The 68,328-nt window shown below is 49.1% G+C and overlaps 5 protein-coding genes and 1 long non-coding RNA gene across 14 annotated transcripts; 5 read left to right on the top strand and 1 right to left on the bottom strand.

The window, feature by feature from the left end:
* Positions 1-5,727: 5,727 nt before the first annotated feature.
* LOC120855804 lies at positions 5,728-15,461 on the bottom strand. The gene is made up of 3 exons (XR_005719315.1): positions 15,372-15,461; positions 6,928-7,018; positions 5,728-5,763 (listed from the first exon to the last, which is right to left on the bottom strand). It is a non-coding gene; the product is annotated as an uncharacterized LOC120855804 (long non-coding RNA).
* On the top strand, positions 15,426-19,078 carry S100A2 (S100 calcium binding protein A2). 3 transcript variants are annotated; one of them, XM_040230556.1, is made up of 3 exons: positions 15,426-15,575; positions 17,156-17,309; positions 18,828-19,078. In XM_040230556.1, exons 2-3 carry the CDS (start codon positions 17,169-17,171, stop codon positions 18,978-18,980), a joined length of 294 nt encoding a protein of 97 aa, XP_040086490.1. In that variant the 5' UTR covers positions 15,426-15,575; positions 17,156-17,168; the 3' UTR covers positions 18,981-19,078. The 3 variants fall into 3 exon arrangements, with proteins under 3 accessions (XP_040086490.1, XP_040086489.1, XP_040086491.1); XM_040230555.1 differs by having other exon boundaries at positions 15,543-15,772; XM_040230557.1 differs by lacking the exons at positions 15,426-15,575; positions 17,156-17,309 and adding an exon at positions 15,594-15,772.
* A 6,664-nt stretch (positions 19,079-25,742) lies between these two features.
* Positions 25,743-28,763, top strand: S100A3 (S100 calcium binding protein A3). 2 transcript variants are annotated; one of them, XM_040230550.1, is made up of 3 exons: positions 25,743-25,862; positions 27,683-27,822; positions 28,258-28,763. In XM_040230550.1, the coding sequence occupies exons 2-3, from the start codon at positions 27,688-27,690 to the stop codon at positions 28,420-28,422; spliced, it is 300 nt and encodes a 99-aa protein (XP_040086484.1). In that variant the 5' UTR covers positions 25,743-25,862; positions 27,683-27,687; the 3' UTR covers positions 28,423-28,763. The 2 variants fall into 2 exon arrangements, with proteins under 2 accessions (XP_040086484.1, XP_040086485.1); XM_040230551.1 differs by lacking the exon at positions 25,743-25,862 and adding an exon at positions 25,878-25,973.
* Positions 28,764-30,086: 1,323 nt separating this feature from the next.
* S100A4 (S100 calcium binding protein A4) lies at positions 30,087-32,485 on the top strand. Its single transcript, XM_040230548.1, has 3 exons — positions 30,087-30,195; positions 31,009-31,164; positions 32,186-32,485. The coding sequence occupies exons 2-3, from the start codon at positions 31,024-31,026 to the stop codon at positions 32,348-32,350; spliced, it is 306 nt and encodes a 101-aa protein (XP_040086482.1). The 5' UTR covers positions 30,087-30,195; positions 31,009-31,023; the 3' UTR covers positions 32,351-32,485.
* Positions 32,486-34,254: 1,769 nt separating this feature from the next.
* S100A5 (S100 calcium binding protein A5) lies at positions 34,255-37,727 on the top strand. 6 transcript variants are annotated; one of them, XM_040230564.1, is made up of 3 exons: positions 34,255-34,343; positions 35,571-35,729; positions 37,448-37,727. In XM_040230564.1, exons 2-3 carry the CDS (start codon positions 35,592-35,594, stop codon positions 37,589-37,591), a joined length of 282 nt encoding a protein of 93 aa, XP_040086498.1. In that variant the 5' UTR covers positions 34,255-34,343; positions 35,571-35,591; the 3' UTR covers positions 37,592-37,727. The 6 variants fall into 6 exon arrangements, with proteins under 6 accessions (XP_040086498.1, XP_040086497.1, XP_040086496.1 ...); XM_040230563.1 differs by lacking the exon at positions 34,255-34,343 and adding an exon at positions 34,379-34,652; XM_040230562.1 differs by lacking the exon at positions 34,255-34,343 and adding an exon at positions 34,877-35,300.
* A 17,708-nt stretch (positions 37,728-55,435) lies between these two features.
* LOC120855807 (annexin A1-like) lies at positions 55,436-56,876 on the top strand. The gene has a single exon (XM_040230568.1). It carries the CDS (start codon positions 55,535-55,537, stop codon positions 56,573-56,575), a length of 1,041 nt encoding a protein of 346 aa, XP_040086502.1. The 5' UTR covers positions 55,436-55,534; the 3' UTR covers positions 56,576-56,876.
* Positions 56,877-68,328: the final 11,452 nt, after the last annotated feature.

The raw sequence follows: 68,328 nt of genomic DNA on the forward strand, positions 1-68,328 counted from the left end.
ACAAACAAACAAAAGTTGCATATATCACTGTTACTGGCCGGAGTTGGGACCAAATCCAGGTTCAGCTCAGAAGTCAATGTTTGAGAGACAAGGGTTGATGGGAAAAGACAGATGCTTTATTCAGGATGTCGGCAACCTGGGAAGATGGATGAGTGTTACCCAAACCATCTCTCAGCTGCCAGTTAGATGGAAAAGGGTTTTATAGGGGAAAACTGGGAACTTTTAGGGTGTGCAGGCAGGGGCTACATGCAGACCAGCACGGTCAGCTCTGACCAGCATCTCAGAACCAGCCATGCAGTGACGTGGTCAGTATCATCTGTAATCTACAGCTCCAGGGTTGATTTGTTCATATTTCCTTGAGGCCCATTTCTGACGTTCGGCAAGCTGTAGCTATCAGTACTGCTTAAGATGGAGCAGCTTATATCAAGGCTACAGTTTGGTCATCATGCAGCTAGCCTTTTCCTTCTGGTGATGGTTTTAGTTGTTCACAAAACAACTCAGGAATTTGTGGTGGACACTGGTTTCCATGTCTTTCAGGAGAAGCTAGGATTTCTGGGACTGCCAGATGGCTGACCTGTTGTTTAAATTATTACTAGTTCTCCTGGCCCAGCTTCTATCTTCTGTTACTATATATTCACATTCTTTCAATCCTTGACTCTTGAGCTGGCTTTTTGTGACTCATGGAATGCCTGGGAGACCAAAGGTTTTCTACGAAGAAGCAGCAAGTGGAGGGCATGGATGGTGGGGTGGGGTTTGCCCCGGGAAGGCCCCACAGTTTCCCGCTCTGTTTCATCACTTTAATCTGCTTCTCTTGGCCAGAGCCTAGTCATGTGGCAAGGAGGACTGGGGACTGTGGCCTTTACTTGAACTTAAAAGTGAGTATTCTTTTGCTACAAGAGATAAGAGGAGAATAGGTAATGGGACAATCAGCAGTCTTTACCTCAAAGACTATTCGTATCTGCCTCATAAAGTAAGCTAGGCTCTATTTTCTCTTTTTGTGTTTTCTGGAAATATAAGTTTTGTATAAGAATTTTTTTTCTTGGCTATTTGGTAAACCAGCAAAAATCATCAGGATTTGTTTTATTTAAAATTTTTATCTTTGTTGTGTGGATTTATACTAGTAATTAATTTCCTTCATAGTTACAGGGCTTCAGTCTTCTTAGTCCATGTTGATGAGTTTTATATATATATATATTTCTCCCCTGCAAAACTGCCTATTTTATGTAATTTTTCAAATGTCACTCTCAGTTTTATCGGGGGAAATCTTGGTTAATCTGTTTTAAGAGTTTGGGCCTTCAAAATCATTTTGCTTTTATTGAGTACCCCAGGCCATTGCCAGTTTAGCACCACTTTTTATGCTAACTTTTTATTTCCAGATTTTCTGAACCATGCCAGCCCCATAAACTAAAATCCCAAATCCGCACAAAGGCAAACCCAACGTTAAGATTTCTCTAGGAAAACTGTTTTTCCCCATCCAGAGTCCAGGTCAAGCTAGAGGAGCTTCCTTGTAATCTCATTTTGCTGGTGGGAGATTTTCCTTTCAGGCCATTCTTTCACTAAAGGAAGCAGTCCTTTGAGGGTCTTGCTTCGTGTAAGGGGGTTTCCAATTCCCAGCTACTTCCAGATAAAAGACTCATTTCTTCTCAACTGGTCACTAGAAACTGAAGCCCTTTGTTTCTGAGACTAGAAACCACCCCTTCCCAAGGACAGCTGTAGCATTAACTCATGCTCACTCCTTAGTGTTTAGTTTCTCCTTTGCTTTGGGCCTCTGAAAATTTCCTTTCTTGTGAGCTTAGCTATGAATTACAAAAAGTACGAATGTTACATCTCAATCAGAGGGAAATAGAAGTCTAATTCTTTTTTATTTCTTCCTTTTTAAAATTGAAGTATAGTTAATTTACAATGTTATATTAGTTTCAAGTGTCAGCAGTGATTCAGTTATACATACACTTTCCACATATTCTTTTTCAGATTCTTTACCATCAATATAGTTCTTTGTGCCATACAGTAGGTCTTTGCTGTTTACTTCTTTTGTATATAGTAGTGTGTATATACTTATTTGAGATTTTTCTTGTTTCCCGAGGTAAGATTATATTGCTACAAACTTCTCTCTCACAACTGCTTTTGCTGTGCCTCATGGGTTTTGGATTGCTGTGCTTTCATTGTCATTTGCCTCTATTTACTTTTTGATTGCTTCTGATTTCTTCAGAGGGCCATTGGTTATTTGGTAACATATTGTTAGCTTCTACGTACTTGTGTTTTTTCCAGTTTTTTTCCCCCTGTAATTGATTTCTAAGCTCATAACCTTGTGCTTGGAAAAGATGCTTGATCTCATTTCAATTTTCTTGAATTTACTGAGGCTTGATTTGTGGCCCAATATGTGATCTATCCTGGAAAATATTCCCTATGCACTGAGGAAAAAGTGTATTCTGCTGCTTTTGGATGGAATGTCCTATAAGTAATGAGAATATGTTAATCCCAACCTCTTATCATTTCCCCATCCCCTTTGGTAACCATAAGTTTGTTTTCTAGGTCTGAGTCTATTTCTGTTTTGTAAATAAGTTCACTTACATCATTTTTAAATTTTATTAAACATTTTTATTAGTTAATTTTTTGGCCTCACTGTGCAGCATGTGGGATCTCAGTTCCCAAACGTGGGATTGAAGCCATACGCCCCTGCATTGGAAGCTCAGAGTCTTAACTACTAGACTGCCAAGGAAGTCCCTGTATCGTTTTTTGAGATTCCACGTATTAAGTGATATCATATGATATTTGTTTTTGTCTGACTTACTTTGCTCAGTTAAATAATCTCTGGTCTGTCCGTATTGCTGTATACTCTGCCATTTTTCATCGAGAGTGCCCCAGGGTCATGTTTAAGAATGAAGTTAGATTATGCCATCCTATTACTTAAAATCCTTCGCCGGTGTCCTATTGTACTTGGAATAAAACTCCTAACTCCTTTCACTGGCTGACAAGGCTCTGCATGACTTGACCCCCTTCTGCCTTCTGCAGCTCCATCTTGTGCTATTCTCTCCCTCGCCATCCATGCCCCATCCACATTGGCCTTCATTTGCTTCTCTCACACCCCAAATTCCCTCCCATCTCTGGGTCAATGCCTGGAATGCTCATCCTCCACTCCCTTTGGGGGAACTCCTCATCCCTCAGGAGGCCTTTCCTGACCACCCTGCCCAGGTGATGGTTCTCTCTCATTGCGCCCATTGGTTTTCATGCATAGCTCTTACTCCAACTTGTAATTTACGTTTACTTGCTGTCATCATCACTTGATTACATGCCCCACCAGTGTAAGGAATGTGTCTGTTTTTTTTTCACCAATGTGTCCCCAGGGCCTGCTGCAATGTTACTACCTAATTAACATTTGTTGAGTGTATGAATGAGGAATGAAATGGAGCGCTGTACCCTTGAGAGCCACACTGAGGAGTTTATTTATTTATTAAAAAAAAACAATTTTTTATTTTATATTGGAGTATAGCAAATTTACAATGTTTTGAGAATTTTAGGTGCATAGCAAAGCAATTCATCCGCACATATACTTGTATCCATTCTCCTCCCAGACTCCCCTCCTACTGAGGCTGCCACATAACATTGAACAGATTTTCCTATGCTACACAGTGGGTCTTTGTTGATTATCCATTTTCAATACAGCAGTGTGTACATGTAGGTCCCAAACTCCCTAACTATCCCTTCCCCCATCCTTCTTCCCTGTTAACTGTAAGATTGTTCTCCAAGTCTGTGAGTCTGTTTCTGTTTTGTAAATAAGTTCATTTGTATAATTTCTTTTTAGATTCTTCATATATACTGAAGAGTTTAAATGATGTGATGGTCAGTGAAGAGATCTAGAAGTTTCTTGAATAAGTGAAGGATAGAATGGATAGCTATGATCAGAATGAATGAAGGGAGGGGCTGTGATCCAGGAAGAGACAGGTCGGGAGGTTGCTCTCCCAGGGCAGCTGGGGTGAGGCTGTAGCTACAGGCACAGAGAGGAAGAGGTGGCCAGGTGAGGTTCCCAGGAATACCCGGCAGCACTCGCTCTGTGCTCAGTGAGGACCTGGGCTGGCGAGGCTGCCTGGCTGGGTCTGGGGTTTCTACAGAAGAAGGCAGGGTGATGCCCATTAGATGACCAGGGGAGCGGTGAGAGCCTGAGACTCTCAGGGGAGGGTGGGGCGGCCTGAATGCAGATTCACACTCTTTCAAGTTGGTAAAGCGTCTGCCTGCAATGCAGGAGACCCGGGTTTGATTCCTGGGTCGGGAAGATAGCCTGGAGAAGGAAATGGCCACCCACTGCAGTATTCTTGCCTGGAGAATCCCATGGACAGAGGAGCCTGGTGGGCTACAGTCCATGGGGGTCACAAGAGTCGGACACGATTGAGTGCCTAAACCACCACCAAAGTGAAAGGATGATGATGCTGTGAGAAAGAGGTGGAGAAAGAAAGGAGATGGAGGGAAGCAAGAAAGGGGGGAAAGGGTCGAACGCTAATGTCAGCCAGCAGCAGAGAGAGGGAGAAGAGCAACCAGGGAAGTGGCTAGAGACGAAACTTCGGGTGAAGGGGAGGCAGGGTGTGGGGGTGACTGAGGAGTGGTGCTCTGCAGCCAGGCCAACCTGCGTTTCAGTCCTGGCTCTATGCTTAATCCCCTGAGCTTCTGTTTCCTGATCTATTAATCACAGACATTCCCCACATTACAGGGTGGTTGGGAGGATTAAATTAGATAATGTAGGTATAATGCTTGAAACAATGTTTACACAGAGTAAACAGTAGGTTGGAGTTTCTCCCCTCCTGCTTGACTGCTGCCCTCTTTCTGCTTTAGAAGCAGATGTTTATCAAGCCAGAAGCTGGGCAGGTTTAAAAAGTCTTTATTACTTAACTCAAGGATGAGCTTGTTCTGAGACACTAATTCTTGTGAATTCTTATGACTGTGTGATGAATGCAAACATTCCAGAAACCAGCTCGATTTCTTACCAGAAGGAAAGTTTCTGTGAGAATCCAAATAAAGACCAGAGGTTGGTTGTTGAATAAACAGCCAGGAGAACTAGAGGTGGATGATCTTAACATCCTGAGTAACCTGGGATGATGACGTCTGTGTCTCTCCTCATGTAGGGAATCAATTTCCTTACCCATGACATGGGGTTTGGGGAGGCATTGAACCAGATCAGCCTTGGTCGTCACCAAGCTGCTATACGTGAAGCTGGTCCCAGATGTTTTACCAATTATTTGGACAAAATATGTTCATTTCCAAGCTAGGAGAATGAATGAAGGAAACGAGCAGACTTTCCTCAATTTTAAGACTTTATTATTTTTATATTCAGTTCAGTTCACTTCAGTTCACTTGCTCAATCGTGTCCGACTCTTTGCAGCCCCATGAATCGCAGCATGCCAGATGGACAGCATCCCTGTCCATCACCAACTGCCAGAGTTCACCCAAATTCATGTCCATTGAGTCGGTGATGCCATCCAGCCGTCTCATCCTCTGTCATCCCCTTCTCCTCCTGCCCCCAATCCCTCCCAGCATCAGGGTCTTTTCCAATGAGTCAACTCTTCGCATGAGGTGGCCAAAGTACTGGAGTTTCAGCCTCAGCATCAGTCCTTCCAATGAACACCCAGGACTTCTCCTTTAGGATGGACCAGTTGAATCTCCTTGCAGTCCAAGGGACTCTCAAGAGGCTTTTCCAACATCACAGTTCAAAAGCATCAATTGTTCAGCACTCAGCTTTCTTCACAGTCCAACTCTCACATCCGTACATGACCACTGGAAAAACCATAGCCTTGACTAGACAGACTTTTGTTGACAAAGTAATGTCTCTGCTTTTGAATATGCTATCTAGGTTGGTCATAACTTTCCTTCCAAGGAGTAAGTGTCTTTTAATTTCATGGCTGCAGTCACCATCTGCAGTGATTTTGGAGCCCCCAAAAATAAAGTTAGCCACTGTTTTCCCATCTATTTGCCATGAAGTGATGAGATGGGATGCCATGATTAGTTTTATATTAAAAAGTGTTAATACCTGATACTGTGGGTGCATGCTCAGTCATGTCTGACTCTTCCTGCCAGGTTCCTCTGTCCGTGGGGATTCTCCGGGCAAGAATACTGGAGTGGGTTGCCATTTCCTTCTCCAGGGGATCTTTCTGACCCAGGGATCAAACCCGCGTCTTCTGTGTCTCCCGCATTGACAGGCGGGTTCTTTACCGTTGAGCCAACTGGGAAATCCCTGAGATTAGCAGAAGACAAGATAAGGGCTAAAAAAACATGTATGAATGTTGACAGGGAAACTAGAAGCAGACTACGGTCCTTGAGTTTCAGTGGATGTGTGGGGCTTGATCCTGGCTTCATGCTGCTGACGTGTCAGACGACCCCACCTGGGCAATGACATTGTGTCTCACTGTATATCCTGGTTTCCGCTTCTACTGCTGTATCTAATAGCATTCACTGAGTGCTCACTGGGACTCTACCTGTGTTATCTCGTTTGATCTGTGTGGTAGATGATAGTGTCCTCGTTACAGGAGTGATGGGAACCTCCTGACTCCCAGCAGGGGTTAAGTCGTGAGTGTAGTGACTGCGGTTACTTGCTTCCTCCATTTGGAAAGAGATCCTTGATGGTAGGCTGGGTACCTTACCCACGCTGGCCATTTATAACACCCTGCGTCCCTGGAAGCAGGGATTGGCCAACAGCTGAGTACGTGAGCCAAGTGGGGCCAATCAAGGCTCTTCCTGGGATGTGTGAACCCTGGGTTTACGAAGCTGGAACAGTCTGTGGCTACATTCCTTGATATATAGAGAGACCTTGTTACAGTGAGAGTGAAGCTAACATGCAGAGAGACAGTGATGAGAGAAGGATGGGCAAATAGAGGGATGGTCTTAAGTTCTGCATCCTGGGGCTGTGGTTCATTGACCTGTGAATTATCACAGTGACCTTACCAGTTATGTAACACAGTATATCCCTCTTTTTCTTCAGTGAGCTTGCCTCGAACTGCCATCTCTTCTGGCTGAAAGATCTTGATCAATGGAGCTAAAATACAGTGGAGTTAAGATTCAATCTCAGACTCCAACATTGCTACAACCATTTCCTAGTATTATACATTGGTCTCTTAGAACGTCTCTCTTTAAACCACTTCCTCATGAGCAATACCCTATGGTTTTAAAAATCACCAGTTACCTTCCTGAGTTACCTTTCTTTTTCTGAAACTGCCTTTAGCTCCTGAGAGTTGGGAAGTTCCTAGATTTATCAGAGCACGGCAGAATGCATCTCTCAAGCTGAGTGCTTCTGGGAAGAATGTTAATCACTCCCCTTTGTGTTGATTCCGGTTGGCACCAGTTTCACCAAGTGATATTTTCCATCTGTGTCCCCATCTTCTAGCAAATGGCAGAACTCCACTTCAGACCTCGGTCTGTCTGACACCCAGGCCTGAGTGCTTGCCAGCAGGACAGCCAGAATCTAGGCCCCTGAGTCAGGCATCAGACCTTAGCAACTTACAAGCCCCTGTACTCTGACCTTGTAAGGAGCTGTGGGCCAGAGAGGCAAGTCCAGCAGTGCGGGGGAATGGCCCAGAAGGCGCCCGTGGCCCTGGGAGCCCTATCTCATGAGGACAAAAATGAGGGTGAGGGCAGCTGGAGGTGGGTGGGTGCAAAGAGTGGTTTGTTCCTGGCCAGACCCCTGAGGAATGACCCTGGTTAAAAGGTGTAGACGGCAGTAGAAGGGCCAAGAAGGAGGAGACCTAAGTACTGGGGTTTCTGAGGGTACTAATTGTTCACACCCCTCTCCTTTTTGAGTTTGGGGAAAATGGACCAGAGAATATAATTTAGAACGGGAGCCCAAAGCCCTTTAAGTTCCTTTCCTGCTGCTTCTTGACTTGACCTTCTGCATCTCATCACAGAGGGCAGCTGCCCTCCTGCTCTTGCCCATGGGGGTAGTGTGGTCACCAGGGAGGTGAGGACAGGATAGGGCTGGCTGGTGGAGAAAGAGAGCAGCAGGCTAGGAGCTTGGCCTCTTCTATCAGAGCCAGGAGGTGTGGACCGGCCCCTCCCTCTGAAGAGCCCTTCTGAGGAGTGGGGTTGTTAAGTCGCCCCCTCCCCCAAACTGGCGTTGGTAAGAAGGCTGCTTCTGGTGACACTGGAGACAGCTGGATTTGTAGGATGGTAGAAAGTCAGCTTTTATTTGTTTATTTGCCTGCACCTTGCAGCTTATAGTATCTTATTTCCCTGACCAGGGATCAAACCCAGGCCCCTGGCAGCAAGAGTGCTGAGTCCTAAACAGTGGACCCCCAGGGAATTCCTGCAAGTCAGCTCTGAGAAGGTTCAGGGATGGGGGTAGGGGATTTAGAGTCTTAGAAATGTGGGGTCAAAGGGAGGAGAAAGGGTGGCGGCAATGAGGGACTGTGCTTGTGCCTCCTTCTGGCCATTCACGGGACACTCGCTCCGTGTCAAACACCGGGGATCCCAGGAATTGGCCATGCTTAGCATCCAGGTCCCAGCAGCCTGATCGAGTTGGGGAAGACACATAAATAAATGGCCACGACGACACATAAAATGTGCTGTTACAGGGCGATTGGCAACGGGCTGCAGAAGTACGTAGGAGGGACACCTAACTTAACCCAACACCCCACTCTGCTTGTGTGCACATGAACACACATGTACATTCATGTGCTCTAGTATGTGAGGAGGCTGGGGAGTAGATCCAGGGATGCTGCACAGAGGAGTTGATCTTTGAGCTAAATTTAAATGGTGAGTAGGAAGAACTATACAAAAAAGATCTTCATGACCAGATAACCACGATGGTGTGATCACTCACCCACAGCCAGACATCCTGGAGTGTGAAGTCAAGTGGGCCTTAGGAAGCATCACTACAAACAAAGCTAGTAGAGGTGATGGAATTCCAGTTGGGCTATTTCAAATCCAAAAAGATGATGCTGTGAAAATGCTGCACTCAATATGTCAGCAAATTTGGAAAACTCAGCAGTGGCCACAGGACTGGAAAAGGTTTTCATTCCAGTCCCAAACAAAGGCAATGCCAAAGAATGTTCAAGTTACTGCACAGTTGCACTCATCTCACACGCTAGCAAAGTAATGCTCAAAATTCTCCAGCCAGGGTTCAACAGTACATGAACTGTGAACTTGCAGATGTTCAAGCTGGATTTATAAAAGGCAGAGGAACCAGAGATCAAATTGCCAACATCTGTTGGATTATCGAAAGAGAGTTGCAGAAAAATACCTACTTCTGCTTTATTGACTATGCCAAAGCCTTTGACTGGGTGGATCACAACAAACTGTGGAAAATTTTTCAAGAAACAGGAGTACCAGATCACCTTAACTGCCGCCTGAGAAATCTGTATGCCGGTCAAGAAGCAACAGTTAGAACTGGATATGAAACAACAGACTGGTTCCAAATCTGGAAAGGAGTACGTCAAGGCTGTATATTGTCACCCTGTTTATTTAATTTATATGCAGCATACATCATGCGAAATGCTGGGCTGGAAGAAGCACAAGCTGGAGTCAAGATTGCCGGGAGAAATATCAATCACCTCACATATGCAGATGACACCACCCTTATGCAGAAAGCGAAGAAGAACTAAAGAGCCTCTTGATGAAAGTGAAGGAGGAGAGTGAAAAAGTTGGCTTAAAACTCAACATTCAGAAAACTAGGATCATGACATCTGGTCCCATCACTTCATGGCAAATAGATGGGGAAACAGCGGAAACAGTGGCTGACTTTATTTTTTTGGGCTCCAAAATCACTGCAGATGGTGACTGTAGCCATGAAATTAAAAGACGCTTACTCCTTGGAAGGAAAGCTATGACCAACCTAGACAGCATATTAAAAAGCAGAGACATTACTTTGTCAACAAAGGTCCATCTAGTCAAGGCTATGGTTTTTCCAGTGGTCATGTATGGATGTGAGAGCTGGACTATAAAGAAAGCTGAGCGCCGAAGAATTGATGCTTTTGAACTGTGGTGTTGGAGAAGACTCTTGAGAGTCCCTTGAACTGCAAAGAGATCCAATCAGTCAATCCTAAAGGAGATCAGTCCTGAATATTCACTGGAAGGACTGATGCTGAAGTGAAACTCCAATACTTTGGCCACCTGATGTGAAGAACTGACTCATTTGAAAAGACCCTGATACTGGGAAAGATTGAAGGCAGGAGGAGAAGGGGATGACAGAGGATGAGATGGTTGGATGGCATCATCGACTTGATGGACATGAGTTTGAGGAAGCTCCGGGAGTTGGTGATGGACAGGGAAGCCTGGTGTGCTACGATCCATGGGGTCGCAGAGTGGGACATGATTGAACGACTGAACTAAACTGAGGAGGAATTTCCCTGGCGGTCCAGTGTTTAAGATTCTGAGCTTCCAATTCAGGGGCACTTGTTTGATTCCTGGTCAGGGAACTAAAGTCCCACATACTTCGCAGTGTGGCTAAAAAAAATATAAAGAATGAGTAGGAGATTGATGACAAAGGTCCCTATAGTCAAAGCTATGGTTTTCCAGTAGTCATGTATGGATGTGAGAACTGGACTGAAAAGAAGGCTGGTTGCCAAAGAATTGATGCTTTAGAGCTGTGGTCCTGGAGAAGATTCTTGAGAGTCCCTTGGCCTGCAAGGAGATCAAACCAGTCAATCCTAAAGGAAGTCAGTCCTGAATATTCATTGGAAGGACTGATGCTGAAGCTGAAGTTCCAATACTTTGGCCACCTGATGGGAAGAGCCAACTCATTGGAAAAGACCTTGATGCTGGGAAAGATTGAGGGCAAGAGGAGAAGGGGGCAACAGAGGATGAGATGGTTGGATGGCATCATCGACCCGATGGACATGAGTTTAAGCAAACTCTGGGAGACAGTGAAGGACAGGGAAGCCTGGCGTGCTGCAGTCCACGGGGTCGCAGAGTCTGATGGGACTGAGCAACTGAAAACGACAACAGCAGATCGACAGGGGGACAAAGCAAGAAGAGGCTTCCTCCTGGAGAATGAATGGGGCAAGGGCTCAGAGGCCCGGAAGGGCATGGCATGTGCCTCAACACAGCTGGGTACCTAGGAAGGTGTGCCACGCGGGGTAGCCTTCTCCTAAAGTTAAGGGAGATGACTCAGTGTTTTTACCTGTGGAGTGACGTGGTCAGGTCTGAATTTTAGGAAGATCACCCTGGTGGCAGAACTGAGAATGGCTCAGAGTGGGGGACAAGGTTAGAGGTGGGGGAAAAGGACAGATGTGCTTAGAATAGCCTAGGAGCAAGGTGATACCGCGGGATCTCAGGCAGTGTAGACAAAACTGAGCAGTGTTTAGAAGGTCAGGTCGCCTGACCTGCGTAACTGGAGGGCAGTAAGGGGAGGATAGGAAGACAGCCAAGTTTTTGATTTGGGTCACTGCGTGAAGAGGTATTATTTGTTGCAAAAGTAAGAGTCAAGGGAAGTGGCAGATCTGAGGAAGTTTTTTTTTTTATTTTTAAGCTTATTTTAGATTCAAGCGAGAGTGCATTTGGAAGGAAAGGAAGAGGGGTCAATTGAAGATGTCAGACCAGAGCAGGCAGAGAGATGGGCTCCTGGGTACTGGATGAGGTCCAGAAATAAGACTCAAAGGTTGGGTATAATGTAAGGGGATGGCTGGTTGGTCTGTGTAGGAATCAGGTTAGGATTCTAGGGGATTCTTTTTTTTTTTTTTGATGTGGACCATTTGAAAAAAAAGTCTGTATAGAATTTATTACAAAAATGCTTTGGTTTCATGTTTTGGCATTTTGGCCACAAAGCATATAGAATCTTAGCTCCCCAACCAGGGATTGGACCCACATCCCGCACATTGGAAGGTGAGGTCTTAACCAGTGGAGCATGAGGGAAGTCCCTAGGGGATTCTTGAGGACTGGCTCTTCTAGGGAGGTTTACTATTGTGACCACCTGTGTTTAAGCCATGCCTCATTAATTGTGTGAACTAGGGAAAACTTCCCTGAGCCTCAATTTTCTCCTCTGCAAAGTGGTGGTAAGACTGTACCAACTTTCTGGGATTTTTGTGTAAATTAAATGGGATGATATATGGACATCACTCAGCACACAGTAGGTGGCTCATAATGTCAGTCTGGACTCTTCCAGCAAAGGATATGACAAATCCATTACACATGGAAGATCCAGGATGACCCAAACCCGGTGTCATAATGCAGGCTCTCTCATGCCGAGTAGGCTGTCCGGGGATGTGCAGTGCTGGGCCCAGTCACTCAGTCCTGTCCAGCTCTTTGTGACCTCATGGACTGTAGCCCGCCAGGCTCCTCTGTCCGTGGGGTTTCCCAGGCAGTAATACTGGAGTGGGTTGCCATTTTCTCCTCCAGGGAATCTTCCTGACCCAGGGATGGAACCCTTGTCCCCTGTGTCTCCTTGCATTGCCAGATGGATTTTTTACCACCAAGCCACCGGGGAAGACCCCTCAGGGGATAGCTAGATAAATTATTTCATGCGGTTTGTTGAGAGAAAATATCTCAAAGCAGATTTGGGGAGGGCAGAGGAATAATAAAAAGGATCCTTGTGGTGAAAGATTTTGAGTTCAGAGGTTGGTGCAACTTCCTCAAGTCGCATGCTTAAGTCAGGGGAAAGCAAGGGCCCCAGGCCCCAACAGCGAGACCATTTCTCTTTCCCTGGAACTGCCCCAGAGATGGTGGGAGGTTGACAGAGCTTGACAGTGTTCAAGCCCCTCACTTCTGCCACCTAGTTCCTTCCTGCTTCCTCCCTATGGCTTTTAAACTGTGTACAGGCATCCAATTTCCATTTCAGAGGTCCACGTGGGCGTCTCAGCAGGAACTGTCCTCGAAACACTTCATACGTCATGCAGGTGTGAGAGGTGTGGGCGTGGGAAGGCTTGCTGAAGATGAATCAGCGTTGTCTTCTCTTGCCTGAGTCAGGAGCAGGGCTGGGCAAGGGCTGGCGGACCCAGACAGGAGGGAGGGAAAGAATAGGGAGACAAGCCTGCAGTGACACATCTCAACCACCAGGGGGCATGAACAAGACGAGGAAAACCCAGGAGTTGCTGATGGGAAACCTTTGGCACCTGCAACCAGGCCTAGGCGAAAGAGGACACCCCGTCTCCCAAGCTGGGCATGGGCACAGTCACTGCCAGGATGTGTCCACTGCCTGCCTGCATCCTGGCTTCTCTGCCTTCACGAAGAAGTGGAGAGCACAGAATGGAATTGGACTTTGAGGGTTCAGCCTATCCAACCCTCCTGTTCTGCAAGGGGGAAGGAATTATTCTAGATTACACAGCAAGTTAGTGGCAAGTTACTGTGATTTTCATCAGTTCCAGGAATATGGCTCCTTGATGGGCACAGCCCTGGTCTCAGTTTTGGGACAGGGGTCCAGATGCTGCCCCTAGCATCAGAGGCGCGCTCTCTCATCTCTCTGGTCTTCCCTTTTTCCTCTCACTTTCCGTGACTCTGTTTTTCTTTGACTTTTTCTCCCAGTTTCTGTCTGACTGCCTCTTCGTCTCTTCCTCTGTCTGCCTCCTGTCTCCATCTCTGCCCCGTGGGGACTTTGCGGTGCTCCTTCCCTCAATGGGTCCCCAGAGCAAGATATTTCCTGCAGTCACTCCTCAGGGACTCATAGCTCTCTGAAGCTCTGTTTTCCAACCCAGTGTCTCAGTTCCACTCCTGGGAGCAGGCAGAGAAGTTATGATTTGGTAGCATCATCAGTGATGTGATTTCGGGAGGTGGGAAGGCCCCCTGGTACTGTCCCCAGCACCCTACCCACCACGGTGCCAACCGTAAACTTAGGATGGCACCTGGTGTGGGCAAGACTCTTTGCTCATGCGGTCCCTGCCCGGTGAGCTCACCATGTGGGAGTGAGGACGAGAGAAGACAGGAGCGCGAGTGATTCAATCGAGATCAGAATGCTCCGAGTACAAAAGGAGCGCTTGCTGTGAGACAGAGCAGGTGGAGACAGACTCTGGTTAGCCCTGGGGCGGCTCCATGAGGTGGGGGCATTGAACTGACCTTTGAAGGAAATGTGGGAGGCAGGGATGTGGTGAGTGGGCACATTCTGAGCAGAAGGATGGGCATAGGCAGTCTTGGCCACTCCCAAGTGCTCAGGCACAATGAGCAGGCAATTAGGAGACGTGCAGGAGAGGTTGCATAGGCAGGTAGGGGCCAGAGCTCCAGCACCTCACTTCCAGCAAGGGCCATGGGGACGCCACTGCAGTTTCTGAGCAGAAGTGCCATCTGCCGAAGTCCTCAGTTAAAATGGAAGAAGTGCTGTAAAAACCAATGCATTGCACCCCACTGATCTTTACCCTCGGGGAGAACAATTTTTATTCCAAGCTCAACCTGAAATAGGTTTTGACAGGGAAGAGCAGTAGCACAAGGAGGTCAAGTGCCTTGTGGAGGAAGGACACTGGGTGGCTTTGCAGAGGTGTAGGAGTGGGCACCGGGGGCCCCCGAGGCCTGATTTCATCTGTGCTGCTCAGGCCGCCCCCAAGTCCCACTGCGAGTGACCGCCGGGGAAAGAGCAGCCTGGCTTGATGTCTGATCTCTGGGGGTTCTCAGTCTGAGTTTCTCTGTGGTGTCATGACCCAAAACTCCCCAGAGCGGGCCTGATGAGGGGGTTTCTGTTCCAGTGCCCTGTCTGCCGGAGCTGGGTTGTGGTTTCTGCCTGCTGCCCGGTAACTTCGGCTGCCCTAGCCCTGGGGGAGGAGGGCGGTGCCGCTGAGTCACTGCCTGAGCCTCTGGGCCTGGAACCTCGGGTGAGTCAGCCAGGACTAGGGGCGCCGGAGGAGGGGAAAGAAGCTGGAGGACATCTGGAGGGGGGAGGGGAGCTGGCACACAGGAAGGGCGGTGCCCGGACTGGACTGAGGCAGTAGGCGAGGGGGCCTGGGAAGGGGCCGAGTGAAGTCTGCTCTTCTCTGAAAGGCCCTCCCCTTGGGCTGGGTCCTAACAGGCCTCAGTGTTTGCCTTTCTCTGGGGAGGGGCCTGGACGAGTGGGTGAGAGAGGCCGAGGCCGTGGCCTCATCCCCAGCCTGGCCTCCTGGCTTGGGAAGATTGTGGGGGCCTCCTCCTCACGTGCCCACCTCCCAAGCTGGAGGAGACTCCCGTTTTCTCCTCCCTTCAACCCTCCTGGGCCTTCCTTACACACACAGACTGCTGCTCACCCCAGCTGACGATAGCAGAGCCATTCCACCTGTCGCTGCCTCCAGGTCTCCTGCCAGACCCCTTCCTACCCAAAGGGGGTCTTTCCAGGTCTTTTAAAGCACACCCACTTGCCTGCATACGTCACTGACAGTTATTCTGGGGCCGGCTGTTAAAAGCCACTTTGTTTCCCTGCAGTCACTCCTGCCCTCTTCTTCCTGATAGCCCCCAGCTGCCTCCTGGTTCCCAGCACACACACAGGCCGGTGAAGTCCCAGCACGCACCTGCAGCTTCGGGCACGCCAATGAACTGTGACTCGCAGGCATTTGTCATGAGAGCAAGACTGGGCCTGAATCTCCAGGCCCCCATGAACAGGGGCTGCCTCCCCTCGCCCAGGGCCCAGAATACCTTTTCCCGGTGACACCCCTGCTCCCGCTGTGGCCAGGGCGGGGCCGGGGGAGGGGCTGCCCTTGGCTGCCCAGGAGCCGGTATTGTCGGGAAGGGAGGGACTGGGAGGGGGTGTGTGGGGGTGGCAGGAGGCCAGGCTTTGGTGGGATCAGGTTAGGGCAGGTTTGGTTTCCTTAAAATGCAAAGTTGGGGGCCAGTGGGGCTAGCATATAAATTCCAACTCTGGGCACCTGGCCCTTTGCTTTCCTTCCTGAGTCTCTCTCTGCCCTCTGGTCTGGTGAGTACCTCTGTCCTGGGCAGGGCTGGGTGGGCAAGACCCCCATGGGTCTCTGCCTTTGTCTCGTTGGCTTTTTCTTTAATGGGTTTTTGTCGGGGCAGAGCTGGTTTACAGTGTTGTGTTAGCTTCTGCGGCACGTCCCCTTATGCTGCTCTTTGTCTCCCGGTTCCCTTGGTGGAAGGCCCGGGGCCTCTGTGGGTCTCTGCATTTGGGGGGACCTCTTGTGAAGTGTCAGATAGAGGTTGTTTCCCAGTTCCTCTGTGAGGTTTAGGGGTTGCTCTTGGGGTCTGTCTTGTATCTCTCACTCTGAGTGTTGCTGCTTCTTGAGGGTTTGGGTCCAGGCATATGAAGTGTGTGTGGTGGTGGGAGGGTTGGGGGGTGCTTTAAGGAGAATCCTGGGTTTGTTTGTTTGTCTTTGAAAAGTCCTGGATTCCAGCAGGACTAAGAGCCAGGGATCTCAAGCGAGTGGGCCTGCCTGGGCCCCTGCCCTGAGCAGTGGGATAGCCCTGCCACTTCTTCTCTTCTCCTGCCTCCTGAGGGCAGGGTTGGCAGGATGGGCCCAGGGTGCTTCTTGCCTCTGGCGCCTGCTCCTCTGGCCTCACCCTGGGACCTGCCTAATCCTCCCAGGGTGGTGTGACCGCTCTGAGAGGCTGGGCCTTGGAAAGGATGACCTCCAAATTCTGTCCTTGGTCTCAGATTATGTCCTGATCCTGGGATACTGGGCTTTTAATTTCTTGAATTCCAGTCCCAGAAGAATCCTTGCTGTTAGGGAGAGTGTTCAGTTGCCAGCACCCTTGCTCCGGTGCCTCCAGCGTGAGGGGAGACACATTCCCTACCGAGTGAGAGCCCCTGGTCTGACGGAGGATACAACCTACCCAAGGGAGCTTCCAGTTAGATGGGAAAACGACGCCCTCTGGCTGAGGGGGGAGGTCACTCCTCAGGGAACCTCATATCCCTGGGCTGTAGCCAAGGCCGCTGCCAGAGCCCAGTGAGCCCCACTAACTGTGCATGGAGACGCCTGTCTCCGCAGCCCTGGCACAGAGCCCACTGCCCTATGATAGAAGCTGACAGAAAGGATCCCCAGGGGGACTCTGGCCACCCTGCCTTTTTTTTTTTTTTTTACCCCATAGACGCTCTGGGCCCCAAATATGATGGGAGGAGACATGAGGCCCTTCCAAATCCAGGGGAAGGTCTAGCCTCTGCCTCACCTACCTAGTGTGAGACGGAGGTATGGCTTCTGGCCAGGGAGCCACAGGCTGAGGCGGAGACGCAGCCCTGCCTGCCCATTCAGAGAGGGACTTGGAGAGGCAGCTTGGGGCACAAGGACAGCAGACGGTCCTGCAGGCTGGGCTGAGGCCTCTCCCTCACTTGCCACCCCTGTAGCCTCAGATCCAAGATGTCCAGTCCCCTGGAGCAGGCGCTGGCTGTGATGGTCGCCACCTTCCACAAGTACTCTGGCCAAGAGGGAGACAAGTTCAAGCTGAGTAAGGGGGAGATGAAGGAACTTCTGCACAAGGAGCTGCCCAGCTTTGTGGGGGTGAGTGGGGCTGACCGGGGGTGAGAGGGTCCTGGTGTACGGTGTGGGGCACAGGATGAATCTCTTCTCCCTCCCTGGCTGGGGGTGGGCGGGCCTGGGGATGCAGACACCAGAGTGGAGTCAAGCCTTTTATGACCTCACCAGAGTGAGAGGGAGGCCTTTGTGTGAATGCGTGAGTGGGCCCTCTGCTGCTGGCTCCTCCCTGCAGGGCTCCCCAGAACGGCTGTGCTGTCAGAGCCCAGAGAGGGGACGTGACTCGCTCAGGATCACACAGCTCTCACTTGTGATCTCCTCCTCTCTTCCTCCCTCCATCCTCTCCCTCTTTTATTTTCCATATTTGCTTGCCAAACTAAGAAGGTGTCTAGGGAGAGAAAAGCTCAGCTAAAGACACACCCTGAGATGTTTTGGAGGGAAATGCCGTCAGTTCTCTCGGCCCCTTGCCCTGCCTTTAATCAGTGCCTCCCTCGTGTGTGCTCACGTGCTCACTTGGTCAGTCATGTCCAACTCTTGGCAACCGCGTGGACTATAGTCTGCCAGGCTCCTCTGTCCATGGAACTGTCCAGGCCAGAATACTGGGGCGGGTTGCCATTTCCTCCTCCAGGGCGTCTGCCTGACCCAGGGGTCACACCTGAGTCTCTTGTGTCTCCTGCACTGGCAGACGGATTGTTTACCACTAGCGCCACCTGAGAAGTGCACCACTCCCCCTCCGCCCCGCCAAAAAAACAGTTATTTATTTGGCTGCACTGGAGTGAGGACAGAGTGGGGTACATGGGCAGGAAGCTCCGGCTCTCCACCTCCTTCCACAGGCCAGTGGGCTCTATGCCAGGGCTGTGGAGATGCGTATCTCCCGGGGCTGGTTAGTGGGGCTCACTGGGCTCTGGCAGCGGCCTTGGGTACAATCCAGGGGTACGAGGTTCCTTGAGAGTGCATGGGCGGGAGTCTTAGTTGCGGGATGTGGGATCTAGTTTCCCAACCAGGGATCAAATCCAGGAGTCTGCACTGGGAGTGTGGAGCCATTGGACCGAATCCCAGTGGAGTCTTAGCTGCTGGAACAAATCCCAAGGTCACATCTCAGGCTTTGAACATACAAGGCATGTCCTTTTTTCTTAAAAAAATATTTTTGATCATACTTTTCTAATTTGGTTTCATTTTATCTGGTATGGGAAAGAGCCTGCCTTTTTGGAATTCACTTTTCTGGTGATGAGGCGTGGTGGTAGCTTCAGAAAGCTTGTTTCCTCATCAGCAGGATGTGGGTAATGCCCATCTCGCTGGGCCCTTGTGGGGAGCAGAGCTGATCCTCTGAAGGGAGGGTCTGGGATCCCCCAGCAGGGAGAGCTGGAGGCTCTGGCTCATGACTCCCCTGTGTCCCCACTCACAGGGCACCCTAGTGCTCCCAGGACCTCCCTGCTCCCCATCACTGCAGGTGCTCCCTGCTCACCACTTACCTGCTGCCCAGGGAGGAGGGGAAAGCCGGCTTCTGCCCCAAGAGCGGATGGCCTGACTGTCTCTTGCTTTCAGGAAAAGGTGGATGAGGAGGGCCTGAAGAAGCTGATGGGTGATCTGGATGAGAACAGTGACCAGCAGGTGGACTTCCAGGAGTACGCTGTCTTCCTGGCCCTCATCACGATCATGTGCAACGATTTCTTCCAGGGCTCCCCAGCGCGGTCCTGATGCAGAGCTCGTGGCTCTCTGCTATGGGTCTCTTCGGCCCAGGAGGACTCTATCTTTTTTAGTTTTACTTAATAAACTCCTTTTGCTGGTTGACAGTATCTTCATTGCTCAGTGTTGCCCTGTCGTCTGGCTGGCCCAGTTGCTCTGCTGAAAGTTAAAAGACCCAAAGCTGCTTTTTGTTGTGAGCTGTCTTTATCCCTTTCAGTGCAAGATGATACAATTCCTTCAAAAATGTTGTGGGCTTCCCATGTATCAACTTACAGATTCAGTTAGACAAAAGCCACATTTATAAATCTCTTTGAGACTGGCCCTTTCCACCTTAGAGTCAGGGTGCTGGGAGAAAATGTCCTTATGATTCTTACAGACCCTCTTGTCTGAAAGGCTCAAGAAGACACACTGTTAAAATTATTAGAAGACATAATATGTATGTGAAATCTGAGACTTGCCCTTAAATCTTTTTGAAATCCACATGAAATTTCTCCTCTTTGACTTTGTCTTACCCTGAGGCCCTTTTCCTGGGCAGGGCCAAGGATTTGATCTTGGCCCCAAGGCCATTTATTACTTTGAGAGTCATTTGTTGTCTGGGAAGTCTGTCCGGGGTTCAATCCCTGGGTCAGGAAGATCCCTGGAAGAAAGGAATGGACACCCACTGCAGTATTCTTGCCTGGAGAATCCTACGGACAGGGGAGCCTGGTGGGCTATAGTCCATGCGGTCACAAAGAGTCAGACACAACTGAGCAAGTAACATGACCTTGTACTCCAACTGTCCTGGGCCCTCTATATCTTCTCTAAATTCTACTCGAATTGAAGAGTTCCTGTTTTTTGGCTGAACCATGAAGCATGCAGGATCTTAGTTCCTCCACCAGGGATCCAACCCATGCCCCCTGCAGTGGAAGCGAGGAGTGAAAAAGAGTTTTAACGAAAAGGAAAGGGGGGAGGGATAGTAGACAAGTAATAGACAATATTTTTGTGAATTACTTTCCTACTTTTCTCACTTCCCTGGGAAGCTCTGCCGCTTGAGAACTGCTTACAGAGTAGCTCAGAAAAAAGCTCCCCCCAAATTAAGGGGTGAGACACCCTGCTTGTTCTCACTGTTTCGCTTTAACTGCACATCTGGGGCTGGTGCTGGGTGAGGTTGGGCAGGCTTAGCAATGCAAAGAGAGGAGCCTATTTCCTAATATAATACCCTGTAGGGAAAGGAACCAGGGAATACAGGTCAGGGATGTATGCTAATGGTAATTAACATTTCCACAGCAGTTCCCAAAGCTGCTTTCATGAACACTGTTTCTTCAGCCCCATGGTAACCCCCCAGAGAACTATCATTAGGCCCCTTTTACAGATAAGGAAATCGAGAGGAGGAAGCGTCTGCCATTCGAGGCGCTCTCGTTTTGGCCAGGCTCTCTGATAGGCCTGTTCGAGCAACATCCCACTGACTCTTCACAGAGGTTGTGTGAGGGCTGTATCACTAGTTTCCACATTTCACAGAGGAGGACACAGGGGCTGGGAGAGGTTAAGTACGGGCTTTCCCGGTGGCCCAGTGGTAAAGGATCTGCCTGCAATCCAGGAGACATGGGTTTGATCCCCGTGTCAGGAAGATTCCCTGGAGTCGGGAATGGCTACCCACTCCAGTATTCTTGCCTGGGAAATCTCATGGACAGAGGGGCTACAGTCCTTGGGATTGCAAAAGAGTCTGGCATGACTTAGCCACTGGATAGCAGCAACAGAAGTTATACAGGGAGCGGTGCTGGAAATTGCCGCAGGTCTGCGAGAAAGGGGCTCCCGCTTAAGGGACACGCAGGCGATAGCCTGGGCTTCCTCTTCTTCCCCTTGGGCTTTGTGTGAGATGAAGGGGACCTGGCTGGGCAGAGTCCAGGTGCCCTTGGTCTCTCGATCCTGAAGACATGGGGAAGTGGGTCCGCTTGGTGATCGCATGGCCGTAGTGTGACCGCTTGCAGTGGGTCCTGGCTTCTGCTGGCCCTCTGTCCCAGATTCTGGGGCTGTTTGGGCTGGTGGAAACTGGCCACGGTTGGCTGCATCTGGAACTGTTCCCCGACTGGCTAGGCACCTAATGGGACAAATTTCTTTCTGTGTATTTGACAAACTAACAAACACATGAGTTTCCTAGCTGGTCTCAGTAATCTTCCCTCATCCCACTGCTCCCTGCAAATCTCCGTGCCAAGGCAGAGAGCAGGAGGGTCTGGAAAATGGTGCTTGCTGTTCAGGGGCCTGCTGGCCAGATTCTCTCTCACTTTCTCCTGGAATTAGGGCAGGGAGCAGAACCTCAGGGAAATATATCTCCCCTTCCATTGTGTCCCATTGCGACTCTGCTCTTTGCTCTTCAAGGTCTGTCCTGCAAGAAAAGAGGGACAGAAGGCAAAGGTGGATTCTGAGACAGTTCAGTTCAGTTCAGTCTCTTAGTTGTGTCTGACTCTTTGCGACCCCGTGGACTGCAGTACTCCAGGCTTCCCTGTCCATCACCAGTTCCCAGAGCTTGCTCAGACTCGTGTCCATCGAGTTGGTGATGCCCACCAACCATCTCATCTTCTGTTGTCCCCTTCTCCTGCCTTCCAAATGAGGCTCCTCATGCTTCCACATTTAGGTCATTTGAACTCCTCACCGACTCAGGGCTCCCATCCAGGAAAAGGGCACAGTCAGGCATTGACTAGGCACTCAACAGAGGTAGTAGGTCTAAGCTCTACAGAGTCTCTTTGATCCCAGTTCAGAGTCTCTCCCCACCCCCATTCCCTGATTCTGTAGCAAAAGCCTCTCTGGCTCCAGCCTTGGTAAATCAAATACCCCTTCCCACACTCTCTCCACACTGGGCTCAGATGATGAGAGAGAGGAGATGAGTCAGTTTGAGGAGGTTCATTGACTCCCACAGGGCTATGAGACTGGGGGTGGGGTCACCCTGTCCCTCGGGCCCAGTTCCTTGTGGCACAAGCACAAGAATGTTCGGACGCTCCAGGACATTTCATTTTATTTCTCCCTGAGATGCAGAACCAGACACTGACCTTCAGGGGGCAAAAGGGTTTCCCAGAGGCCTTTGTAAGGTGAAGGTGGTGATAGTGGGGGACCGAGGCAAGGAGGGAGGGGAGACGGAGAGGAAGGCAGTCCTGCCGGGTCAGAGAGCCTCTGCTTCTCTTCCTGCCACCCCCGTTGAGTGGGAGCTTCTGCGTGCGGTTGCTGAGTTACACGCGGGGCCCTCCACTCTCACATGCTGCACGGGACTGTCAAATGAGATGAAGAACTTTCACACTGAAGCCTCAGGGCAGGAATCTTCCAGATCTAAAAAAAAAATCAAGACCCAAACAAGGTAAAGGACATGCTCAGGGTGGAGAGAGGAGGGTGGTGGAGCTAAGGGTGAGGGCTCAGTGAAGGGGTCTTCTCATGATGGTCCTCCAGCCCCAGAGCACCTCCTCCCAGACTCTCCAGTCCACCCACCCTCCCCTCAGCTGTCACCTCCTAGGGTGAGTACCTGCCTGCCTCAGTCTGGGCAAACAAAAGGGAGGAGTCCCGGGGAGGTGCAGCCAGGCTGAGAAACAGGGAGGGTTGGGGGATAAGGACTCAGCCTGGGAGCAGGTTGTCCGGCTCTCCCTTGACCACTCACACAAAGTACCCCAGGCCCCACCACTGTAGCCCTGCTTTCTTGCTCTTCCTTGCGTTTATGTTACCCATCTCTCATAGTATATTTGTTACCATTTGTTGCCTGCGTTAGAGGGTCCTTTCCACAGAACTTGGATTTTGTCTGTTTTCTTTATGGCTATACCTCCAATGCCTAGAAGAGATGCTTCTAAATATTCACATGAGGACTTCTTGGTGGTGCGGTGGCTAGGAATCCACCTGCCAATCCAGGGGACACAGGTTTGATCCCTGGTCTGGGCAGATTCCATGTGCTATGGAGCAGCCCAGCCCGTGTGTGCATAGAGCCCGTGCTCTGCAACAGGAAGAGCCGCCACAATGCGAAGCCTCACACGGCAATGAAGAGCAGCCCTCAGTCCTCACAACCAGAGAAAGCCCACTGTGCAGCAACGAAGACCCCGCGCAGCCAAAAATAAGCACACTTTAAAAAATGTAATAAATACTGACATGAATCACGAATGGCTCTTACCCCGTCACTAATTAGCTGTGTGACTTGGGCAAGTTACCTGCCTCTCAGCTAACATTCACACGCTCACCAGGTGCCAGCGCTATTTGTCTATGAGCTGTGTACATATTAGCTCATTTATGCCTCACAGCAGTCCTATGAAACGGTGACCATTATTTTCCTCGGTCATCCACAGATGACGAAAATGAGGCCCGGAGAGGTGAGGTGATCTGCTTAAGGAAGGTGGCTGCCCGTGGCATTCCTGGGATGGCACAGGTGGGAACAAGTGCTTGACCCAGAACTGAATTAATCGCTGGTCCACACTGGTCCCCTGCTTCTGTCCCCTACCCCCCATAATTCCTTGCCTATAAAACAGGTAATCACAGCCCTCCCTTCCCTGCACTCCCACTGCTTGCTTCCCTCATCTAAAGGGGCTGGCTGAGTCTTCAGGGAGCTAATGGCAAGGTTGAGCTTCAGGTGCAGGGGCACTCAAGGGAGGCCAAGGTGTCATGAACTCTCTGGCTGCCCCATAAGCGTTAGGGTTTCTTCCCCATTCCGCACTCTTCTGGATCTTGAGTTCTCTTTCTGAGAAATGAGGAGGGGTCTCTCGGGCCCAGGGATGAGGGGCAGGAGGAAAGAATTGATATAAAGGGATTTCCATTTCTGGTAATATGGTGATCTGTGCTGGTTCCAGCTAAAAACAACAAAAAGTGCTGGAGAGAATAAAAACAGCTTTTCAAAGCATTAAAGAGCTCACAAGGCGGTAAGGAATGAGATCAAAATCTAAGTGAAAGCAGATTCCAGGAAGAGAACCCGGCACCGGGCCCCTCGTATCCTGAGGACATCACTAAACTGAGCCAAAGTGACCTTTGGCTTTGTTTGTGGAAAGAGGAAGGGTTCATTTGAGGAGCGGAGGCAAAGGGGACACCCCATGTAATGCTGGGACCCCAGAGGGCTATACCCTTAAGCCCCATACCAGAGGAAACCTACCCCTACCCCAAGGGAATGCAGGGAACTTGGCCTTGGTGCCATGTGGAGCCAGGAGGACAGGGCACAAGAGCTCTAGCTCTAGGCTGCCCTGGCTAGAGTCTGTGCTTGGTGGGCTGGGATGAGGGGGGCACCAGGGAAACACAGCCTAGACTTCCGGAAGGGCCCCTAGGAGCAGCACGCCTTCCTCCCGGGTCTCAAGGCATTCTACCGATGGTCCCCCCAGGGAAGCAAGCAGTTTTCTGCCCAAGGTGTCCAAGCAAAACCCTTAGGTGCTGTTTCAGGGGCTCCAAAGAGCTCCAGTACTATAGTTCTTTATGTCTTAGCACAGAAAAGAATTCAGGGAGAGGTGAAGTGATATAGTGAAGAAATGATTTACTGGAATAGGACGCTTGTGAGACTTAACAAGTGGGAGGACGAGAGATGGCACACCGTGAGAACTTATGGGCTATGGTTTTATAATTGTAGGAAAAGTGGGGAGGGGGAGAAGACCTTCTTTGTCTTTCTTGGTAGACATCAAGGCTTCTATCATTAGCTCCTCCTCCGGGCTGAGCAGGGGAGTTTTCTTGTCTCTACATAGTCAAGCTAGGTTCACAAATTACTGGTTTTCTAATGTGTGCAGACAGCATGTCAGCCTTCTGAGCTCACTGTGCAGTGTGTGGGGTTCACGCTGCCGTTGGTTCATTGTTTTGGAGGATGACTTGAGCTTCTGTTGTGTGGCTTTGTTGCTAAGGAAGCCTGCTTGGTTTTGGGGTTAAGCAAACCTGCTTTCAGGCTTCCCTGGTGACTCAGTGGTAAAAAAAATACACCTGCCAATGATGTGGGTTTGATCTCTGGGTCGGGAAGATCTCCTGGAGAAGGAACTGGCAACCCACTCCAGTATTCTTGCCCGGGAAATCCCATGGACAGAGGAGCCTGGCAGGGTACAGTCCACGGGGTTGCAAAGAGTCGGACATGACTTAGCAAATAAACAACAACCAGCCTGCTTTCTTGAGTAATCATTAACATTCAGGGGTCTTCCATATTTTTCTGCTTACCATCCCCTAATGGGATTACCTATTTAATCACCTATTTTGTCCCTTTGAAAGTGAAAATGTTAGTAGCTCAGTTGTATCTGACTCTTTGTGAGCCCATGGACTGTAGTCCCCCAGGCTCCTCTGTCTATGGAATTCTCCAGGCAAGAATACTGCAGTGGGTAGCCATTCCCTACTCCAGGGGATCTTCCCGACCCAGGGATGAACCCCAGTCTCCTGCATTGCAAGCAGATTGTTTACCATCTGAGCCACCAGGACTATGCCCCCATCACAAAGACTGTCGGTCTGGGGATCAAGCAGGGAGAGTGTCTAATGGGCTCAGTGGTCTCACCATAAATAGGGGGCTGAACCAGAGGCCCACCAAGATCCTCTCTGGCACGGGGATTCTCTGGGGGTGAGGCAAAAATGTGTCCATCCTTCTTTTGGGATGCCTCTTCAGCATGAAGAGATAGAAGGCAGCTGTGATGAATGACCTGTCTCCTCTAACCATGCAGGAAGGAGATGGACAGGAGGCCATGCCCTGTTCCCAGCGCTGGGGGAGGGCAGAGGGAAAATGAAGAGGTGGTGGTGTCTGCAGCCTTTGATGTATGCATGGCTAGGGGTGTGATTGCGGCTTGTAGTAGGGGTTGCCAGGGAGGGAGGCAGGGGAGCCCCTGGGGGGCATCCTGAGCTTGACCTACTTGGATCTCCCCATAATTACTCCCTTCCTTCATCGGGAGGCTACAAATAGGGATGTCCTGTCTCTGGGTTCCTCCACTTGAAACGCCAGCATCAGTGGTGAGTGCCAGCTGCTTGGGTCCTGCCCTGGGTTGGTCAGCCCGAGTTCTGTCTCCTGGCTCAGGGTCTGAGCTTGAGGGCAGAAGGATGACCACAGCAGGGACTGATGAGGTGAAGGGAGTCTGGTGATAGACTCAGGGGTTCCCTGGCACAGTAAGGGGATGCCGGGGAGCTTGGGTTTAGGGAGTGTGCAGAGCCGAGTTCTGGCCAAGGGATGGGGACGATGGGTTTAAAGCACTGCTGTTGCCCACAGTTAATTCCCCTCTTACCCACTCCCTTCATTCCTGCCGGGGAGGCAAGATGGGCCAGGGAGGCGGGCAAGAGAGGATTCCCTCTAGTCTCCAGGCCCTGAGCTCCTGAAAAAGCCACAGTGGTGGCGCCAGGCAGGCTGGCAGGAGCCCAGAAGGGCAGTTCAGCCTCTCTCTGCATTTCCCCATTCCCTGCCAACATGGCCCTTTCCTCTCCTGGGAACCCGGAACTCTGCTCCATTCCTGGGCTGTCACAAAGCGTTAAACCCCAGGCAGCACTTAACCCCATTGTCTCTCCCTACTCTTGACCATCCACAGCGCCCAGCAGAGGACAAATCATTAGGGAGGGAGAGAGCCTTGGCCCGGGCTGCCACATGCTGCAGGACTCCTGTCCCCTGGGGGAACCAGGAGTGAGTCACTCAGCTCACGTGGAAATAACACATGCCTTCCTGGCTGCCTTAGGGTTTCCCCAGGCTGGAGGCATCTCCCAGGAGGGCGGTGGGAGGGGCCAATGTAATGGGGGTGCGTGGGCAATTCTGGGAAGGGCTTCCCCTCTAACAGAGCGACCCCTATCAGGTGGATGGCTATAGTTGGGGCAGATCACAGACTGGTCCGGACCAGAGCTGGTTGTCTCCAGAGACCATCTGATTCAGGTCCCTGATTAGGTCTGTGAGGTGGGATTAACCCCATTTCACAGATAAGACACCTGAGACCTTAAATGGCTCATCCTCGCCTGCACAGCTAGTCAGAGGCATAGTGGATCTTTGGATGCAGCTTCCCTGAGTTCAGGACAGACGGGATGGTGAGGGGGTGGTGGTGAGACTGTAGGGGTTCCTCTGAGACCTGACACCCTCCAAGGATGCTCAGCTTTGCCAAGGACCTGAGGCCGGGAGCCCAGAGCAAGGATCTCCGTGCAGGTTCCTATGGAAGGGGCTCTGGGGTCCTGAAGGGGAGGAAGATTCTGGGCTCAGGGGGCTGTGTCTCAGAGGGTGGTGCAGAGCCGGACCGAGCCACTGTTGGGTGCCAGATGAGAAAAGATGGAGACAATAGTGGGGGCTTCCCTGGTGGCTCAGATGGTAAAGAACCCCTGCAAGGCAGGAGACCCAGGGTTTGATCCCTGGATCGGGAAGATCCTCTGGAAAAGGAAGTGGCAAACTACTCCAGTATTCTTGCCTGGAGAATCCCATGGACAGAGGAGCCCGGCTGGCTACAGTTCATGGGGCCACGAAAGAGTCCAACACGACTTAGCAACTAAACTACCATCACTGTGAGGGAGTGAGGTGACGAGTGGGCCACGCTCCCTGAGGGGTTTGCAGTGATGTTGGGCAATTAAGGCCTCTGTCCAGAAATGGAACAAGCGCTGGTGGTGGGAGAGGGTGGGGGCGGTCGGAAAATAAATGAGGAGCTGGTGTAGTCAAGGAGGGCTGCTCAGAGGAGGGGGAGCTTGTGGGGTCGGAAGCGTGTAGGGGGTTAATCACGTCTGGGCTCAGTCCCTGGGACACTTGAAGTGCAGCGGTGAGAAGAGGGGCTGACTCGGCTTCTGCCATGGGTCCCACCTTTGTTCCATGACAGTCAGTATGGCCAGTCTTCTGGAGCAGGCGTTGGCTACTCTCGTGAACACCTTTCAGGAATATTCACAGTCCTCTGGAAACTCGCTCTGCCAGGCGAAGTTCAAGGAACTCCTGGAGAAGGAGCTGCCTACCTGGGCCCCGGTGAGCACCTGGGCCGAGCCCCTGAGGGGAGCACTGCTTGAATTCTGCGAAGAGACCCTGCTCCGAGTCTGGGGCACACGGGGGTGGAGGTTAGACTGTGGGGAGGGGTGCTGGGAGGGAGATGGGCACAGCCGGAATCTCAGTTTCTTCATCTGTAAAGTGGAGGAAAACCACCTCCCAGACTGTGGCAGGGCAGTTGGGAAGACTGAGGGAGAGCTCTGTGAAGAACGCCTGACACAGTCGGCGGTCCGTAAATGAGCTGAGAAAGAGGATTTGGGCGGGGAATTGACACGGCGAATCCTCAGAACAGGGAGGCTGAGGCTGAGGCTGGGGGGCGTGGGTTGCTGATGGCGGGGAGGGAAGCTGGATGTGAGCACCAGGCTGCTCTGCCCTCCTCAGCCTGCCTCCTCGTCCCTCCCCGCCCCACCCCCACAGACGGCGCTCCGGGAGTGTGACTACAAGCAGCTCGTCAGTGCCCTGGACACCGACAAGGATGGCCGGGTGGACTTTGTGGAGTACATGCGCTTGCTCGCCTGCCTCTGCGTCTGCTGCCATGAGTACTTGAAGGACAGCCCCCTGAAGCCCTCCTGCTCCCAGTAACGGGCAGGGCTGCTGTCAGAGGGCAGAGGCTGGGGTCCTCTCGACCGCTCTGACTCTGCCCCGAGGTCATCCTGGGCACGGCGGCTCTCCCCTTCCCAGCCCCCCAGGCCCCTCCTTCTAGAATCTCCCAGGTTTGCCCCTGGTGTGTCAACCCATGGGTCCAGGAGACACCAGGGGACCATCCCCAGAATCACAGCCAGTGATCTGAAGAGCAGCCAGCCGCTGCCTCCCCCCACCAGCCACAGCGGTGGTGGCTGTCAAGGCCCAGAAGAGCATGTCTGGGAGAGAGATTGTGGCGGCAAAGGCCTCTTTTGTTTCTAATAAAGAACTGGCATCATTTGGCTCCGTTTGGTTCTTCTGAGAGGATGGCCTGGGGACAGAGTCCCACTGGGGCGTTACCCCTCCCTGGACTTTTCCACGGGAGGACAGGAGGTTGAGGGCAGTTTCAGACCCTGCGGAAATGAAATGGCCCTAATGTCCAGCAGGAAGGCATGGGGGCAACTCGAGGACAATGCCCATGGGAGGATGGTTTGGTGGGGGCTCTCTGTCTGTCTGTCTGTCTGTCTGTATCGGGCAGGTCTCTGAAGAAGAAGCTCTCTTGGGCTGTGAAGGAGGTGAGAGGGGGGTCAAACTCAGTCCCCCAGACCAGATGTTCTGGGAGGAGGGTGGGGCCGTAGGGAGAGGGCGGGTCTGTTCCCCGCCCTGGGCTATGAGAGCCCGGAGTGCAGCACTCATCCGATGAGGGGTTGGACTAGGGTGTTGCTCCCTGGTCATTTGGGGAGGGGTGCTCTGCTGCTGAAGGAGGAAGGAAAGAGACCTTCAGGCAGACCCCTCTCCTTGAAGCCACAGCCACCTGAGGGGTTAACCCCCGACTCCTGACCCTCCCTCAACCCCTGAGCTCATACCTTACCCTGGGAGGTTCCCCTGATCCCTGCCTCTCCTCATTTTGTGCTGCATCACCTCTAACTTTCCTCCGCTCCCTGCCCTCTTCATCCCTGACACCCAGCCCAAATCTAAGCCCCCTCCCAACACCCTCTGCCAAATCTAAGCCCCCTCCCAACGCCCTCTGCCACCCCACCGCTCTTGGTCCCTTCAGTCCATCCCTGAGCCCCAAGGCGTGCCTCTCCTTCCCCATTCCATCACTCCTGCATCCAGTGCCTTTCTGCAAGGATGTGCCTGCGGGGGGTCCCCAAGCCTCCTTTGGGTGTTGGCCTGTTCCTCCTCCCAGACCCCCAGCTCCCGTCCCGGGGCTCACTCAACATGGTAGGAAGCTCTTGGGGAGGGGCGCAGGGCAGCATGAGCCATCCCCAGCACCGAACCTGAGAGGCCCTCCCTGTGTTCTCAGGCTGCCACATCCCAGGGCAGTTTCCCACCTGCCACCTTCCATCCCTCTATGCTGGCTGCCTGGTGGGACCACGTCCTCCTTGTCCCTCATGCCCCAGGCACAACCTGTCCCTCCCCCCAGCTCCCTAAAACTCGAGCTGAGCTGTGCACACCCACCCTCCAGGCCCCTGCCTGTGCCTCTGGGGCTCTCCCATGTCCATCTGTGCCTGCTGGGGCAGGAAGCTAGCTTTCCAGGCTGGGCGGGTGGAGGGGGGTGGAGGGGGGCCGCGGCGTTCACCACATCAGCCCACGATAGGAGGGCTGGGTCCTGTTCTCCCGCATCCCCTGCCATGGGCAGGGCCTGGCCTGGGTATAAATAGGTCAGACTGCTGGGTTCTCCCCATTCTTCCTCTCTCTCCATCATCTCTCCCCAGCACTTCCTCTCTCTTGGTGAGTTGTGGTCGCCTGACTGGCATGCAAGAGGTGTCAGGCCGAGGCTGGGTGCAGGAGAAAGGGAGGTGGGTGGGGGCCAGAGGCACTAAACAGGTCCAGATGTGAGATTCCGATGTGGAGGCTCTGGGGTGGGTGGTGTGCGTGTGCGCAAGTGCGTGTGCATTCAGGAAAGAACAAGTGTGAGGTGGCTGGTGGGAACTGTCTGAGGGGTTCTGTGATGCCGGGGCTTGCGTGCATTGTTGCTGCTGTACACACTGGTGGGTGTGTTGGCTGGTGTCTGCTGGGTGGCACACTTGGATGTGGAAAGCACAGTGAAGGCAGAAGGCGCCTGTGGGCTCTGGCTGGTTATGTCCTAGGAGCCTCGGTCCTGCACCAGCAGCCCAGCCCAAGGGAGGGTGGCCTCCCTCTGCCACCTCACCCTGCCCCTCCCTATGCACTGGTTTTTTTCCGCTAGGCCCCTGGGCAAGCCTCCAGCAGCCTCGCCCAGCCCAGTGCTGGGAGGGGGAAAGAATGGGCTGGGGTGGGGCTGCTGTGGGCTGAGTGTACCAGTGGGTGAATGGACCAAGTGAGGGTGGAGAAAGTGCTCCTGGGGAGCTGGCTGCCTGGAACCCGGAGCCTGAGAACCAGGCCCTGCAGGGGTTCGCTGCCCCAAGCATACATTTCCCTCTCCCGCTAGGAGCTGAACCCCTTTCTGGATGGGAGCAGTGTCACCAATGTGCTCCCTGAGGGATGGGAGTGGGGGGCATTTACAAATACATAGCTGGGGGTGGGGTGGGGAAAATAAGGTTGTCTCTGTGACCCTGCCCCCAGCTCCTGATTGCTGCCATGGCATACCCCCTGGAGAAGGCCCTCGATGTGATGGTGTCCACCTTCCACAAGTACTCCGGCAAGGAGGGTGACAAGTTCAAGCTCAACAAGTCTGAGCTAAAGGAGCTGCTGACCCGGGAGCTGCCCAGCTTCTTAGGGGTGAGTGATACTGCCTGGGAGGCACCCGTCCTCTGTGAAGCATTAGCTATAGCTGGCATCTGCTGCTGACATGGGCAATTTCCAGGCAGAGAGCTTACCCTGGCTGCCTGGGGCCAAAGCACGGTGAGCACCCACCGCTCACTTCCTAACATCCTCAGAAAGAGGGCAGAGTGAGCAGATAGGGTACGGTGCTCTGTACAACTTCCCTGGAGGGAAACTGATACTCAGAGAGGCTAAGTAACTTCTCAAGAAAGTCCGTGTTTAAAGCTGAGATCATGAACTGCGATGGTCGAACTTTTGCCATCACTCCAGCAATGAACCTCTTTTTTTTTTTTTTTTTTTAAGATTCTGTGAAAGTTATATGCATTCTTCTTTTTTTTGTTGTTGTTGAAATATCATTGATTTACAGTGTGTTCATTTCAGGTGTACAGCAAAGTGATTTAGCTATATATACACATATCTATTTTTTCAGATTCTTTTCCATTATAAGGTATTACACAATATTGAATACAGTTCCTTGTGTGATACAGTAAATCCTTGTTGCTTATCTCTTTTATATACAGTAGTGTATATCTGTTAACCTCATATTCCTATTTTATCACCATCCCCCCGCCCCATAAACCATTTTTGAGTTTCTATTTGGCTTGTGGACGTGAAGATATAGTTCTCTGGAGACACTCACACACTTACAGAATTCTCTTGAGCAATCCCAGATGCCGTCTGTGTCAACCTTTACGCTGTTTATATATTGCTTTCATGACCACTGTATGATTGGACTCTTAAAATGACCTTGGCAGAAGAGGCTGTGGTCTCCTTTATGCAGTTGTACCCAGGTCCTCAGACTTCATCTGAGGGGTAGCTTAGCCCCTAGGGCTGGAGGTCCAAAGCCAGGCCCCACAGGGGTGGCTGTGCCTTCCTGAGCTCCCATCTGGAGCTCAAACCTCACCCACTGCTAGCTCTGCTCCACTCCCCGACCCCGACCTCGCTTCTGGTTTCCACCCGAAGCCTCTTCCTCCTGCAGAAAAGGACGGATGAAGCTGCGTTCCAGAAACTGATGAGCAACCTGGACTGCAACAAGGACAACGAGGTGGACTTCCAGGAGTACTGCGTCTTCCTGTCCTGCATCGCCATGATGTGCAATGAGTTCTTCGAAGGGTTCCCGGATAAGCAACCCCGGAAAAAATGAAGGCTCCTCAGGTGTGGGTGGTGCGGGGCTGCCAGCTGGGGTCTTCCCTGTTGGCGGTGGGCACATCACCTCACCCTGGCTCCTCCAGACGTGAGCACAATACTGAACAAGTTCAATAAAGATTCTTGAAAGCTATGAGGCTGATGGTCTGAGAAACTCCGGGGGCGTGGGGTGGGGCCTGAGGGATGCTTGGCGGGGGCAGTGGGGAGCAGGTAATGGAGGATGCTGGGAGTTGAGCTGTAGTCTTGTGGAGAGTGGAGAGCAGACTAGTGAAAGTGGAGAGGGATGTGGGGGACCGTGCATGTGTGTGGCAGACAGAGTCGACTCTGGATGGGGTCCTGAAAATATCAGGCACGATAGTGCTTCTCTTTAGGCTAAAGACCAGCAGCTCCAACCTGCAACGGGTGAGGGTTAGATTTCCAGGCCTTGCTTGGGTGGTACAGGGACCTTCAATGAAGAGGTGAGTAGAAGGCAGGTCCAGAGGCAGAGAAGGTCTGGTTCCCATGACCTTTCAAGCTTTCCCCTTTTCTTCCATCACGTTGTTTTTCTCTCAAGTTGCAGAGGAGTCGGGTAGGTGACTCAGATGTTCCTTCAGAGTGTGACTACAGAGACTCGGATAGAATTTTGATCCAGGAAAAAGTTTGCCACTTCTTCCTTCTCCCCCTCATCCCCCGCCCCCGTCTGCCCATCTTCCATCGGAGTGCCCTCCCCTGAGTCTCCCTTCTGCATCACTCTCTACTTTGGAAACTCCTGTTGCTTAGCGACCAGTCCCTGCTGCCTCTTTACCTTTGGCAGCTGGGGGTGGGAGTGGAATTGGGGGCAGCAGGGAACATCTAGGCAGGCTAGGGTTTGGCGGCATCAGCCACAGGTGCTAAGCCCCTAACTCTGTTCTCTTCTCATTCTTGAACTGGTTGGTGGTAGAACAATGTCTGGGCTTCCCTGGAAGCTTAGCTGATTAAAAATCTGCCTGCAATGCAGGAGACCCCGACACGGTTCCTGGGTTGGGAAGATCCCCTGGAGAAGGGATAGCCTACCTACTCCAGTATTCTTGGGCTTCCCTGGTGGCTCAGATGGTAAAGATTCCACGTGCAATGTGGGAGACCTGGTTTCAATCCCTGGTTTGGGAAGATCCCCTGGAGGAGGGCATGGCAACCTACTCCAGTATTCTTGCCTGGAGGATCTAATGGACAGAGGAGCCTGGCGGGCTACAGTCCATGGGGTTGCGAAGAGTCAGACACGCCTGTGCAACTAATCACAGAACAATGTCTGAGTCTCTCCTAGGATATAGGCAAATCACCTTGACTCACACCCTGGTCATTACTGCACCTTGAACCTGCTCCCCAGAGTCCACAGGCTCGACCCCATCATCCAGCCCTACCCTTCCCCGATTTCTGCCTTGGTCTCCCTGATTCTCAGTTCCCCAGGAGTCTCTGACAATTCTTTCCCATGGTGACCCGTGAGGTGTTGAAGAATCCTTTACAAATTTTAGTTTCCATGCTCGCTAATGACCTTGACCATGCCCTTGGCAGGAAGCATCTCCCCGCTGATTCCCACCTTGAGCTGCATCTGTTCTGCTCTTGGGGTGGGTGGGAGGGCTCCAAAACAAAGAGCAGCCTAAGGTATGGGTGGATACCCTGCATACCTCCTGATTCTTCTTTCCAGGGAGCCTGGCTGTCGTCCCATCAGATTGTGAGTTCTGGGTTTTGGTTGGAAAGACAAAGCTTCTGGGATTGAAAATGTATGTACCATGGTAAACTCAGTATACTCCCATCCCCTCTGTTTAGAAACAAGGAAGGTGAGATTCGCAAAAGGGGGTTTCGTTGCAGCCATGTCCTAGGAGGCTCTGACCTAAGCTTCTTTGGTCCCTGGCCCCTTCTTATTGGTCCTTTCTTTCCCCTGGTTTCCTGGGGATTGGAACAAGGGAATAAAGGCAGAGAGCAGTGGCAGGCAGCCCGTGTCTGCCGCGTGAGTTCTCTGGCTCTCTCTTTCCTTGGTGAGTCCTTCCTTCTGATCTCCCTGCTCATTTATACGGTAGGCCAAGCTGGGTGATGAGGCCAGAGGCTGACAAGCTCTGGTGACCTCCCCCAAGAAAGGCTGGGTCTGATGAGTGGGCATGTGCTCAGGGAGGAGAGGGCCAGGTATTTGGCATCACGGCTATGAGAATTTCCTGAGAAGTGGCCCTGGAGGTGGAGGTGGGGATCGGAACCAGCCAGGAAGCTGCTGCAACTGCCGAGACCCTCGCCTTCCACTGTGGTCCTGGCTGAGTCTCCCGGTGGTGGGGAGAAGTTGAGGGTTTGGGGAGGTAGGAGATGAATGACAGGTCTGGTTCAGGAATAGCCAGGTGGGCTTCCGGCTGAGGGTAGGAGACAGCAGCTTCTTCCTCCTTTCCTGGCTCAGGACCCTACACAGATTTACCTGCAGCCCCCAAGTTCCTTGGGTGTTGGCTCCTTCCTGCCTAAGGGGGAAGTGGTTTTCAAGTCTGAGTCACAGGAGCTCCAAGAGCTTCTTCCTTTGGAGGGGAGTGTGGCTGTGCTGGTGGACGGGAGGGCCCATCAGACCCAGTCTCTGGATCCAGCCCTCACAGTGACCCCGGAGAGGAGGCCCACTTCCTTCTCTGACTCATGACTGGTCCGTGTGTACAGTTCTCTGGGCGGGAGCCTGGGGACCAGCCGGACAAGTCCTGTCACCCCTCCTGGCTTCCTGTTGAGATCTTATCTTCCAGTTTCAGCCCCAGGTTCCACCAACCCCTGACTCTCTCTTTGCCCTGCCTGTCCCTGACTTCTGTAATGGGACATTCCCTGATAGTGGGTGGTTCAGGCTCCTGGGGCAAGGAGGGTGACTAGGGCAAGGAGGGTGACCTCTGGAAAATGAGTGCCCAAGCTGGGTCAGGCTGGAAGAAAATCCTGACCCTTCATTGGCTCCACCATCTGCCACCAGTTCTTCTGGGGAGGTCAGCTTGCCCCTAGACCTTTTTTTTTTTTTTTTAACAACATCTTCTAAGCAGGAGAGTGTGCAGTCTCCTTCCAGGGCTGGTCAAGCTCTGGCTGTTCCAAGTTTGCTGTGGGTCTCACTACAGCCTATCCTGAGACACTGGGGTCCATGTGCTAGATTTTGGTCTCACCATGCATTCCAGTCACTGGTCCTTGAAGGGGAAGCTTGGAGAGGGGCTAGTGATGGGGTCCGGCTTCCTGGGGAATGTGATCTTTCCCTCTCCCTTCAGCCTCTGGAACTGCACACCGTGATGGAGACCCCTCTGGAGAAGGCCCTGACCACTATGGTCACCACTTTCCATAAATATTCTGGGAGAGAGGGCAGCAAACTGACTCTGAGCAAGAAGGAGCTGAAGGAACTGATCAAGAAGGAGCTGTGTCTTGGTGAGGTAGGTTCCGGTCCCTTCCCTGCACCCCAGAGTCCCAGTGCTCCCTGGGCATGTGGGGGAAGGGAGGGAAAAGAAGGGGAAGCACGGATGCCACTGTCAGGGGCTCCCCAGCACGAGATGGGGCGGTCCCTCCAGAGGGGATGCACGTCTGTCTGCAAGTTACACTAGTCTCAGCCAGGACAGGATGGCCAAAAGTAGGGGCGGAGACCCAAGGAAGACGGTGGACATCTTGGGCGTGCACAACTCTAGACCTAGCACCGAGGGATGAATCAGGTATCACTGGGAGCAGAGGACAGCAGCGTTTGCAGGGTGGACCTCAGCCCGGGTGAGGGATTCAGAGAAGGAGATCAAAGAGACTTCCAGGTTGAGGCTGGGTTCCTGCAGCTGTGGAATCTGTGAGAGGAATGGGGTGGGTGGTGGGTGAGGGGGTGAGGGGGTCCAGGTCAGCTATGCAAAACTCACAGGCAGGGCTCCTACCTGGTCCTGCTCTGTGCGTCCACCACTGCTGGGGCTTTCAGCTGATGCTGACAGGGGACCCAAAAGGACCATTCTGCTAGTTTGTGAACACAGGTTGGAAGGAGGCAGAACTGATTCTTACCAGATGGAGATGGTGGGAGGGAGGCAACTGAAGAGGGAGAGGCCTATGAGGTAGTCATCATATTATTGTTACAGTTAAAAAAAAAATTGAGGCTCAGATACATTATATAATCTCCAGCTAGTGAGAGGCTGGAATTCCAGGCCAGCTCCATGTATCACTCTCCCTCTTTCCTTTAAAATCAGCCTGGGGCAGGGGGCTCTCCTGTGGCATCCTGAACCTTAGTGGACCTCCCTAGAGAAAAGTAGGAATGTGTCTCTGTGGACAGGGGACCAGAGCAGGTGTGGGTGTCACCAGGCCTCCCCTCTGGCCTTCCTGCCTACTTCTCTGCATCCTGGAGATAATGAGGGCAGAGGGAGGGGCCATGGGTCTGGCAGGGTTAATTACAGGGAGACGGAGGCCCTAGGGAGGGCCTGGCTATAACAGGAGCCCAGATTGGGGACAAGCATGGCGTCACAGAGAGGCTGTTTCCATCTCCATATGTCCCACTGTCCTGTCTCCTGTGGCAAAGCTGGAGTGGAGGGCAACCAAGAGGAGCGGGCAGGATGTGCCTGTATTTTTCTTCCTGTTCCCCTCAAGTGCCCTGTCTCCCTCCTCTTGTAGAGCTGAGCTGGGAGGGCAGGGGACCAGACAGAGAGCAGGCCTGGGTGCCATGCACTCATTCCATACAGCTGTCCTGCAGGCTTTCCTAGCTAGGGAACACAGAGCTCTAACCACTGCTCTCGTGGAGGGATGTGTGATCTGCTTGTGTTCTGAACGATCCCCAACAGGGACAGAGTAAGACTTGGATCCTGCTCAGGGCCCGTATAGTCACCAAGCTGTTTCTATGAGGTGTTGTAGGAAATCTAGCTGTTTCTTTGAACGGTAGAAATTGTTGAGAGGAAGAGGGGTGCCTGCAGTAGCCTGCACTCTAGTCATTTATTCAGGTTGAGGAATCAGGGCACGGAGGCTCTGCTTGGTGTCAGATCCCATGCTGGGTGTGGCCTGGGGGGAGGCTCTGGGGGTTGAGATGCTCCGTGTTGCTGACTCAGCTGGGGATCAGCCTGAGGCCACCTTCCCAGGGGGCACGGCAGGGCTGGGAGAGGTGGCTGGCTGACCTGTCTCTCTATCTGGGCCCTCGAAGAAGATGAGGGAGAGCAGCATTGACGACCTGATGAAGAGCTTGGACAAGAACAGCGACCAGGAGATTGACTTCAAGGAGTACTCGGTGTTCCTGACCACGCTGTGCATGGCCTACAACGACTTCTTTCTGGAGGAGAACCAATGACCTGGGCCTGGCCCCTGGGTCCTGCAGCTCTGTTCACAAACCCTGCATGGCCCCTCACCTTCCCCTCCCTCCCAGACAGACCCTGTTTCAGCCTTCCCCTCCAGCAGAGGAATACAGGTTTTCCATTCCAGGTGTCCAGGGCTGGTTTGGTAGATTCTTTTCCACCTTGGCTGGGGTGGGGTGGGGCCAGGCAGAGCTTCTCCTTGAGTAAATGGACAGCCTCTGGGAGTTAGGGTTCTGAGTCTTTCAGAGTGGATGTGACTAATCTTATCCAGGCGTAGTCTTGCCCTCCACACACACACACACACAAATGGGGAAGTGGGGCCAGGCTTTTGCTTGTCTCGAGGGAATGCTGCAAGTATGCAGAGAAAGCTGCTGAGGCAAAGTGCTCGGGGAATGAGGACATGGGTGAAATCCTTAGGTGCTGTTTCAGGAGCTCCAAAGAGCTCTGGTACCATAGCCCTTTATGTCTCAGCATAGCAAAGAATTCAGCAAGAGGCTAAGTGATAGAAAAGAAGTGATTTACTGGAAGAGGACGATTGTGAGGTTTACAAGTGGGTGAGTGAGAGATGCCGGGCCCTAAGAACTTACTGGGTTACAATTTTACAATCAGAGGAAAGGTGGGGAAGGGGAGAAGACCTTTGTCTTTCTTGAGCAGACATCATGCTTCCATCATTAACTCCTCCTCTGGGTTGAGCAGGGGAGTTTTCTTGTCTCTACATGGTCAAGTTAGGTCCACATATTACTGTTTTTTATGTGTACAGAGAGCATGACCTCGGGATCATTAACTTACTGAGCTCACTGGGCAGTATGTGGGGCTCATGCCATCATTGTTTTGTTGTTTGGGGCTATGTCTTATGTTTCTGATGCATTGTTTTGTTGCTAAGCAAGCCTGCTTGGTTTTGTGGCTAAGCAAACCCACTTTCTTGAGTAATCATCAATTCATAGGGGTCTCTTATACTTTTTCTACCTATAGTCCCCTAGTGGGATTAACTATCCCACTACTTTGCCCCTTTATTCTGTCCCTTTCACTGGGGGCAGCTGGGATGTGGTTCCTGAGGGCAGTGGTGGGCAGGCCAGAATGGCTTGTCCCTGGCTCACAGGAGGCTCTCCCTCCCCAACCCCAACACACTAAGAAAACAGAGTCTGGCCTTGACCTACAGGCCAGGCCCCTTCTCCTCCATTTCCCCCTTTGCAACGAGCCCCATCCCCCATCATCTCTGGGGTCCAGAGATTTCTGCTCTCCCCACTTCTCCATATCAAAATCCTTTCTTAGGAGAGGATCTGAAAAACTTTGCAGTGCAGGGTAAATAACTAATGACACAGGGCTCTGCTCGCGCGGGTGTGCGTGCACTTTAAAGGGCAAGAGGTTCCGAGTGGAATTCGTGGAATTCGGGAGAGGGGTGGGGTGGGGGAAGGGAGGGGGTGGGGGCGGCAGGAATTTATTTTCCCTAGTGGGATGGGTGTTCCAGATGCCCTGTCACTTCTGTCCTTCATCGAGGGTTTTCCCACCATAGCCACCCTCTTACTTCTACACGGACAGAGAGACAGAGAGACACACACACACAGTCGCTGCCCGGTTCTCCGCCTCCTCCCCTTGCCCTGTCACATCAAGACATGGGGGACAAAATGAGGCTGGGAGATTAGGAGGGAGTGCAGGTCTTCCTTAAACCCCTCACACCCACCCCACGGAGCCCCGAAAAGCCGGGGCAGGGGACATGCAAACTTCGGCCGGGTACTGTGTAAAGAGCCGGCAGGGTGGGGCGTGGGGGGACATGGGCGGCGGGGGCGCTTTCGCTAACCGGCTTCCCTGCGGCGCAACTATAGGGTGGGCTGGCCGACCACTCAGCCTTCCGCTCGGTCGCTCCCTTCACGTTTCGCTGCAACCGGCGGCGGTGAGTTCTCACCAGGGCAGCCCCGGTCCTTCTGGGGCGGCGCTCCCGGGTTGGTCTGCAGGCATTCCGAGTAGGCCGGTGGCGGGGAGAGGCAGGCCGTGTCAGGCTGGCCCCGGGCTAAGGCATCCTATGGGGCAGCTCCCACAGCGGGCCTGGGAGGCTGCAGGTGGGTGCGTCCCGGGCGTGGGGTGAGTCAGCGCCACCGTATGTAGTCCTGTGAGGATGTGTGCCTGTGTGGGGGGGTGGGGGGTGGGGGTGGGGCGGCTGGGTGTGCAGCCTCCATCCCACACTCCCAGCATACTCCCCAACTTTCTTAGAACCCCTAGAGGAGAATTCTCAACTGTGGTCCTATTTATTTCTTAGGGTCCTCGAACCACCTCTGCCCTGGTTCCCTTCTCTGCAGGGCACTCATCTCTTGGCCCTAGAGTCTCCCCTCCCCCTCCCCTCCCAGCCCAGGGCTTTCTCCTTTCTCCACCAAGGTTTGCCTCACCCTAGTCAAAGGGAGTTGAAGGGGTTGCTTGACAGTGGTCTTGAGGTGTGTGGGTGAGTGAGAAAGCCTCGCTGCCCAGGCTGCTGACCTGTCCCGCTGCCTGCAGCTCTGAGCCCAGTCTTCAGCTATGGGGACCCCCTGGATCAGGTCATTAGCCTCCTGGTGGTCATCTGCCACAAGTACTCTGGCCATGATGGTGACAAGAACACCCTGAGCAAGAAGGAGCTTGTCCAGAAGGCGCTCACTCTTGGGGAGATGAGTGAGCCTCCCAAGCCCCCTTTCCCCACCTCCCACTCTTTAGCAGCAGGATTGGGAGAGGGCAGGGTTCCAGGTGCATCTGACTCACCCCGTCCACATTCCAGGGCCCTAGACCACATGCCTTACCATTGGTTCACAGTCCTGCGTGGAGGGGGCTACTCTCAGCCTGGTATTCCCTCCCCTTGAGTGAGGAACAGAGGAGGGGTAAAACCAAGTGAACCCACAGTGGAACTGGATCTTTGGTGACGAGCAAGAACAGAGACACTTGTAGGAGAGAGGGCTGCCTGGGAGGGGGAAGTGCAGAGAACTCAAGGTCTCATCACCATTAAGTCTGGCTTTCCCATTCTGACACATTAAAAGATGCAGGATGCGGAAACCGCAGAGCTAATGGACGAAATGGACCAGAACAAGGACCAGGTGGTGAACTTCCAAGAATATGTCACCTTCCTGGGGGCCTTGGCTACGATCTGCAATGAACTTCTCCGGGACTGAAAATAAATTGGGAGGTGGAGACGCCCTCTATCTGACCTGTCTGTCTAGTGGTGGTAATTGTACGATAAAAGTATGATTATTTTTTGTTTAAATCTACCCCTGTGTCCTGGCTTCCCAGTGATTTCTGCCTCCTCCTCTGCTTGATGCTGCATCAACCATCAGAAGGTTACAGTTACCTCTGGGAGTGACTCAGTGACTCACCAGGCCAGGAAAACTGGTGGGAAGGCTCAGAAGATGGTGGATGTACCCTAACAGAGTGGCTGTGAGCTCATAAGCTGGCTTTGATGTGGATTAGAAAAGATGTCCACTCTGGGTGAAGCCGTCTTAAGGAAAGGCTCAAGGGGTCCCCAGGCTTCCTGGTGGTGCTAGTGGTAAAGAACCGCTTGCCAGTCCAGGAGACAGGAGAGATGGGGGTTTGATCCCTGGGTCAGGAAGATCCCCTGGAGGAGGGCATGGCAACCCACTCCAGTATTCTTGCTTGGAGAATCCCATGGACAGAGGAGCCTGGCGGGCTACAGTCCATGGAGTTGCAAAGAGTCGAACACGGCTGAAGTGACTTAGCATACACACACAAGTGGTCCCCAGTAGAGTGGGTTCTGGGATGGGCTTGGAGGAAACGGTGCTTGAGTAAGGCTGTGTTGAGCCCAGAGTGGAGCAGAGATAGTCTTAGCAAGGTCCCTGATGATGAAGACTTATTTTTGCTCTAGGTACAATCAGAGCGGAAGAGCCATAAGTGCTGGGGGGCAGGGCTGGTCCACGTTCTCACCAGAGTGATGTGGGGGCAGAGGAGGTGCTACTGACATGCCCAACACCTGATCAAGGAGTGTTCTGTCATTCTGTTGAGACCACCACAGACAGACAGGACACTGGGTGCTTGAGTTCCGTTCTGCTGCCTATGCCCTGGGTGGTCGAAGTTGGGAAGCACGCTTTAGAAGTCTGTCCGTGCATTCAGGGGACAGGGTTCTTTGTACTAGGGGCGGTGGTCTGAGAAGCTGGCAGCTGTGTCAATATGTGAATTATGGGGTGTTCGTGAAAGGGGTGGAGTGGGGGGTCCCCAGGATGAGGTGGGGATCCCAGGGCTGGGCAACCACGGCTTCAAGCTTTTCTGTCAATATTGATCCAGCCAATCCCTACAGCCTTAGCAGAATGAATCACCCCGGTTATTCCATCAGAGCCAAGCCTCATTCTCAGCCCCCATCAGGGAAGGTGAGTAACTCTGAATTATTGCCTGAGTTCATTGTTTGCATTAGTGTTTTCACGTGGGGGGTGAGGGTGGGGGCAAAGGGGTAAGTTGTGTCTCAGGGTGATGGGGCAGGTGTCATAGTTCTGTCCCCTCCAGGCCTGGTGGGCCCCAGGCAAGTTCCCCTGTAGGCTCTGGGGACCTCACAGGGAAACCATATCCTCCTTTTCCTCTTACCTCTGCACTTCCCTTGGGCCCAGGTTTGTGGCATTGTCTTCTTCCTTCTTGGGGTGGGGATGAGTGGACAGTCTCAAGAGGACTGGAAGCCTTACCTTTTGGTGTCCCTCCTTCTCTAGTGGCCTCTCCTTCCCCGCAGGGTGTAGTGGCTTGCACTACAGGAAGGGACCCAGGGCCTGAGGTCCCAGGCTGCACGGCCTTGGTTGCATCCAACACCACCTGGAAAGGTACCTTCCCAGAACCCCAGAGGCCAGCATATTGGGGCGTGGAGCGAGCGCCCTCTTGTGGGCAGAGAGCAGGACGCTGCAGACCGGCGAGGTTGGCTTTCTCCAGCCCCCTGGGGAGGGGCCGATGATGGTTGGTGGAGCCCTTCCAGTGAAGAAGAACAGGGCACTTGGCGCTCAGGGAATGTCAGCTGGGTGATCTTTTGGCTTCTGGCACCTAACATTTGGACAGCAAGATCAGACCAGTCAGTCTTAAAGGAAATCAACCCTGAATGTTCACTGGAAGGACAGTTGCTGAAGCTGATTCAGTACTTTGGCCACCTGAGGCGAAGAGCCGATTCAGAAAAAGACCCTGATACTGGGAAAGAAGGCAAAAGGAGAAGGGGGCGGCAGAGGATGAGATGGTTGGATAGTGTCACCAACTCAACAGACGAGTTTGAGCAAACTCTGGGAGATAGTGGAGGACAGAGGAGCCTGGTGTGCTGCAGTCGATGGCGTGGCCGAGTCGGGCATGGCTCAGAGGCTGAACAAACGCAAACCTAACTCAGCCCTCAGAATAAAGCAACTCAGCTTCATCTAAGACACGCCTACCACCAGCAAGTCAAAGAAAGGAAGGCGGTTTGCAAAGACAAATGGAATCTGAACCCTTCGCCTCCCCTCCTTCAATTTCAGGGCCAGGAAGACCATACAAAGAGGGAGGAGGGGTCATTTCAGCGGGTGAAGACCCACTGCAGGGGGAGGGGCTACTCAGACAAGGCCTGCAGCCCTGCGTCTTCAGGGAGCTCTGGTGGGTGGGCAGGCCGTGAGGCCGAAGGAAATCAGTAAACACGCACAGTTCACCCGCACCTTAACAGACGTGTCCTTTATCAGCTGTCTTTTCATAGTAGTGGAGGGGAATAGGAACACAGAGTTAAAAAATAAAACCGCAAACAAACAGCAAGTCTTCTGTTTGCTTTGAAGTTACGGTTTTTAAGTTTTTTTTTTTTTGTGGGGGGCAGTGGGAGGCAGTGGGAGGCAGCAGGATTTACAATGAAATTTGGCAGGTGCTCTACTCAGACGGGTGGGATTGGGTGTGGAGGGGAGGCACAGACTGGTCAGGTTTTATTGCATTTGCTTCCAACTGGTGTAAGGTTGGATGGGAAGCCTTTAGCTCGTGCTGTGGAACGGGGGTCTGGGCTTAGAGCAGAAGGTAAATGTTCAGATGTGAGCTGGGGGCTTCATACCTTGTCCCTTTGCTGAGGCTGATCCAGGCCTCTGGTGGAAGTGGCTGTGTGTTCCCCATGCCCCTTGATGAGGCTCCCTTTTCCCTTGCGGTGTATAAACAGGCATTAATCCTACAACCTAGTCAGCCTGACTCCCAGGAAGCTGAAACAGCAACATCACAGCCCATGTCTGTAAGCTGGGGCGGGCCCCAATCAAAGGAGTTTAGGACTGAGTCACAGTTTGTAACTCTTTGTTCTCTGCCAAGCGTATCCAGTACACTGGAGAATAAAGCCGCTGTACATTTGTATAGCGCTTTTAGTTTAACAAGGCACTTTCTTATCCATTGTCTTTTGTGATGCTCACAAGATTCATGGGTAGTATGAATTATTAACCTGTTTGACAAGTGAAAAGACCAGTAAAGCAGTTAGTGCCTCCACCCTGGGCAAACTTAAGTTCAGAACTGGGGCCGCTCCATTCTCTTTGCCAGTTCATCAGTGCTTATCACATCATGGCATATTTTGGCTATTTCTTTTTCATGTTTTTCTCTTAAATGTTTTCATTAGGTATTGAGAGTGTACAAAATGATTTATAGACATAATCAGTGAGTCAGAGTTGCCTTGGCCTGGATCTTATCCTGGGCTGGGTCCCATTCAAGGACCAGACATTCACTGCTTGTAAGGAGGGAAAGGGAACCTTTTCTCTTCTTCTGGAATGGTCTCCTTGGGAATGTCACTGGCCTGAATCCTAACACCACCCTTTGGAATGTAAATAAAATTTCTTTAGGAAGAAGATAGCTTCCAGAGTCTCCAGGTTTTAGATCCTAGAGATCTCTAAATTCTGAGTCTTCACCTCTTTTGAAGTATAAATACCTAGAGAGATAGCTTTGTTTTCTTGAGCTTCTTGGAGCTTAACCTTGGGACCTACCACAGACAGTGAGCATTTGACTTGGGAGACAAGTAAAAGAAAAGTGAAAGTCGTAGTTGCTCAGTCGTGTCCGACTCTTTGTGACCCCATGGACTGTAGCTTGGCCAGGCTCCTCTGTCCATGGAATTCTCCAGGCAAGTATGCTGGAATGGGCTGCTATTTCCTATTCCAGGGGATCTTCCCAACCCAGGGATCAAACCCAGGTCTCCTGCATTGTGGGCAGATTCTTTACCATCTGGGCCACCAGGGAAGCTCTGGAGCAAAACAATTAAGTACAGAATGCCTGCAAGTTTAATTTTCAAGGTATGTGAAGAGTCCCAGTGTTAGGGGAAGCACACTGATTGAAACCACCCACCCCGGCCAGGCACCATAGTAACCACTGCATGAGTTGTTTTCCACAGTAGGTCCTGATAAGGAACACAAAACTAATAAGCCATCTCCAACCGGAAGAGTTCAGGAAAGGTCAGAAGGATACACCGTGTGTCCGACCACCTCCCGGAATCCTTCTTGCTGGCATCCATCTTGGCTGAACAAGGCGTGGACCACCAGCAAGGACTCTGAGTCAGAATGATTGTCTAAAGACAACCCAAAAACTAATCCCAACACTATAAAACCCAAGACTGAGAGCCACATGGCAGAGCAGTCCTTCTGGGTTCCCTGACCCTACTGCTCTCCACCTGGGCACCCCTTCCCAATAAAACGTCTTTATCAGCACATGTGTTTCCTTGGACAATTCATTTCTGAGTGTTAGACAAGAGCCCACTTTTAGGCCCTGGAAGGGGTCCTGCTTCCTACAACACCAGGAGGCTAGGGCTTGTGCTGGGGAACTGAGATGTTCACTGAAGTTTTATTTTCTCGCACTCAAACAACTAATGTTAATAAACTAGAATGCATTATTCCATAGCTTGTTTATGACCGTGTTACTATATATAAATGCAGTCCCGTATAAAAGAGATGTTTTGCATAATTGCCTTATAAAAATAGCATCATTGTCTGTATATGTTTTTCTCATTTTATTTTTCTCCATTTATCAGTATATCATGAAAATCCTTTCAAGTCAACCTGTAGAGGTCTAAATTCTTCTTTTTAATGGCTATATATTATTCCATAGTATAGAAGCACCAAGTGGTGCTTGCTGCTTCCTATTTCCTATTTCCCTAGTGGTGGGCATTTTCTACCCCCAATTTTTTCACTATAAACAATAATAATATTGGTGAATAAACATCTCTGTATACACATTTTTAAGAACTGATGGTTTTATTTATTTAGTACAGAATCTCAGGAGTGAAATTGCTGGGTTAAAGGGGTTATACATATTTAATTAAAATAGCTGTTACTATATTACTTTTCAAAATGACAGTAACAGTTCCCACTTCCCACTAGTGGTGAACAATTCAGCATCCTGGACAGCCTTAGGCAGCATCATTTTAAAAAGTTTTAGCTAGTCAGATAGGATCTAGTGGATTTTGAACTACAAGAGCTCTTGTGGGTCCTCAGAGGTGATTTAGGGGCTTGCCCATGGTGGGGTGATTCTCATTTGGTGCAGCTTCTGACCACTTCCCATTTCAGCCAGTGTTGTGTGCTGAGTCGCTTCAGCAGTGTCCAACTCTTTGCAGTCATCCGCCAGGCTCCTCTGTTCATGGGATTCTCCGGGCAAGAATATTAGAGTGAGTTGCCATTTCCTTCTCTAGGGGATCTTCGAAACCCAGGGATTGAATCCACATCTCCTGTGTCTTCTGCATTGCGGGCAGATTCTTTACCCATTGAGCCACCCGGGAAGCCCTATTTTTGGTATTTTTCATAGACCAGCCTCCTCCATAATGTTTCCTTTTAAGAAAGGGTTCCAAGAATAAAGGGCTTCCCTGGTGGGCTCAGACAGTAAAGAATTTGCCTGCAATACAGGAGATTCGGGTTTGATCCTTGGGTTGGGAAGATCCTCTGGAAGATATTGGCTACCCACTCTAGGATTCTTGCTTGGAAAATCCCATGGACAGAGGGCTGCAGTCCATAGGGTCACAAAAAGTCAGACACTACTGAGCCACTAACACTTTCCAGGGATAAAGGAATGTTTGAAAGCCCTGCCTCTCAACTATGGGTATGCAATTGGTATTGAATGTTTTGAATGAGGTGGTGATCTGATGAAAGCCTGGACTTCAAAGAGATCTGGAGCCCATGGAAGAGGCCAGGAAGCTGGTGACCCCTGAGAGTGGGACAATGAGGCTCTGACCTGGAGTGTGGTGGGGTGGCAGGAAGAGGGGAAGCAGTTACCCAAAGATGAACCTGTAGGATCTCCTGGATATGTGGTGAGGATGGAGTTGTAGACAAGCTAGGATGCCCCAGGTTGGCACCCAGTGGTTGGCTGGGAGGCCTGTGATGGCACTCCTGGAGTAAGCACACCAGTCTTCCTGGCACTTTGAGAATTAATTTATAAACCTAGCTGAGGTGGTTAGCAGGGACAGACCCGGAGGAGCCTGAAAAAGGAGCTGGGTAAGGGGTGGTGGTCGGTGTGTAGGGTCAGGGGTGGGGCTGATTGCGGCTCTTCTGGCTTCTTGTGGGAAGGGTGTGGTGGGAAGGCGGGAGGGGAGAAGGGGAGAAGGGGAAACCCCAGTCAGCCATCGATCATTGCTCAATGGGATGTCCAAGCAGACCCTTTCCCTGTCCTCTGAGGGCCCTGCCTGTGTCCTCCCAGAGTCCAGGGGAAAGCAACCCAGGCCTCTGTTCAAAGGGAGGGGGAATGGTGGGGAAGGTCCGGAGGCACCCGCTCACATCTCTCCTTGGGAAGGCTACACTCACAGCCTCAGGAGGCTATTCTCTTGCCCCCAGGCTTCCCTCGTGGCTCAGATGGTAAAGAATCCACCTGCAATGAAGGAGACCTGAGTTCAGTCTCTGGGTTGGGAAGATCCCCTGAGAACAGAATGGCTACACACTCCAGTATTCTTGCCTGGAGAATCCCATGGACAGAGGAGCCTGGCTACAGTCTGTGGGGTTGCAGAGTCTGACACGACTTTCACTTTCTAGGTCAAAGGTAGGGCTCTCAGGTGGGGAGTCCTACATGGAAGCTCCCTCCCTGGAGCTCTCCTCCTCACACAGTTCTTTAAGCCTCCAGACTCTGAGTTGTCACACCCTTCCCTCAGCACACCCCTCTGCTCTCCTTGTTTAAGGGTGTCCCAGCATTCAGGCCCTTGGTGCTTTGGGAGCTAACAGAGCTTTTGCCCAGGCTCTGCCTTCTCTGGAGGGTTCAGGGTCGAGGGGAGGCAATAGAGTTCCAGACCGAGGAGTAGGGTCGCCAATCCTGGTTCTTTCCCTGCAGCGCTTAAAGGCTGTGACCAATTTCCTCACAAATTACCTCGAAGCGGGACTGCTTTTGACTTCCATGAGCTCTAAGTATTTTTGCCTCTGTGAACTCTTTCCTCCACAGGAGCATAATAAAAATTGTCTTTTACTACTGTGTTGGCGTAAAGACGAATGTGAACCAAAATGGATTCATTATTATACATGCCTTATTTGTATATTCAGATTTCTCATACTTTTAAAATAAATGAATACGTTTTCAAGGCCCTCAGCACAGTGACTTCTGTATCTAATAGGCGCCCCTATCCAGAGGCTAGCACCTCACCCAGGGACTGTTTTCATTACAAGAAAAATTAGCCGCCTCTCTCTTTTTTTTAAACAGGTTTATTGAGGAATTAAAATTAGAATCTCTCAGAGACACCTGTGCTCCCGTGTTCTTTGCAGCATTACCCACAATAGTCAACATCTGGAAACTACCCGAGTGAATTTCAATGGATGAAGATGCGATGTACATACATACATACACAACGGAGTGTTATTCTGCTGTGAGAGGAAAGGAGAGCCTGCCATTTGCCACAACCTGGCTGGACCCGGAGGGCGTTAACACACGCATCAGTGGAACAGAAGAGAGTCCAGAAATAAATTCACACTTACGTGGTCAGTTAATCGACAACAAAGGAAGCAAGAATATACAAAAGGGAAAAGACAGCCTTTGTAATAAATGGTGCTGGGAACACTGGACTAGGTGCGTGGACAGGGAGGAACCTCGCACAGTCTGATAAAATTTCTCTCTGTGTCTCTTAATCTTTAAATGACCCTGCAAATATTTGTTTACCAAACATTTGCTTTTCTATCTCCATGGGAATTACCGTCTTCCCCTTTGAAGTCCAAAACCACTACCCCCAACATCTTATTTTGTCCTTCACTGAAGACAGTGTTTAAGATGAGTGTTTTGGCCGTTTTGGTGAGTTACTCAGTTTTTCTGGGTTTCTCCCATGTATCCATGTTTTCAAACTTTTGATTTTCTCCTTTTAGTCTGTCTCATGTCAGTTTAATTCTTAGACCAGACAGAAAAATGTTAGGCAGGTAGAGGGTATATACATTATAGATATGATATTTTTCTATCTCAGAATCATATTGCCAAAATTAATTTGAAAAAGTACTCTATTTAATTGGTTTAAAAGTAAGTAGTCGCAGGAGTTTCCTGGTGACCTAATTGTTAGGATCTTGGGCTTTCAATGCTGTGGCCTGGGTTCAATCTCTGGTTGGGCAACTGAGATCCTGCAAGCCATGTGGCATGGCCTAAATAAATAAATGTAACCACTTATAGATTAAATATTTCCAAAGCTCAAAAGTATAATAGAAACTAACTCAAATGTTTTCAAGTTCACATGATATAGGATTAATCATTGGTAAGTAAATAAAAGCAAGTTTAAAGGTATTGGTTTAATTAAAATAAAAGCGTCTTTAGAGGTATTAGCATTAAATGTAAAATTTTATACTATATAGGCTTGCCAAAAGTCAAATAAATTTCATTATCTCCATTACAAAATTTGTTAGCAAGAAAAATAGCTTGGGATGATGGCTGACTTTGTCTAATGTCTCACAAAGTTTCCATGGGCAGCCAAACATAATTGTTGGGAATAAGTGATTTCAGTTCAGTTCAGTTGCTCAGTCATGTCCGACTCTTTGCGACCCCATGAACTGCAGCACGCCAGGCCTCCCTGTCCATCACCAACTCCCGGAGTTCACTCAAACTCACGTCCATCGAGAAGGTGATGCCATCCAGCCGTCTCATCCTCTGTCGTCCCCTTCTCCTCCTACCCCCAATCCCTCCCAGCATCAGAGTCTTTTCCAGTGAGTCAACTCTTCACATGAAGTGGCCAAAGTACTGGAGTTTCAGCCTTAGCATCATTCCTTCGAAAGAACACCCAGGACTGATCTCCTTTAGAATGGACTGGTTGGATCTCCTTGCAGTCCAAGGGACTCTCAAGAGTCTTCTCCAAAACCACAGTTCAAAAGCATCAATTCTTTGGCACTCAGGTTTCTTCACAGTCCAACTCTCACATCTGTACATGACTACTGGAAAAACTATAGCCTTGACTAGACGGACCTTAGTCGGCAAAGTAATATCTCTGCTTTTGAATATGCTATCTAGGTTGGTCATAACTTTCCTTCCAAGGAGTAAGCATCTTTTAATTTCATGGCTGCAATCACCATCTGCCGTGATTTTGGAGCCTCCAAAAATGAAGTCAGCCACTGTTTCCACTGTTTCCCCATCTATTTGCCATGAAGTGATGACCAGATGCCATGATCTTAGTTTTCTGAATGTTGAGCTTTAAGCCAACTTTTTCACTCTCCTCTTTCACTTTTATCAAGAGGCTTTTTAGTTCCTCTTCACTTTCTGCCATAAGGGTGGTGTCATCTGTATATCTGAGGTTATTGATATTTCTCCTGGCAATCTTGATTCCAGCTTGTGCTTCTTCCAGCCCAGCATTTCTCATGATGTACTCTGCATATAAGTTAAATAAGCAGGGTGACAATATACAGCCTTGACGTACTTCTTTTCCTATTTGGAACCAGTCTGTTGTTCCATGTCCAGTTCTAACTGTTGCTTCCTGACCTGTATATAGGTTTCTCAAGAGGCAGGTCAGGTGGTCTGGTATTCCCATTTCTTTCAGAATTTTCCACAGTTTATTGACTTAGAAAGATGTAAATCTATCTAAAGGTCTAAAGATAGTTTCCAAGATCTTTCAGGAACTTAACTCTTTAGTTTTGCTAAGTTAAATGATGAAAATTCATTAGATGCCTAGATTATTTCCAGATAAGATAAAATGCTGAAACATTAATTGCTAAATAAGCCTAAATTTACTTACTTTTTTCTTATTATTGAAAAACTAGAGATGTTTGGGTCTATTAGAAAAGTGTCATGTACCACTGAAAAAAAAGGTATGCTATGAGGAAATGTATATTTTTAGAAATTATAACATGTATAAGTTTGCCAAAGAAAAAATACTGGTATAACAAACAGTCTTCAATTGGTTGCTTCCTACTTTTAAATAGAAATTAAGGTTTCTAAAGGTTAATATTCTAATTAACATATGTAATTAAAGTTACTAAAATTAAGAAGGAAAACATTCTCATATGCAAAGAAATTGTAAAAGTATAAAGTTATGGAAATGCATTTGGTTAAGGGAAAAGAAAGTAATTTTATACTAAAGAGAGGTTGAGAGAAACAGGAGAATGGGACAAAATTCTTAATGTAAAGAATTAAATTATAGAAGATTTGTGGGAAAGGAACCTTGGAAAAAAGAGTTTTATGTATGGTCAAGGTGACTAAGATTAAAATGAATTTAATTAAGTGAATGAGTTTTAATATAGAGGTAAGCTGATACAAAATTAGAATTTGGCTTTCTCTCTCTAGTAACAGGAGAGCATTTTCTTGGAATATTGATCTATTTTGAACTTGGGCCATGGCAGTTAAAGTGCTGAGTCCTCACCACTGGAACACCAGGGAATTCCCTATTAATTTGTTTTTGGTAACAAATTGTACAAATTTCTTTACCTTTTAAGTATCAATAATATGTTATAACTTCTTATATTTGTCTTTGAAATCTTTTATTGAAACTTTGGTTAAATGAATAAGTATTGTTTCACAGTGACTTATGATCCTATTTGACCAAGTGTTTAAAAAATCTTTGATAAAATTCCCCAAATCAAATTCTAAATAAAGCCCTTTTGACCGCTAGCTAACTTAGAGAATCAAAGGGCCCCTGAAACATCTCCAAAAGAGATATTAAACTAATTAGTCTCATTCATCATGTTAAATTACATGTGGCACATTATCAAATAAATAAGGATAAATCTTCTCAGGTTGTATTGTATGGATAAATGTCATTAATATAAATATGCTAGAAATTGTATAAAATTCCTAAAAGTTGGATATGTCCTGTTATGTCATCAGTTATATTTCTAGTTATTATGTTAAAATGTTGTATGTCACAGAAATGACCAAATCTCTTTTTTCAATTGCATTATAATCAAGTCTTTAATGTGACATTTAAAGTCTTTTGGCATTTATAGACAGTTATTATCTTACTCTGATGTTTTTGGGGAAATGCTTCAATCTTCATCGATAGGATGTTTTTAAAACAACAGACAAGTTTCTGATAACTTTAGATAATACCAGTGAAACTAGGTAAGAAATTACAGAACTCTAATGAAAACGCTGATGGCTTTCTGAATATACTAAAAATACTAACAAAAGATCAAGGTCAACAAGAATTAATTACATGGGACTAAAATGAACTGATGAGTACAGTTCTAATTTGTATAACTTTTTGTCTGGAATATTCAGTTCAGTTTCAGTTCAGTTTCATTTCAGTCGCTCAATTGTGCCCAACTCTTTTTGGCCCCATGAATTGCAGCACGCCAGGCCTCCCTGTCCATTACCAACTCCTGGAACTTACTCAAACTCATGTCCATCAAGTCAATGATGCCATCCAACCATCTTATCCTCTGTCATCCCCTTCTCCTCCTGACCTCAATCTTTACCAGCATCAGGGTCTTTTCCAATGAGTCAGTTTTTCGTATTCAGTGGCTAAAGTATTGGAGTTTCAGCTTCAACATCAGTCCTTCCCAAGCACACTCAAGACTGATTTCCTTTAGGATGGACTGGTTGGATCTCCTTGCAGTCCAAGGGACTCTCAAGAGTCTTCTCCAACACCAGAGTTCAAAAGCATCAATTCATTGGTGCTCAGCTTTCTTGAATAGTCCAACTCTCACATCCATACATGACGACTGGAAAAACCATAGCTGGGATATTATTGATTTTTTAATCTTTGTTTTCCAGTTATAAGGATACCTTTCCTTTTATGCTATGACATAGCGATTTGGTAAATTATACCTTTGTAAGGACAATTGAAACATTTATTTTTTTTCTCTCTCCCTGGTCCTTTCAGAAGTTGGCAACTCTTAGTGGGTGTTCTTATTTTCACAGTAATACGTGTGTGTGTGCTAAGTTGCTTTAGTCGTGTCCAACTCTGTGAGACCCTATGGACTGTAGCGTGCTAGACTCCTCTGTCCATGGGATTCTCTAGGTAAGAATACTGGAGTGGGTTGCCATGGCCTTCTCCAGGGGATCTTCCTGAGCCAGGGATCTTGTCTCCCCTCCGCACTGGCTGGTGGGTTCTTTACCACTAGTGCCACCTGGGAAGCCCTGGCAATATAATTATTTCATATATTTGCTAAGAGTCTGTTCTCCTTGTAATAGGACACAATTGGAAACATTGGTTTATGAAGACTTTGACTGGAATATCATCTTTGAAGGAGACATGCATAGAATCAGATGTGACAGCTTTAAGGAACTAAGATTGATGTTATTGAGTCTTAAAGCCCCTTGGAAAAATAGTCTGGAACCTTCCTTACAGGGTTCCCAGCAGTCTTACCAGGTGAGTAAGAATGGTCACTTCCTGGCAGGCACAAGAACCTCAGGATATTTGGGGGATCTCAGACAGAGAGGAATTCACCCAAATTTGTAGGGAACACAGGCAAATCTGATGGCAGGTTGTTGGCATGGTTTCCTGACCTTGGAGGCATTTAAAAGTTCAATCTGGAGATTTCTTATGAAAAGATGCAACAAGCTGATTTAAAAGAGCCTATTGGTCAATAGCTATTCTTGCTGGATTTATGTTAAATAATCAGACCAAGTTTAATGAAAGTAAATTTATTTTGAAAATACATTAGTCTTAATTTGGCTATCTTGTTTAGAAATGAGGGTAATTTTAGAAAAAAATTGTTTCAGTAGAAACTATAGTAAATACTTGTAGATTTTCATTAATTAATTAATTAATTTTGGCCACACTAGGAGGCTGGACTTTCCTGTGTATGTTATTAAACTTCTGTTTGATGTTTTCTCGTTAATCTGCCTCATGTCAATTTAATTCTCATACCAGCCAGAAGAACCGAAAAGGTCAGGGAACATTTTCTTCCTCTCCGACAGAATAAACTGGTGATTGCCAGGGGAGGGAGATCAGGGGAGGATGAATGAAATAGGTAAAGGAGATTCAGAGGTAGAAACTTCTAGTTGTGAAAAAAAGTGAAAATTATAAATAAAATAAAATGTGAATGAAATAATGTGAAAATAAATGTGAAAAGCAAATGTGAAATTATATCCCCGTGGGGCTATATATACAGTATAGGGGACATAGTCACTAATATTGTAATAACTCTGTATGGTGATAGATGATAATTAGAGTAATTGTGGTAATCGTTTTATAATGTAACATTGAATTACTACGTTAGACACCTGAAACTAATATTGTAAACCAGTTATACTTTAATTTAAAAAAGAACACAATTTAAAAAAGCAATCATCATCAACGGTGCCATCCTTGAGCTGTGAATGTAATTTTGTGGACAGTTTGACAGTTACTGAAGGTACTGTCATCTTCATCTAGACTGAGAGGGGTGAGGGGCAGCTGATTCCATCTCCTAATGACCTCATTTCTTTAAAAAAAATAATTTTATTTCTTATTTGTCTGTACTGGGTTTTCATTGCTATGTGTGGGCCCTCTCAAGTTGTTGTGGTGGGGGAGGGCGCCATTCTTTGGTGTGGAGAACAGCCTCTAGGCGTGCAGGCTTCAGCCTCTGCGGCTTGGGGAGGCAGGAGGGGGCTCCGGAGCTCAATAGTTGTGGCAAACAGCCTCAGTTGTTCCAAGGCATGTGGAATCTTCCTGGACCAGGGATCAAACGCGTGTCTCCTGCGTTGGCAGGTAGATTCTCAACCCCTGTACCACCAGGGAAGTCCTCATTTCTTGCTTAATTTGAGATGCTTTTGGATTTGTTTTCGGGGCCTCCTGTCTTTGTTGTTTGTTGTAAGGTACAGTTTCTGTTTTAAAGAATATACATTCAGTTTGCTTTGCCTTCCTTGTGCTGTGCTTAGTCGCTCAGTCGTGTCTGAGTTTGCGACCCTATGGATTGTAGCCTGCCAGACTCCTCCGTCCATGGGATTCTCCAGGCAAGAGTACTGGAGTGGGTTGCCATGCCCTCCTCCAGGGGATCTTCCCAACCCAGGGATTGAACCCAGGTCTCCTGCATTGCAGGCAGATTCTTTACCAGCTGAGCCACCAGGGAGGCCCTTGTCTTCCTTATTGACTTCATATATGAATATGGATGATAATTTGGAGGAACTGGTATCAATTTCGGTACTAAAATGTCCATCATCCTTTGCTCAGGGATAAGAAGAATTATTTTTTACTATGTTGATTGCCATTTTCTGTCACCTTTTGCAGATTATGGAGGTATAGAAAAATGTTTTCTAATAGAGTTAACCTTTGTGTGAGTTGAAATTTTAATGTAACCGATAATTCTTAGGTACACCTCAATATGAAAATGGTTAGGGTTTCAGGTTTTAAAAAATATTGAATTAATGTTGCTATATTGACAAAATGCTAATAGTTTGGTACCTAAGAATTACACAATGTACCGGAATACAGAAATATATAAAACAGGCATTATACTCACTTATTCTTTCAAATAAACGAGCAAGCAATCAAATTCCCAACCAAGCAGGATACTCCTCTGCCTGCCTTCACTCTCTCCGGGAAGGAAGAATACATTTGCCTCCAGGAATGAGTAAAAACTTAACAAAAGAAGCTCAAGGTTCCACTTCCACCACAAACCGTTCAGAGGAGACTCTCTCTTTAGTTCTTTGTAGGGAGGTGAAAAAAACAAAAAGATCCTTCAAAAATGGCAATGGTATCTGAATTCCTCAAGCAGGCCTGGTTTATGGAAAATGAAGAACAGGAATACATTAAAACTGTGAAAGGATCCGAAGGTGGTCCTGGGTCAGCAGTGTGCCCCTATCCTACCTTCAATCCATCCCCGGATGTTGAGGCCTTGCATAAAGCAATCACAGTTAAAGGTGTGGATGAAGCAACCATCATTGAAATTCTGACTAAGAGAAACAATGCACACCGTCAGCAGATCAAAGCAGCCTATCTGCAGGAGAAAGGAAAGCCCCTGGATGAAGTTCTGAAGAAAGCCCTCCTCGGTCACCTTGAGGAAGTTGTTTTGGCTCTATTGAAAACTCCAGCCCAGTTTGATGCCGAAGAGCTCCGTGCTGCCATGAAGGGCCTTGGGACTGATGAAGACACTCTGAATGAAATTCTGGCATCAAGAACTAACAGAGAAATCAGAGAAATTAACAGAGTCTATAGAGAAGAACTGAAGAGAGATCTGGCTAAAGACATCCCCTCAGACACATCTGGAGATTATGAGAAGGCTTTGCTTTCTCTTGCTAAGGGTGACCGATCTGAGGAGCTTGCTGTAAATGACGACTTGGCTGATTCAGATGCCAGGGCTTTATATGAAGCAGGAGAAAGAAGAAAAGGGACAGATGTGAATGTGTTCACTACCATTCTTACCACCAGGAGCTATCCCCATCTTCGCAGAGTGTTTCAGAAATATTCCAAGTATAGTAAGCATGACATGAACAAAGTTCTGGACCTGGAGTTGAAAGGTGACATCGAGAAATGCCTCACAGTTATTGTGAAGTGTGCTACAAACAAGCCAATGTTCTTTGCTGAGAAGCTCCATCAGGCTATGAAGGGTGTTGGAACTCGTCATAAGACACTGATCAGGATTATGGTTTCCCGCTCTGAAATCGACATGAATGACATCAAAGCATGCTATCAGAAGTTGTATGGCATCTCTCTCTGTCAAGCCATCCTGGATGAAACCAAAGGAGATTATGAAAAAATCCTGGTGGCTCTCTGTGGAGGAAACTAAACATTCCTTTGATGATCTCAAGCTTTTTGATCAGAAGACTTTTTAATCATCTTTTCATTCCATATCATAGATTTAAATAGGAAAGTTTCTTCAATAGCAATATAGTCTAGTAACTTCTTCCTAAAAAATATAGCCTATAAATCATTTTTTGTATTACAACTCTATAAAATAAATACAATTTTTTAAAAAATATATAGTTATTCCAAACTATAAAACCCTACAAAGAGGTTGTTCTGGTAACAATGCCTAAGAAAAATGTTTACCTTGCAGAAAATAAAATGATTTTACAGGAAAAAAAAAACAACAACAACAAAAAAATTCTTTTAATTTTATATTGGAGTATAGTTGATTAAGAATGCTGTGATAGTTTCACGTGTACAGCCAAGTGGTTCAGTTGCTCACTTACATGCATCTATTCTTTTTCAAATTCTTTTCCCATTTAGGTTGTTACATAATTCTGAGCGGAGTTCCCCCTGTTATACAGTAGGTTCTTGTTGGTTCTCCATTTTAAATACAGCAGTGTATACATGTCAGCCCCCAATTCCCTAACTATCCCTACCCGCCTGGTAACCATAAATTCCTTCTTTAAGTCTACGAGTCTGTTTCTGTTTTGTAAACAACTTCGTTTGTATTATTTCTTTCCAGATTCTGCTCATAGGATATTTGTTTTCCATCTGACTTCACTCAATATGACAATCTCTAGATCTATCTGTACTGCTGCACATGGCATTATTTCATTATTTTTAATGGCTGCTGAGTAATATACCATGGTATATCTGTACCGTGTCTTCTTTATCCGTTCCTCTGTCGCGGAATATTAGGTTGCTTTCACGTCTTGGCCAACAGAGCTGCAGTGAACACTGGGGTGCATGTATCCTTTCAGATCATGTTTTTCTCTGGATGTATGCCCAGGAGTGGGATTGCAGGATCACAGGGGAGTTCTATTTTTAGTTTTTTAAGGAACTTCCGTATACTGTTCTCAGTAAAGCGTCTGTCTACAATGTGGGAGACCTGGGTTCGATCCCTGGGTCGGGAAGTTCCCTGTAGAAGGAAATGGCAACCCACTCCAGTACTCTTGGCTAGAAAATCCCATGGACGGAGGAGCCTGATGTCCGTGGGGTCGCAAAGAGTCAGACGTGACTGAGCGACTTCACTTCAATATACCGTTCTCCACAGTGGCTGTACCAATTTACATTTCCACGAACAGTGTAGAAGGGCTCCCTTCTCCCCACTTCCTCTCCAGTGTTTATTATGTGTGGATTTTTTTTTTGATGATAGCCATTTGAGTCGAAACTCTTTTAGTGCATACCCCTTCCCCTACAAAAAGAAAAGACAGGCATTTCTACTCTCTTACCAAATTTTCCTACAAGTACATAATTTCCATTTTACTGGTGACACACAGTTCCTTCCTGTTGATGTTCTACATTTGCTGGTGGTGGTGGTTTAGTTGCTAAGTTGTGTCCGACTCTTGCGACCCCGTGGACTGTAGCCTGCCAGCCTCCTCTGTCCATGGGGATTCTCTAGGCAAGAATACTGGAGTGGGTTGCCAGTTCCTTCTCCAGGTGTCCCTTAATTTTGGACATTTAGATGGTCCTTTCCTCCTCCCAGTACAGATCACCTATGGTAAATATATTAATAAATATAGATTTAAATTGTGAGTTACTCTCAAGAGTGTGAATTATTGCTGCTGCTGCTAAGTCGCTTCAGTCGTGTGAATTATAACCAGATTGTAATTAGTTCTGAGGCTCACACCCAGGTCTAGCTTGTGATTTTATGTTCTGAGAAGGGTCCTTGCTCACAGCTCAGAGCATTAGTTTAGGAACACACAAAAGTATGACCCAAAACTTGGTCAGGAAATTACTGAGTTTGGTGGGTAAAAACCTTCCTAAGAAACTGGGAAGAGCCTTAAAAAAAAAAAGTATGTGTGCATGTTTGCCCTGAATTTTGGGGGAAAAAAATCCCACCTCCTTGCTTTTCTGATCTCTTATTTGAGGTCAGAGTGGGGTTAGGGTGAGGGGTGGGAGAGGCTGGAAATGATGGAACCCAAGGGATCAGGCTGTGCCAGGGTCTGGAACCTGGAAGATTTTCCTTTTCACCACGTGGTGGGAAGGCTCTGACCAGCCTTGAGACAGTCCAGTCACCAGTCCTCTGGTGCCCCCTGCTGACCATTCAGTCTCCACTCAGCGTGGTCCTGTATACGGGGAAGCCTGAGGCCAGCAGATTGCCTGGGAGAACCTGACGGCCAGATGTCTTGATCAGAAGCCAGACCCTTCCTCTTTAGTGTTGAGTCACACCGCTCTGCTAATGGGCAGCCTTACAGTACAAGGAAAAATTGAGTTAGACACGGTTTGTCTTCCACATTGCTGTCAAATTTGTCTTTCTGGCTAATAAAGCTGATTCTATAGCTTAAAATCCTATATTGACTTCTGCTATGGACTGAATGTTCCTTTCCCCCAAATTCATATGTTAATCCCCAACGTGATGATACTTGGAGGCTGGGGCCTTTGGGAAATAATTGGGTTTGGATGAGGTCGTGGGGGTGGAGCCCTCAGGATGGGATTTGTGCCCTGATAAGCACCCTCTGCTGGTAGAAGGGAGCACTGCACACAGGCTGGACACGCCCTGGTCCCTAGATCTTGCCGTGTCCGTCCTATGATTTGTCCAGGCAATTTCTTCAACCCACTCCAGGCTCAAGTGTCACCTGCTTTGTGACATGTCAGGTCTCTGCTCTTAACTCCTATAGCACCTCTTACACCGGTCTGTATTAGTCCTGCTACACCTTAGTGTAAACCCCTGCCTATAAGCCTCTTCTCCTTCATTTCCCCTTCCTTCCATCCCCTCTCCTGGTGCTCACACTTGGAGCTACTCAGAACGAGGGACCGTGTCATCCTCGTCTTTATTTTAGCACAGAGCCCGCCACCTGATAAGTGTCCCATACATCTTTGTTGGATGGATGGACACACTTCCACACTCAGGAAGGCTGTGGGATAAAGGGCTAGGAATGAGGGACTGCACAGGAATTTTTACATAGAACTCGGAGCCACGCATCTCGAAGCTGGAGAATAAGTTCAGCTCTGAGGCAGGGGGATGGAGGAATTGATTAGTCAAGATCAGGCTCAACATGTGGGTCCTGAGTCTGTACATACCAAGCAGAGGGTATCCATGAGTTACCCTTTGAGAAACATGGCTGAGGGGCGGCGGGGAAACACAGCAGTGGTGGGCATAGACCTGGAATTCCACTCTCATGGAAATGCCAGAAGGACCACGAGGAACCCTGGATGTGTTCACTGCTGTGTCCCTCATTCCCAGCACCGTATGGGGTGTAGAGCAGGTGATTCACGAAACATAACCAGCTTATTGAATGCTCTGCACTCAGTGAAGTATAGACAAAAACCAATCTCTATTCCCTCTAAATGCTCTCCGTTAAACCTAATTTCTCGTTCTTCTCTATCTGTGGAGGAGATCTTGCAGCTCTTAATTTTCAGGAAGTGAAAAGTTGAGTCCAGAGTTCCATCTCTCATCCCAGTGAGAGTGCTTGGTCTGCCTGGTGGGGGCTGAAGAGGGGTGGGGGTGGGGGTTGTGGGGTAGGGAGGTGGCCTCTTCACTGGTGCCACCTACCCTTTCACCCTCCTTCCCTGCTCACCACGTCACCTCTGGCCCTTCTAGGGGGACGGAGACAGGAGAGACAAGGGGTCACAGAGGTCTCAGTGACCAGGACACGCATCAGCTGGCCTTGGAGTCCTCATGGGTGGGGCTCAAATGCTGACTCTCTCAGGGCGAGGGTAACTTTTGTGGGTTTGTCAGAACCCCCCTTCACTGATCCTTTACAGCATCTCGCCTCTCTCTACTCTGCTCTGACTTCCAGCAGAAGTCTCCACGCAGGCCCTCATTTGGGGTCCCTCCATCCTGGAGGCAGGCCCCCTTTGATGGGGGTCTGGCCATAGGACCCCAGCAATTGCCCCACAGTTGCGGGAGGGCAATCTCACCCCTTGGCAGGCATCTTTCCATACCTGCTGTTGGAGCAGCCGGCCTCTTGCCTGGAGGGTTCGGGTGTCCGCAGGACACAGCCCATGCCCTGCGTGGCTCTCACTTGGGTTAAGGTGAAGGAGAAGCGCCTTGCCCTCTGCCTCTTTGGGGTGTGGGAGGGTACAGATAATAATAGCCTAGCCATACCACCCTGCCGCCCTCCTGTCTCTGACTGACCCCAGCCTTTCCTTCCCCCGTGTTGAGGGATTGGTAAAGACATTGCCTTTCTGCTTCACCTCCTTCCTAGGAAGTTCTCTATAGTTGGTCAAGAACCTCTCTTTAGAATGTGTAGAAACTTAACCCTTTGACCTCAGCCTGCGGCCTCAGTCAAAAAGAAGACAGTTGAAAAAGTTCCATTTTTTTTTTTTAACATCCTGTTATGTCAAGGTTGTCGGAAAACAATCAGTATCAAGGCCTCAAAGAACAAAGAACTTCATTTGGGCTCTTAAGACCTGCAGTCTGGAGGCACAGATTGGGGTCAACCAGAAAGAGTGTTATGAGGAAGAGACAGTCAGGGGCTCACAAAGACAAAAGTCACAGATCTGTCCTCTGACACAAGGAAGGAAATCCTGTCTTTAAGGGATAGGCTGTCCTGAGTTATTTTAGGGTAAGTGTCCGATAAGCATCTTGGAACTTTGAGCAGATGCTCTGGATGTCTTTGTGAAGACAATGAGAGGTCAAAAGGTCAGTTTCCATATGGCTGAGACGTGCAGAGGTCTCACTCCCTCAGTGGCCTCTTGGCTCCGTTTTAGAGAGCTCTTTTAGCAACACTGACTCTAGGGTTTGTGGAATGAATAGAGGGATGACCAGGAAGCTTCCTGGGTCAGCCGTGAGGTGGCAGGAGAGCAGCGAGGGGGCCCGGCTTGGACCCCCCAGAGTAGACGGGAACCTGAACGCTGGCTGTCTCATTTCTTGGTTGTGTGTTTTGCGGACAGCTGGATATTCTCTCTACAACTGGCTCACCTCTAAATAGGGATAATTATAGAAGCCACCATACTGGGTTAGGGTTAATGAGATGATGTAGACTAACGAGAACCCAAGTGGCGCAGTGGTAAAGAATCTACCTGCCAGTGCAGGAGATGTGGGTTCGATCCCTGGGTCAGGAAGATCCCCTGGAGGAGGAAATGGCAACCCGCTCCAGAATTCTTGCCTGGAGAATTCCATGGACAGAGGAGCCTGGCATGCATCAGTCCACAGGGTTGCAAAGAGCTGGGCATGACCGAGCCGCTTAGCACACAGATTAATAGATGATGAAGCCTGCAGGAGAGTCTGCACTCTGGTAGTAATACAGGTGTTGGGGTTATTGTTCCTCAGAGGCCGGGGTGGCTTTGTCAGCAGGCTAAGGGTGGGGTTGGGGCTCAGGCTTGGCTGGAAGCAGCAGGAGGAGAAGAGACAGGGAGTGAGGAATTCAGTCCAGAGGGGAAGCCAGTTTCCAGCTCCTGGATTGGGCAGCTGTTGGAGGAGAAAGTCAGAGATGAATCCCCACCTCCCTAGCCAGCTTCCCCTCCGCTCCCCAACTCACTCAGCCTGGTTGCAGGCAATCTGCACTCCCTCCCTGCATGGGGAGGACCGACTCAGCCCTGAGCTGGGTCCCTGGAGAGGGGCCCTGGTGGGCAGGAGAGAGGGTCCTGTCCCCTCCTAGCCCCAGTCCAGGTTATCCCCTCCCCCTTCCTCTGCTGGGTTAGCCCCTCTTCCCTGCCCCAGGACCTGGGCCTTCATGGCTGACTCATGCGCTCTTGGGGTTCTCTGGCCAAAAATTCCACAGCCTCCCCTCTATGGTCTTGGAAATGGAAACTCTTCTTCATGGAGCTGGTGTAAGAAGCCAGCTGCGCAGAGCTGGCGAGTCAAACCGGACCACGTGACCGGCGAGAAGGGCTCAGTAAGGTCAGATGCCCCACGAAGGCCCGTGGAGGCCAGCTGGCCCTTGGTGTGCTTGCTGCTTTCATTTTCATGCATGCATGCATTTTCTGACCACTATCTCTTCCCCTTTTGAGGAACTTTCCTTCCCCACTCTCACTTCATTCTGGCTGTGCTCCCAGTTATACCATTTTACTCCTACAAGCCGCAGTGGGTGTGTGAACACAGGTTGGCTGGTCCAACAGCCTTGTCCCCTGGCGCTGCGGGCCCTGGCTGGCCTGCTGTGCCCAGTCCCTCCTGGCCCTGGAATGGAGGAGACACCTGGTGGATGAGGGTCGACGACCACCCTGACCTGGATGCAGTGTGGCTTTGCTACAGGAGTGGTACAGCAAGATGGGGCTCAGAGCCAAGAGGGAATTGTGCCTGAAACCAGGGGTTGGAGCCAGGTGATGTGGTTTTCTGAAGGTCAGTTTTTGATCTTGTCACTCTGGAGTTTCAGTGTGACCAAGTTGAAAACGTGAGGGGGAATTGGAAAACTTCAGAGAACAGCTTCCAGCCTGAGATCCTTTGGAATGTCTTGTGGGATGGAATTTTTGGGGTCTTTTGCAATAAAAACAAACTACTCAAATGAGGTGTCAGAATGCGCTTTTCTTCAAGCCTCAAATCCAGCTCTTGCGGATGATGTCAGCCTGGCCGCAGGACTATCGAAGGGTGGTCATGTGACCTCGTTGTTCAGTTGCTTTGTTGTGTCCGACTCTTCTTTTTTGTTAAATTTATTATTATTATTATTTGTGTCTGACTCTTTGCAACCCCATGGACTGCAGGACACCAGGCTTCCCTGTCCTTTACTATCTCCTGGAGTTTGCTCAAGCTCATGTCCATTGAGTTGGTGATGCCATCAAACCATCTCTTCTGTCACCCCTTCTCCTCCTGCTTTCAATCTTTCCCTGCATCAGGGTCTTTTTCAGTGAGTTGGGTCTTCCCATCAGGTGGCCGAAGTATTGGAGCTCCAGCTTCAGCACTAATCCTTCCAGCGAATGTTCAGGGTTGATTCCCTTTAGGATTGAATGGTTTGAGCCATTCCAACACCACAGTTCAAAAGCATCAGTTCCTTGGCACTCAGTCTTCACGGTCAACTCTCACACCCATACGTGACCACTGGAAAAACCATAGCCTTGACTAGATGGGGGTTTGTTGTGGCTCTTCTTCCAAGGAGCAAGTCTTTTAAGTCATGTGACCCAAACTGGGCCAATCAGGGTCCTTTCCTGGGGGAAGGATGCTAGAGGAAGAAAGCTCTCTTTCCCTGTGATTGCAACACGTGTGTGATAAAAGCTGTCTGTCTTCTCATGGAGACGTCCTCCTAGGCAGGGGAGAATGGGGTTTTCTGAAAGAGACAGGGCATCAGTGGATCCGTCATCTAGGAAACAGGTGATATCTTTTGAGTCTTGGCATTTCTCTGTGTCCTCTAGTGATATGAGGTTTTTTTCCTTCGAAGCTACTTTTAGTTTTGTTCTTTTCAGTCAGAAGAGTCCTCGTAAGACACCCCTTCAGAACCCCTGCATTCACACTCTGTCACAGCAACTTATATCCTTGGTGGTTTCTCTCCCTGCCCCCCTCCCCACCCCAAACTCCTTGGGCCACCGTCTTTTGTCCACCTCCCCCTACCCCACCTACACATACAGTTGAGGATAATTAAGAGATAACCACTGTATTATGTCTTCTCCTCCCACTTGGCTCTGCAAATGACTCTGTGAGGCAGATGGGCTGGGCAGGTCAGCTGTACTCCTACCTTACAGATGGGGAGACAGAGGCTCAGACCAGTGAAGTTCGGGGCCCCTGGCTCAGGGTTGGTGGCAGGGCTGAGACACGTGCCCAGGTGTTCTGGTGCTGGATGGCATTGCAGAAGGGAGGGAGGGGGACTTTCAAAAGGCAGTTAACTTCTTTGAAACTTAGTTTCCTCAGCTGAAAAGTGGGGATAACATGATCCATCCCACAAAGTTGCCATGAGATTGCAAAGAGAGCTTCTGGTTGAAAAGGGGTCTGGGCTGCAGCCCCTGTTACCATCGTGTTCTCATAGAATGACTCACGAAGGTTAGGCGTGTGTGCATGCTCAGTTGCTCTGACTCTTTGCAACCCCGTGGATTGGTAGCCAGCCAGACTCCTCTGTCCATGGAATTTTCCTGGCAAGAACACTGGAGTGGGTTGTCGTTTCTTCCTCCAGGCAATCTTCCAGACCCAGGGATCGAATCTGAGTCTCCTGCAGTGGGACATGGATTCTTTACCACTATGTCACCTGGGAAACCCTTCTTGGAAGCAGAGAGAAAGACAAAATCTCTACAGACAACAAGTATGAAATATGAGGAAGAACGAGGGCTGAGGAAATCTGGCAGCACTCTCCTCTGTCTTCTCTCAGGAGAGTTTCTTCTGCTTGTGAAAACATGGGGAGACATTTGTTATCTGAGCCATGGATCCCAAACTGTAGCATTCATCAGAATCATCTGAAGGGCCTGTTAATGCACAAATTGCAGTACACAAATTGCAGGGCCATCTGAGTTTCTAACGCAGTAGGTCTGGTGGGGCTAAGAGTTTGCCTTTATCACAGGTTCCCGAGTGCTGCTGGTTCTGCTGTCTGGTGGACTGCACTTTGAGAACCACTGTTCTCAAGGGTCTGCTCTGCAAGGGCTTGGAGATGGAGTTGGGGGCCCTTGGTGGTCTTCCCTTTTCTGGCTTCACTGAATGATACCCCAAGCCCTCCCACGACTTAGGCTGCTGGACCAGAGTCACTGGTGGCTTTAAGTTAGTGCAGAACCTGAAAGGACATCGGGGTCACATTTTTGGTGCTTGCGTTTTAAAAAGAAAATAAAGATTTGGATGCATATGTAATCCTTCTCTAAGACCCCTCCTCCAAACCTCAAACCCTGCACCTCCGAACCCCCAAGGAGCCAGGGTGACTGGGTGGGGCGGGAGTGCAGGAGCAGACAGAGGTCACTGAGGTTTCAGAACAAGCTCTGGCCCTGAGATGGTGCCTCTTGGAGCTGATCAGGGCCAGCATCGGCTGGTTCAGCAGGAAGGTGGCTCTGGGCCTGAAGACTTGGCTGAACTTCCCATCTCATTCTCCAACAGCCACATGGATGTGTGTGGGGGCCTGGATACCTGGAAGAACGGTGGTGTTTTCCTTGGCTGCTGGCATGGGATCTTAGTTCTCCAACAAGGGATCAAACTTGCATTTCCAGCCTTGGAAGCGCAGAGTCTTAACCACTGGATCACCAGGGAAGTCCCAGAATGGTGGTCTTTGAAAGGGTAAATCCCCCTCCCTCTCTGCTAACATGGGCAAGGAGGAAAGCTTCTGGCTACACAGGGTTATCATTAAGTGGACGAGTCTCTTGAAAGGTTTATTTTATTTTAAGCGTGTATTTGCAATCCTGTTTTCCTCTCTATCCATTGGAGGTAGCCAGAGCCCTGAGATCTTTCCTGTTCTTCCCAATCTTTTGATATCTCATAAGAGAATGCAATTCCCAAAGAACCAGAGGGCAGGAAGAAGATGTAAGAGAGCAGAAAGAGGAGCCTGGAAGTGGTCTGTGACATTATTGTAACAGTAATGGCAGCTGCTAAGTAGTCTAATAGGATTGTGAGCTGTCACTCATGGAAGGCCTGGCCATTAACATGGGTGACGTAGGTATAGGGGGACAGAACAAACAACAAATCAACAGCAACAAATCCCAAACTTACTCTAGAGCTGTAGCGTCTACCACATGGATTAGCTTTTTATGTTATTAAACGTAATTCACATTAGGAGTTTCCATAATGTGGTCCAGTGGCTAAGACTCAGAGCTCCCAGTGCAGGGGGCCCAGGTTTGATCCCTGGTCAGGGAACTAGATGCCACATGCCACAACTAAGACCTGGCACAGACAAATAAACAAATATTAAAAAGAATACTTGCTTAAAAATTCATGCTAATGCCTGAATATCTTCATTGCACACAGATAAATTAGAAATTATTCACATTATAACAAAATTATTGGGTTATATAAAAGGGTTACAACATCTTAACACTCTTAACAGAGGGAAAAATTAAAAACACAATTATTCCAAGCACTGTGGATTAAGTATCATGTGCAAAATTAAGATGAAGCAAACGTGAGGTTATAATCATAAAAAAGTGTTTTCCTTGCTCTTCCTTTCTTTCTACTTGAGTCTGAACAAGAAGACAAAACCCCAATTACCTTGCAACCTGATACTTCTCAGGTATTAGTCATTATGCTAATCCATTTATAAGCATCATATTTAATCCTTGCAAGGTATTGTCACCGTGTTTTCACACATGAAGAAACAGCTTTAGGAAGATTAATAAACATGCCCAAGATCACAGAGCTTGTGTGACCCCAGGTGGGCCTGATTCCACACCTGGATATTTAATCTCAGCACTGTCCCCATGTGGTGACAATTGTTCCTGAGAAAGAGGGCAGAATAAAGAGAGCTGAAGTAATTACGTACAACACAAAGAAAATCTCCTTGGGATAAAAAAGATACAAGAATGTGTGGGAGGAGGGCTTACTGCAATCCATGCAAAATTTATAAAGGCAGAAATGCCTAGACACGCTCTGGCAAAGTTATTGGATTATAAGAGGGAAAATGTTATCTAGAAAGAAATGATTCAAGTGTCTCATACTTCTTAGAATTTACTCATAAGGATCACAAGTGAGCAAAATCTTCAGTTTTGTGGGGAAAAAGTTTTTGACTCAGAATTTTATAACTAAGTTATTGGCCATCTGTGAAGGCATCAGAAAAATATTCTCAGACCTGCCAAGGTCAAAGTGATCTAATTATATTCTCTTCTGGAAGTAAATATACTGATTATATTCTCTTCCTGCAATAAATTACTGGAAGTATGACCCCAATCAAAAGATGAATCCAAATGAAGAACTTGAGGCATAGTGGCATAGAATTCTTAATAATAAACCAATAAAGCCACTTAACTTATAGTTAGGTCCAAAATATAATAATAAAATATATTATTAATTTACTGTTCCACTAAACTTTAAAAGTAAGCTTAAAAATAATTATTTCAAGGAAAAATACAATGTAAACACAATAATTTATCGGCAACAATTGCACTTTAAATTGTAAACCATAATAACATTAAACAGGAAGTGGGTTTGGAAAAAGCAAAAGTGTATACATTTCTTTATAAATGAAAGGATATAATTTTATTCTTGACTTTCAAGATTAGAATAATATTTGTAGAAAGTTAAAAAAAATTTTTTAAAGTATTCACAGGAAAAATGGAGAGTGAAATACATGTTTTCCAAGTATCTGGAGAAACTATGATGAAATAAAGCATGATCCATATAACAAAAGTAGTAATCAAAGGAACAGCAAGAACGTATAAAAAAGGAGAGCATTAAGAAAGCAGAAACAAGGGAAGTATATTAACCATGCCCTGTTAACATATATATTGTTATATACTGTTGCACATTAAATAATACAAAATTATGTGTACAGTATGTTTCCAATTTTGATATTACTCTAAGTATATGTAAGAGGTAACGGCATCTCCCATATTGCTTTCTGTAGAGCATTACTTTCTGTGAGATGTTAATAATTGTTCTAGAAAAGGAGATGTGGTACTGCAAGGTGAGGAGAGCCTAAGTGAAACCTTATCAGACAGGATTTATTTTCTGCGAGTCTTCTCAGAGCCTTGTTGGATATGGGAAGTGGATAATTTTTCATTTTGGCTGCCCAGCTCCTGGATTTCCATTTCATCTGGGGGGAAGATCTCATCTGATGAAGTGGAATCCATCTTCCATTGTAGAAGCTCAAGATTCCAATTATATACTTAACTTCCCTCTTCCTTGACAACTGCACCAAT

This window comes from Oryx dammah, unplaced genomic scaffold (assembly GCF_014754425.2).
Source record: "Oryx dammah isolate SB20612 unplaced genomic scaffold, SCBI_Odam_1.1 HiC_scaffold_28, whole genome shotgun sequence".
NCBI classification, from domain to species: Eukaryota; Metazoa; Chordata; class Mammalia; order Artiodactyla; family Bovidae; genus Oryx; species Oryx dammah.

Excerpts from the sequence above, each read along its gene's own strand:
- S100A2 (XM_040230556.1), top strand. The coding sequence starts at position 17,169 with ATGTCCAGTCCCCTGGAGCAGGCGCTGGCTGTGATGGTCGCCACCTTC. Across the intron at positions 17,310-18,827 it reads AGCTGCCCAGCTTTGTGGGG|GAAAAGGTGGATGAGGAGGG; the intron begins GTGAGTGGGGCT and ends TCTTGCTTTCAG.
- S100A3 (XM_040230550.1), top strand. The coding sequence starts at position 27,688 with ATGGCCAGTCTTCTGGAGCAGGCGTTGGCTACTCTCGTGAACACCTTT. Across the intron at positions 27,823-28,257 it reads AGCTGCCTACCTGGGCCCCG|ACGGCGCTCCGGGAGTGTGA; the intron begins GTGAGCACCTGG and ends CCACCCCCACAG.
- S100A4 (XM_040230548.1), top strand. The coding sequence starts at position 31,024 with ATGGCATACCCCCTGGAGAAGGCCCTCGATGTGATGGTGTCCACCTTC. Across the intron at positions 31,165-32,185 it reads AGCTGCCCAGCTTCTTAGGG|AAAAGGACGGATGAAGCTGC; the intron begins GTGAGTGATACT and ends TTCCTCCTGCAG.
- S100A5 (XM_040230564.1), top strand. The coding sequence starts at position 35,592 with ATGGAGACCCCTCTGGAGAAGGCCCTGACCACTATGGTCACCACTTTC. Across the intron at positions 35,730-37,447 it reads AGGAGCTGTGTCTTGGTGAG|AAGATGAGGGAGAGCAGCAT; the intron begins GTAGGTTCCGGT and ends GGGCCCTCGAAG.
- LOC120855807 (XM_040230568.1), top strand. The coding sequence starts at position 55,535 with ATGGCAATGGTATCTGAATTCCTCAAGCAGGCCTGGTTTATGGAAAAT.